General features: G+C 40.8%; 5 protein-coding genes across 6 annotated transcripts; all 5 read left to right on the top strand.

The window, feature by feature from the left end:
* Positions 1 to 22,698: 22,698 nt before the first annotated feature.
* LOC134101453 (alpha-synuclein-like) lies at positions 22,699 to 28,184 on the top strand. 2 transcript variants are annotated; one of them, XM_062555162.1, is made up of 6 exons: positions 22,699 to 22,835; positions 23,289 to 23,436; positions 23,735 to 23,764; positions 24,840 to 24,982; positions 27,259 to 27,342; positions 27,447 to 28,184. In XM_062555162.1, the coding sequence occupies exons 2-6, from the start codon at positions 23,316 to 23,318 to the stop codon at positions 27,456 to 27,458; spliced, it is 390 nt and encodes a 129-aa protein (XP_062411146.1). In that variant the 5' UTR covers positions 22,699 to 22,835; positions 23,289 to 23,315; the 3' UTR covers positions 27,459 to 28,184. The 2 variants fall into 2 exon arrangements, with proteins under 2 accessions (XP_062411146.1, XP_062411145.1); XM_062555161.1 differs by lacking the exon at positions 22,699 to 22,835 and having other exon boundaries at positions 23,215 to 23,436.
* A 1,988-nt stretch (positions 28,185 to 30,172) lies between these two features.
* LOC134101237 (desmin-like) lies at positions 30,173 to 31,996 on the top strand. The gene is made up of 3 exons (XM_062554833.1): positions 30,173 to 30,644; positions 31,001 to 31,654; positions 31,923 to 31,996. Exons 1-3 carry the CDS (start codon positions 30,173 to 30,175, stop codon positions 31,952 to 31,954), a joined length of 1,158 nt encoding a protein of 385 aa, XP_062410817.1. The 3' UTR covers positions 31,955 to 31,996.
* A 6,370-nt stretch (positions 31,997 to 38,366) lies between these two features.
* On the top strand, positions 38,367 to 40,054 carry LOC134100402 (vimentin-like). Its single transcript, XM_062553577.1, has 3 exons — positions 38,367 to 38,838; positions 39,243 to 39,896; positions 40,020 to 40,054. The coding sequence occupies exons 1-3, from the start codon at positions 38,367 to 38,369 to the stop codon at positions 40,052 to 40,054; spliced, it is 1,161 nt and encodes a 386-aa protein (XP_062409561.1).
* Positions 40,055 to 53,449: 13,395 nt separating this feature from the next.
* Positions 53,450 to 55,173, top strand: LOC134101356 (vimentin-like). The gene is made up of 3 exons (XM_062554978.1): positions 53,450 to 53,921; positions 54,308 to 54,961; positions 55,098 to 55,173. Exons 1-3 carry the CDS (start codon positions 53,450 to 53,452, stop codon positions 55,130 to 55,132), a joined length of 1,161 nt encoding a protein of 386 aa, XP_062410962.1. The 3' UTR covers positions 55,133 to 55,173.
* Positions 55,174 to 60,051: 4,878 nt separating this feature from the next.
* LOC134100401 (vimentin-like) lies at positions 60,052 to 61,752 on the top strand. Its single transcript, XM_062553576.1, has 3 exons — positions 60,052 to 60,523; positions 60,928 to 61,581; positions 61,718 to 61,752. The coding sequence occupies exons 1-3, from the start codon at positions 60,052 to 60,054 to the stop codon at positions 61,750 to 61,752; spliced, it is 1,161 nt and encodes a 386-aa protein (XP_062409560.1).
* The last annotated feature ends 10,337 nt before the right edge of the window (positions 61,753 to 72,089 follow it).

Here is a 72,089-nt window from a genome sequence, read left to right as displayed (position 1 = left end):
ATGATACAATAAATATCACATCAAATGCCCTGTCTTACAAGCTACCACAGGCTGTGAAATATGTTGCTGTGTGTCATTCTGATGACTTCAGTGTTTCACTTCATGCTCGTTTCTTTGAAGCATCTTTTCCTACGTGGGACATTTCCGCATTCACAGCATGGAGAGTCTATGACACGCTTGACTGGAGGTCTGATGATGATTGAGATATTTATAGGCATCATCCCCAGCTATTTTAGTGTCATCCTCGTAAACACCAAGCACCTGTGCAGGGACCACTCTCAGAGCCAAGTGGCGGGGTGCACACCAGATATAGCTCACCTGAACAGGCCGGCTTCCTGTCAGATCTGTTTTTAAGCTTCCTCTCCTGGTCTACATGGAGACCATCCAGGTATGCCCCCACCAAACAAGAGGGAGTTTCTTTTTTTCTCCTTTTCTGCTAAGGAAATAATTTGCTGTATCTTTGCTTAATAATGTGGAGACAAAGCTATTGAAGCCTAAAGAGATGCAGCAAAAGCTACAATTTGTGGGTTACTGTATCATAACAACTTCTTATTTGTCCTCCTTTTCTTCCCAACATATCAGTTATCTAATTTTTAAGGTTGAGCTCTTCTCTCTATTAGTAATAAAAAACAAATGCCAAACAAATCAAATTTTGGAACAGCATAATTTGCAGTGGGTCCAGATTAAAATATAAATCTTCATTTAATATCAGGGAATTGGACACGTCCTTTGGATACTTTGTGGTTTTCTTTTGAGACTTTTTAACACAAAGTCCCACTCTCCTCTCTAGGCCAAACTCAAAAGGGAAACCAGATCCAAGGAAATCCCACCACACCCAGTCCTCATGGAATGACTGCCTCAATACAAAATGCTATGCATGTTATGTTCAGCTGTCAAGTGGTGGTGTGAAACAGAACCACTGCAAACCATCACATCAAGTCACCATTTAAAGAAATAACACTTGCATAGGTCATGTTTGTTCCTTTTACAGTATGGATTGGATTAGATCTCTGCATCTCCCTGAGGTAACAAGGTTGAATAAAGCTAACATTTCCTCTAGATGAAGTTCAAGCAGCTCCAGTTGCAAAAGCTATGTGACAAGACAGATGAGAGTTCTACACATGCTGATGTTTCCTATTATGTGATGTTATCCCTCGTCCTGTTTTTGTCATCATTTCTACCGACCCCCTTTTCCTACTTTTAAGCTCTTTTTGTTTTCTGACAGATCTATTTCACTTTTGAACCTTTGTCCTCTCTGTGTCTCTCCATCTCTCTCCTCGCCCTCTCCTGCGCTTTACATTCTTCCTTCCTCTCTGTTTTTAGCCTTGTGCCTCCTCCTGTGTAGTGTTTCCAGTCTTCCATCTGCTCTGGGAGGAGAGAAGCAACCACCTCCTGAGGGAGCATCTGTCCTCCTGGAGCCTTCTACTTCTTCTCTCTCTCTCTCTCTCTCTCTCTCTCTCTCTATCTCACTCTCTCTCGCTCTCTCTCGCTCTCTCTTCCTACCACTGCTGAAACGTATCAACCTGCCCATTCCCAAATAGCATCCTTTTGCTGAGACAGCCCATGTTGTTTCCTTTGTCATATCACATTGCGAATGAATCAGGGTATTTTATTGACAACCTCCAACACTGTATAGAAAGTTACAAACCTCCTGTAAACAATATTTTTGTTGGTTATAGCTTACATTATGCACCAGTTCTTTGCTAAGTGTTTGTGTAAGTTATAAACAATTGTAGCCTATTGCCCCATACGATGAAGTGGATTAGTGCTGGACAGAATTTGTCAGACACAAGCATTAAATGAGAGTGCATGGGTATTCAGTATGCCTTTGAATTAGAGATCTTTCTGTTTTGCTGTATAGAAGCATATTGTGAGAGTTTTAATATGTAAAGTAGAACATGAATAAATACTTCATATGTGATGTACAGTAATATTACAAACCATGTCAAAAAATGTGATCCATGCATCACAACACTATATGGAAATGCAATGGAAATGTAATGTTTCAGAAACACATTGTGTTTATAATCATTCTCCTGTAGAACTTATCATTGCTATTCTAAAATCTATATTTGTACCTAAATGTAAAATACTCCTCAAAATTCCATTACAATTTTATTAATCTTATTGCATTGGTACATGTCACAAATTCAGCTTGTAATGGTATTTGCAGATTGGTGATAATTTACAATCAAGCCCAACTAAATTATCAATTCACATTCATGATCAATTCATAAGCGCCATTTTGTAAAATAGCTTGGTGTTTCACCAAATAATGCAGAAATGTCACTGTGCATGATTAGAAATAGTTTTATGAAGCATTCACTGCTATAAATTATAAATGACCTAAGAAATACACCACAAATAATATTATTTCCATGAGCAACACCACAATATGGGCAATAAAGTGTTTTAAATTCTCTAAATGTTACTTGAGAAAATTCTCCACCATGCATGGGTCTCTGTGGCACTAGGCCTTCCAGCAGCTGTTTAAAGAGGTCCAAGTTACAAATCTGCCCCTTAAAAATGTGGGCGACATGTATTGCATGCCCTGGTGGGTGCCATAAATCCCATAATAAAATTATGACAGCACCAATGTTTCCAGCAGTTATAGAGTGAAGGGAACACATGTGAAAGCATGACTGAGAATGCAGGGTTAAAGTCATAGGATATAAAGATCATGTATGTAGATTATAGTGTAAATGTTTTGAAAAGAATGTATTATCATGAGGGAGTGGCTTGAGCTCAGATCATGAGTTGTTTGTCAAGTACACGTAAGAAAAAATGGTGATTCACAGGATGAGGTGGAATTGAACTGCTTACTGACCTCAGTTTCATGCAGTGTATGAAATGATGAAGGGAACAATGAAGCAGGGACTACCCCTTTATCAGTGCTGTGTCAACGAGTTCCTACAGTACCAAGGATGCACAGAGTACATTTAGAATTACAGGGTACAAATAAGTTATGGTTATGAGGCATCTGGAAGACATTCTTCCAACGGCGCTCCGTTAGTTTCAGTGGGTGGGGAACAGCAGGGCCACGTATTCTTTCATTCTCAATGACCTGGAAAGTATTTTGTTTGATCCAGTATATTCTCACGTCTCAATTTTTTGCCTCTAACTCCTCAAATCAACAGCACAGGTAGAGTGTTGGTGAAGGAAATGGTGTAGAAAGGGAGGAGAAGAGAGGTACCAAAAAAGTGAAACAAATACATACAGGACATCTGTATGGCATGGCATTATTATGTTAGAAGGCAGTTACAGAATTATACTCTGAATGGATACAATATTTTGAAGAAGGTCCTTCCTGGTCCAGGTCTTCATAATAAAAATGATGTTAGTTGACCTGAGTCATGAAGCACTCAGCCTGCTTTACCTGTGCAAAATGGAAGTCTCATGAAAACGCTTTAAACTGGTATGTTTGCTTGTTGCCTATCAGCGGGGAAACCTCAGGTTGTCAAACCTCTGGATTTCTACGTCATCCTGTGCATCATATAGCAATACTTCCTGTTCCGTCATGGTCTCTGCCACCAGAATGCTTTATACGCACATGTCAGCTGCCCGGCCCCTAAGGGTGCAGGGAGTCCCTCATTGGAGTAAACAAAGAGGAGTGAGTAATCAGCTAGCCTGCGTGGATTATTGTACAATCTGTCAGCGCAAAACGTGCAATTAGAGGACAAAGAGGTTAAGACTGAGGGAACACCTCTGGGCTCTGCCCACGCACTCCCTCTGACGGAGACGGCACCAGTGGTTCTGTTCACACGCAGGTGCGGGAACCTGTTCCACACAGGGTGGTTCCACACAGCGTGTCTAGATGTAGAGGTGAAACATTTGTTGTTTTCTGTGGCTGTCTAAAAGGCCTTCAAATCAGTCAGTGCCTACACAGCAAATCAAAATAAGGGAAATTGAAAGGAGACACTAAGGGACAATGGACAGCAATGTACAAAGCAGAAAGAGCTGAGCCTCAGAGAGCAACTTGTGATTTGATGGCTGCATGAAGTATCTCAATATGTTAACACTATCTTGGGAAGTGCAATTTTCATTAGTGAAGTTATAATAGTCCCTGCATTGTCTTAAAACACAGATGTGGGCCTGTTGCAACTTGTACTCCCTAGCTGTGTTTATGTTGTGAACAGGGGCATGATTTGAGTACACCCCAAAGTTGTTTAATGGGGCCTTGAACTGGGATCACATGTAGATGCTTTTCATTTCGCAGGATCAGCCAACACATAAACAATAGATGACATCACCTCTGAAAAGTTCAGAAGATCATGCTGGGAGAGGGAAACACAGAGAGGAGTACAGAAAGAAACATGCTGTTGGTTTGGCAGCCCTCAACTAGATCAAAGTGAAGGATGACGCAAACAAAAAAGGTTTGGTCACAAACTCAAACTCATTGAGCGGCCATAAGATGTTTCCATATCCTCTTATATCACGCGGATACAGAGGCAGGTGTTGTAAGATACAAAAGGACATTGACATTTTGCGCTTCAGCGTTATTTTGTGCTTTAGATTTGTGAGGGAAGTCAACCCTTGATAGGATGTTTAGTTTTCATTCTTCCCCTTTCATTAGTCTGAGAAACCGATTGACACAACACACATCACAGCATTATACTGTATCATTCCTAAGACTTCTCACAACCTCTCAGACCGGCCTCTGTATGGCCCATGCAATACTAAAAATACTGAGCTAAACATGCTATTTGGAGTCGTATAAAGAGACCATAAGTGCCTCTTATGATTGAACCCTGTCTCTGATCTTTCATCACACATCCTCTTACCCCCCACATTACTCCACAGCAGGGCTGCTGTTTTCAACCCCCTCCCCCCACCCCCTATAGCCCTCAAAAGGAGTTTCCAGGCTTCCTGGTTAGATTCCTTCTTTAGCCTCTCAGTGTTTTTTCCATTTCATTTATTAGTTTACAATATAGGGATTGTCTCAGGAATTTTCTTTTGGTTCCCACCAAAACTCCCATGATTCTTGCTCTTCATATGCAGATTATTCATCAAAACACACCCAACGCAATGAACTGATATCACACAGGCATGGTTCATCCTGAGACTGTACTAGTACTACACTCTGTTACACATTCTTTTTCCTAGCTAGACATTTTGTTATACCAGAGCAGTCCAAAAATGTATGTTTGACTGTAGATTTGTCTGCAAGAAAAGTCAAATAAAGAATACCACTTTAAAAAAAAGTTAGATTTGCAGTTCAAGTTAAACTTGTAGTCTTGTCTGTCTGTCTGATCTGTATAGGATCAATGAAATAATATGAAAATACTCCAACTGTGCTATTATTCACTTATACATCTTATATACTTATGAAGAGTAGCATGCAGAAGTCCCTACACACACACACACACACACACACACACACACACACACACACCATTTGGATTCTACCATTTTCTCCTCCCATTTTCAACTCTCTCTGTTCTCACCTTCCCGTGTGGAAACAGAGGTAACTAGACTCCTATTGGCCCAGCTGACATCAGACACCGTTAAGGAGAACGGGCGCTTTCTCTGCACCACGGGAAATTCAGAGTGCAATCTAGGCCTCTCACCATCGGCACGCTATCCGGCGACGTAAGTCGGAAGCTTGGGTTACTGCTGCCTTGTCCTTTTGTGGACTCTTCTATTCAGGCTCCTGAGAGATGACCCTAACTGTCTCTGGCCCCAGGGCCGGATTAGCCCGTCTGCATGGCATTGTCATTAGTATTCAGGTTCTTCATACAGTATGTCTACCTCTATGTGTTTGTATGTATATGTGTCTGCACTGTGCATGAGTGTGTGTGTGTGTGTGTGTGTGTGTGTGTGTGTTGTGAATAGCCTTTGTAATGTCCTTCTGGTGATGCAAAAAATAAATGAGAATGAAGACTACTTGACATATCTTGTAGTTGATACATGGATTCACCCGGTTGTATCTGGCCCGGGAAATCTTTGTCTTGGAATTGCTGCTCGAACAAGAAATAAAACAAAAAAACAAAAAAAAATCTGACATAATTAAACACTTCAGAGAAATTATCCAACCAAAAGTCTGCTTCATCGGTCCAAGTAGAATTGCAATGTTTGGGCAAATAAATACAGGGTATCTGGTTTCCAGAAGCCCACTAATTAAGCCCAGGTCTTTTTTAGACAGGAGCGGTTTCAACCAAAGCAGCACATCTTGATTTAAGCTAAATATATACACCATAAACAAAATACTGAAACCAGGTCTTGGGGGTGTATTGGGGGATGGTGGTTATGAGTGCAAAAGGCTTTGGGGACTGTAAGTTTGATCTAGTATGCTGCCTAAAGTACCTTTTAAATATGCATAAAAAATAAAGGAAAACAGCTAATACCATTCAATTTGGCAGACTGAGTTCCAGAAAAAATATTCCTCAATCAATTGTAAACTGAGTGATAAAATAAACACAGCAGCACAAGTGTGCTCATTAAGCAATGACTACTCAGGCCAACAGCCTTTGATCATTTGGCTTTACTATGCCATATTTCTCTAATGTCAGATCTGATGTTTGCGTGTGTGTGTGTGTGTGTGTGTGTGTGTGTGTGTGTGTGTGTGTGTGTGTGTGTGTGTGTGTGTGTGTGTGTGAGAGAGAGAGAGAGAGAGAGAGAGAGAGAGACAGAGAGAGAGAGAGAGAGTGTGTGTGTGTGTGTATAAGAGAGGGGGAGATAATGAGAGAAAGAGAGATATCAGATCAACCACAGTTAGAGGTCTATATAAGTTTTTCTGTTCAGTAAATGACATGTGGCTGGTAAATCTCTCTGGGTCTCTATATCTGTATTTAAATCACTGGGAGAAGAATGTAGGAAGAGTAACAATCCTACTTTTGACAGCAGGATTTTTCAGTGACAAAATGACGAATGAAACGAAATCTCCAACAGACAACTTTATTCAACAGTTCATTTGAGCTTCATTTCAGATGCAGAGGGCAATGCACATTTGGATCATACAGATGTATATTGTTTTGAAGTTCTTTGGTTTTTCAGCAATTGGTTGTCGCATCAAGTGGCATTCACACCAAGAACAATAACCCTAAAAATAATATAACCATAATGATAAAAGCATCCACACTGGCCAATAATAAGGAAAGTCTCTCCTCGTGTTAATGAATCTGATGGCTGAAATGTGATGGGTTATGATTGGCTGTTAATTTTTATCATTCTCAAAATCAGTCTGAAAGTGATCCCCAACGATGTCGTTCTTCATGTCGCTATCGTTATAGTTTATGTGTGAACATCGTTATTACTATCGAATAACTATCGTTATTGTTATTGTTCCTGGTGAGAATGGCCCTTGAGACTGTTTTTCACATTGGGATAACCCATTCATTTTGATTGTTTGGTTTAGTAGCTCAAATTCAAACTACAGGTTTGCTTGTGAGTTTATGCACTGTGATGACTCCTTCATAGGTTGGTAAACAAAAATCCAACTGTTAAAATACCTCTCAAAGGTGAGGTGAGCAAAAAAGCTCATCATTCACGTGTGACTATATGATGATATGCAAGTTATTGCAGCCACAATCCTGTTGTCTAATTTTGAATCCCTATTTCTGTTGCACTCATATTAAGCATTGTCCCCTAGGATCCCAATGCACTTCACACTCAACACATATTCTCTGTACTGTACCTGTGGTACAGTGAAAAAAACAGGGAAATCAGAAAGGAAGAAACACCCTTTTGTTTGGAGGGAATGGTGAATGACACCAACACACTCTGGACACATGAGCAGGGATATGTGGCCCTCTATTTGCACATGTAGACAGTTCCCATACAAATATGGATTTAAGATGGTAGCTAATCATAGATTCATATTGTAAACAGATAACATATTAATGGCTAATTCATTTCAGACTGATTTTTGGGATTCACTCCTGTTCAATGGACTCCAATCACTGACCCAAATAACCTTGAAACCCGATGAATGTACCCGATGAATGAATTCAGTCTTTTCCAAAATCGCAGAAATCCCAGGAATCACAACTCTTCATCCAGAATGGGGTGCAATGACAGACAGAGGAGCACCATGTTGTGTATTCCATGTTCACTGCTTCTTTATTTTTCCCACTCAGTTTTTGGACACAGTCTGCAACAGCTGCAGAGTGATGTGATAGAGGCATCTTTTGGGTAATTGCAGTGTACATGAGGTCTTAGTCTAAAGGGCAAATAAAGCACTTACAGGAGGCCGAAAGTTACTAGGCATCAGAAAAAGTAATGCACCATCTGTCTAAGAAGAAATGGCACCACTGATATTCTATATACTGTAGCGTAGCTGCTTTCAGTTTCTCCATTTTTCACACATAACAGGCAACACAGACAGACAGGCAGACAGACACACACACACACACACACACACACACACACACACACACACACAATTGATCTTCATCATCATCATTGCCCTCATTGATACAAATAGAGACACAACATTATTATCATTATTACAGTAACATTAGCCAAGTAGCTTTAAGGAGCATTATCAGTAATTCATATGTATTTAAGTTGCATTACATGTCTTGCTCTGTTGTTCACACACTGATATGCACCTAATATGATTGTATAGCAACATCTCCTGAAAGTGCCATGTTTTCTCTCGTTAGTTGTTACTTCTGAACAAGGCCTTGTCTCCAGGGAACACATTAGGGAAGGTCTTTTAGGCTGAATTGGAAACTCATCCGTGTGAAGTTGGAACTGCATCATACAAACAAATTAACTTTGATATGAAACAGAGGAAAGATATATCACAAGGCTCTTGGAATTATCTGGAATGAACACAAATACCAACAGTCCACACTGACCATATTGTGAGTTTGTGAGGAAGAACATAGCTGATTATTGAAATAATTTGAACCAAGATATGTGCACAACATGGTGTGAATGCACGTCAGATTTGAGGTATCATAGTAACAATTTACAATCGAGTAATGAAAGACTGAAATAATGATAATGATGGATTGTCAACAATACATTACAAAACCCAAGTGTCTCACATGTTGCTTTTGAACGCAGGGCTTTCTGGCACCACAGTATCTAAAAATATCACAAGTTTGTTGTTAAAAGAGAAAGTATAGTTTCAGCAGCCAAACATGTGGAGATTCAAAACCACTGGACATTTTATTACCCAGCTATGACCTTGAGTGAGCACCGGCTTTCTAAATGATGATTACAGTAACATTGTGTATTCTTCTTGAACAGACCCAGTGCAAATTACACTACAAATATAACTACATAAGATGCACCTGAAACCAACAGCAAAGCAGTTCAACAAATTGATTGTCTTGTGACAAGACTAGAATATGACAACAAATTACAACAATGTACTGTAGGCCTACCAGAGAGATTTAGCATGGTGAATCATCTGGCCTAAATGCTTATGTAAACTGAGGGAGAAAATCTCCCTCAAGCTTGGTGAATTCACTACGTCAAAGTCACCCAAAATGCAAATGTTAGTTGAAAGTGGAACCACAGACTGTGAATGTTACAGATAAATGTTAACATGTGATTCATATCTAAGACACCACACTGAACCCCTCTGGAGCCTTGTGCATGGTGGAAAGGAGATACAGCAGCTACCCACGCTAACACCACTAATACCCTATATCACAGACAGACTCCTAGACACCCCTAATCCACCAGGCCACAGTGGCACTACAGCACCGCTCCAGACTTTATCTACACCCCCTCCTCGGCCCAGACAATTAGACAATAAAGACATGTGGGTGGCTGACTGGCAACCCCCTGCCCCCCCCCCCCCCCCAACATCCCAACCCCCAACACATACACACACACATACACATACACACGCGCGCGCACACACACTCAAAGTATGAAAAAATAGGAAAAACAAAAGGAACGGGAGACAGAAAAAAAATGTGGTGTTGCACAATAAAAACTCAATTAGCCACTTTGTATTAATGATCATAAAAAATATAGTCTAGACATGGAGTATTAAATGAAAGGGTATTTTATGTGAACATAATTCTTAGTAAAAGCACTGAGTATTTGTCTGCCAATGAGAGCTTAGAGTGTCCTGTTTTGTAGGAGGTGTAATAACATTCACAGCTACTTGTTTGCTGATTCAAGGGGAAAGTACAGTGCAGTTTGTGAAGTCAAACAGTCGCGGTTGGAGAGAACTGATGGATTTCATTAGTGAACGCGCTGCATTTTGAAAATGCACTTGAAGTGGTGGAGAAGTGGACTGAGATATAATGCTCTGAAGTAAATGCTGTCATCTTCAAATGATAGTAATTTCAGCTACAAATGTAGGAGATGAAATTGTATTGCATGCATGTGTGTATGTACATGTATGTCAGTAACCCTCTGTTCACTCAAAGAGGATAAAGCTGAATAACTGTTGAATAAAGTTAATGTATTTATAAAACATTTACAACCTCCTTCAAGGGAACATTATCTGGTTTATTAGCTCTCTATAAACATTTGTCGATATATTAAGCTTTAATAGGTTCTTTGGTGTGTTCCCATATTGAAGATACATTTTGTAGGGTTGGGTGAAAATAAATGCAACATATTCCTTAGCAGCCATCCCTAACCTGAAGGATGAGGATTACATCTAGTGTCAGCTAATTTGTGCAATTTCTCAGATATCAGTCATGAATTTACTTTACTGGAAAGCCAGACAAACACACTAAACATAGTGCTGCTTAGTCAACAAATTCTCTGTAAGACTTTCTGTAATTTGAACTCTACCACAGATGTGCCCTCTGCCATCCCTTTGCTAAGTCAATTGCACTACAACACTTGAAGGAATATCATGGTCTAAAATAACAGCTTTTTCTTCATAAATTCTGAAATTTTATTGGAAAGCCTATTTGCACCCAATTGAGTCACATGGCAGCTATTCAACTACTTACATATGTGGGCCCTGCCCCTTTCCTTTTTCCAAAACTTTTTTTTATTTTTATTTTTTTTTTATTTGAAATTGAGGTGGTACAATATGCTGATTCAGGACGATTTCAACTAATGACATTAGTTAGCCGAGTTCAAAATGTTTCATAATTCAGCTTGCCTGAAGTTTGGTAACATTGATAATTGATGGTAGCTGTGCAGTGTTTGGGGTTTTGGTTTAGAGGTTGGCACCTCTCCAAGGATTTAACTTCACATTAAGCAAATGTTAAAACTTGTACACCCAGTAGTCTAATTATCTAGGTATTGAGCTCAGTCTTTCGGATGTTTTTCTGTGATAGTGTGGCTTTGTGCACGTCCAATTCCATGACTATGGAGGTGTTTATGTTGTCATGCTGGGAAGTAAAGTGATATGAAAGTCATACTGAGAAGTCCATTCTCTAGAGTCCAGCTCTAAACCAAATAGAGCTGTTTGAATGATGAATGTGATTGATGAATCATGATTTATTATTTGTTTGTGGCATACCTTGAATGAAGGAACAACGAATCTTTCAAACTATTCTAATTAGTTAATAGTAATGATATACAAAATAATTAATTATCAAAATAGGTATTAGTTGTAGCCTTACTTGTCAGGCCAAAGACTGGGGAGTAAAGCTGCCTGTATTGAGCCAGAAGTTCTCTTTCCCATCCTATTCCCTGCTGATTGCTTTCCCACTGCTGCACCAAAATAGGCACTCAAGACTTTTCAATTATATAGACGTGCCTGTGGAAGGGGCAAATCAGAAACCCAATGTGTTTACATCCCCTAAATCTTCTGCTCTTTTGATGCAGAACAAGGAAAACGTTTTAAATGAGTCAGTGAGGATGAGCCAGAGGGCAAGGCACGATGGTTACAAAATACAATAAGGAATCTGTAATTCTCTGCTCTTCCTGAGTTCTGGTTTTGTGTGTGTATAGCTAACCAGAAATACAGAACAATTATAGCTTGATATGAGTCAAAGGGTTAGACGTTCATGAATCAGCCATGCCTTGGTTCCGTTTTTAGTTTTAAGCTTAGATTAAACTATCGGTCTGAGATTGTATTCTATGATTCATTTGCATTTGATGAAAAAAATGCCATAATAGGCATTTGCCGTTTTAAATTAGGAGGGTACAGCGCATTCTTTGCATCTGGGTTAATGATACCAATTACACATCTACACTTGTATGTTCATGCTAGGTATCATATTTAGACTGAAAAGGTTTTTACCTAATTAGGGGTCCAAGCACTGAACCAGCTGGGGCCTGGCTCTTTTTCTGGTTAGGGGTCCAAGCTACAGTAGGTGTTTTGCAATGACTGAGGTTGTGCTCTCTACGCATACAGTTCATAATCACATTTTGCCACCTAAATTTTTCCTCACAATGAAGTCATTTAGTTTACAGCATTATTAACACTAGATTCAAGATGGCAAAGACTTCGGCATTCTCATGTTCTAAGATTGTGGCGTAACAATACCATGACACGCCCAAGTTTCCAGTATTTAGGCCTACAAGGCTAATATGCCTGTATGCTTATCAAAACATCATTAGAGGTCCACCTGGTCACCTGATCATTTACATACTCTAACACATTATGCACATTATGCTCTTTACATCGTGTTCACCATTGAATAAATGTGCCCATGTTTCAGAAGAATTAAGCACAATGTATTTTAATGGGCACATGTGAGTACATGACCCTCTTTCTCATTCTCTGCCATTGCTGCTCCAGCAGTCTCCATACAACTCCATTCCTCTGACCACGCCCTTATGCACCTGTATCTCATCAGCACAAGTGCTCAGTCCTGCTGTGGCCAGTACTCTGTGGTGGAGTGGGCTTTAGTCACTGCTCTAGTCCAGCTGTTTGGTTAGCCCTCAGTCCAAAATATGGGAAAACACAGCAAGTAGCCTATACAACATGAATATACATGAAACATCAAAATACACAAACCACATAACATGCAGGATCATTTGTGTAGGCTTATGCAAGAAGATCACTTCATGAAGTAAAATCAAAGCATGCAAATATGGTCACATTTTACCATACAACTTTAAAGATGCTATATACTCTATGTTTGACACTTATTCAGTCTTGTACCTATACCTCAGACCGAGCAACATACTATTTTAGCTTGTGCAACACAATGTGGTCCTTTTACCTTAAAATAGTGGTTTCTAACTTGTTTTAATGTCACACTGACAATTAAGGGAATGGAGTCTCTGACATGTCCATAAAACCTGTTATTGTACTATGTGATGCTGTTGTAGCTGGTAGGAACATGACCCTTGATGCTAGACGAATCAGGTAGGCCTACCCCTTTAATGCTAAATGTATAAAGGGGTAGTAGGTTGAATATTGACAAAAAGGGGAATTCCTTTGTGCTATTTTAACTGAGAATGAAGTTGCTCTAAACTTGATCTTTGATTGTTGTGTGAAATAATGCAAGGGAGTGAAACAGAATATTTGCAACCTCTTTCAGTAAGGATAATTTACATAATTTCATTACAAAATTATAATACAAATACATTTATAATGTTGTATTTGATTAAAGATGAAGGTAGGCTATTAAAGGTTACTTTGATTTATTGATTGATATTTTATTAAATATTCCACTTAGCTTTGCAATTCCAACGTGCTGGGGCTTTTGTGTTGTGACCAGCCATTCTGAGGGATTATGTGTGCCCCCAGGCTGGGTATTAAATTATTCCAATTAATGTTTTATGGTTCTGAATATATTAACATTAAGGAAATAGCTTGATAACCTTAAACAAAAGTTCAGATCTCCCTACATTCACAGCATCAAAGAAGCATCAGGTAAGGTTAAATTGTCATCTCTATCTGATTTGAAGCAGATCCAACACGACCATCCAGAGTCATTTTGATGTGGATATGGGCAAGAAATTCAAAAATACAATGTTGGAGTAACCTTAAAATCAAAACAGAGAGATTGACTACAATCAAGATGTCCTGGCCTTATTAGAGTGACCTATACCGCAGATGTAACATAGGGCTATATAATGGGAGAAATCCCATTCAAACATTATTCCGATCTATTTATGACCCTCAAATGTCAAAGACAAGGGAAATATTTAGCTGGTCTTCATACTGTACATGCTTATTGTTGCTTTCTCAGTGGCTTTTTCCCTCAAATATGTTTCCATGATACGACATGCAGTAACTCTGACCTCCTAAAACTACACAAACAGCCAAACAAAATAATAAAACAAACAATGACAAAGATCTTTTTTTTAAAAAAAAAGTGAGAAAGAGATAGAAGCAAGTTAAACCAGAAATACTGAATACAGTTGAGTCATAGTATTGTTCCCGTCAAAGACCTTTATCTTGATGTTAGGAAGATAAACCATATCTTTTTGAAGTACTGTTTTTTTCATTTGTCCATTTTCTCTTCTCCCCAGAATGGAATTCTTTGGTGCACTACACGCAAAAATGAGCCAAAGTGTTGTGGGACAAACTCCAAAACAAATGTGGTGAACAATTTCACAAGGATATTCAAAGGGTTTTCTCAGTATGTTGAAACATTAATAATGTAGTCTTTTAAAAATAATATGGTCTTATGGGCATGAGTATATGTCTCTGTGTTTATGTACAAATAAAAAAGAGGAACAGAGGTATGTTATGACAGTGAACACAAAAACCAAACACATTTAAATCACGATGGGACAATTGCTCTGCCGCTAGTTTGGAGTTTAACACGGTTTTAAGCTCCAACTCCCAACTCCAACTCCAGTTTAAAACCGTGTTAAACTCCAAACTAGCGACAAAGCAATTGCCCCAAAGTGTCCCAATACCACTATGTAGATTCAGTTAGTGAGATGTGTTGCTATTATGTGTGTTTGTTTGAACTCGTACCTTTGTTACTTTCTGAAAAATGTCCAATCAAAGCTAGACATTCATCAGCTTACAATGGTGTAATGCTCATAATATCAACAACAGCTAAAATGTAATACAACACCATAGCAGTGCTACACTTTTACTAGCCTACCACTTCATTTGGCTATACCATTTCTTTCAAAACACAGTTGTCGGCATTTAATGTAATCTACTTGTAATGTCTATCAAATATGGTCAAATTCGAGGACACCTGCTCAGGGAAGATGCTAAGAATTGAGAAACTTATTTGGTTCTTGGATTAAATGAATGTAATGTAAAACAACACAGCATGTCACATTGTGTTATGTTATGCATAAAACAAAAATCTTGACAATTGGTCTTCATTGCACTGAATATGGTCTAGTGCGATCACACTGGTCAAACAAACCAGACTTTTTGGTCAGGGTATGGTGCGGATGGCATAGTGTGAGTACACCCTAAGAGAATGAAAATTATGAGAAGAAATTGTGGAAAACTGTGGAAAATCCTAATATGTACATGTATTTCCTTTGTTAGTATCACATTGTCCACAGTTGTTCTACATTATTTTAGCATTCCAAATGGAAAAATTTGGATAAAAAAAAAAAAAATAAGGCAGGGAAATGCACCCACAGTCAATTTGAAATGACGCATTAAAGACACAAACCTTTCAGCATTGCATAATCTGCTGCCTCTATGTTGCTGTTATTAGGATCTGAGTTCACCCTTCCCCCACACACCACACCTTGACAAAGATAAACGCTCTGTGGCTCATTCATGAAAAGTAGGTCTGCAGAGCTACGCGTGTGAAAGTGAGTGCATACCTCAGTTCTGACACGCAGCCAGTAGACGCCCAACCTTTTTACAGTACCTTTAAAAGAGCACTTAGGCATGCATGTTATGGTCCTCTTCCGGCCAAACAGTAGAGTATCCCCATGACAACGGCGCAGTCTTGCCACACAGGGAGCGGTTGGCAGTTACCTGTTGGCCTTTGTTCTGTGATTGAAACGGCAGCATCAGCAGATAAGGGGCTTCCCTTGCGTGGCCCTCGCGTTGCCCTGGCAACCTCATACCAGACACAAACATCTGGGCCGACTGGAGCGCCGCCTCAAGTGCAGCAGCATTCCAGCAGAGGATTCCCAGGTTGGGGCTTCCCTGTTGTTGTTGTTGCTATGATGCAGCAAGCAGGTGGACGGGGTGGATCTGAGTACACTCCCTTTGCTCATCATAGCTGCTAATGCTCCGCGACTGACTGTGACGCACACACACAATCCCTGTCTTTCTTCTCTGCCCATTTCTCTTTTCTGCTCGTTTTTTGTAAAGAGTGCCTTTAAACAAGGGGGAAAACTGCCCCCGTAAGGCCAGGTGTTCCTGGGAGAATGGAAGCACACTATTTGAGAGTGTATTTACACTGTGCTCTGTGGAGTTTGGAGGTTTGACCCTAAAGCAGCCTGTTGCAGTAGATCGTCATGGTCACCAAGGAAGTGTGGGGCTCTAAAGGACTCTGCGCAGAACACAAACCAGCACCATCTGCATGTCTGGCTGGCCTCCAACAGCAATACTACACTCTTTTCTATGTTGTGCACTTGTGATGTCATGCTTTTTGGGTGTAAATGGCGGCCCCTCCAAGCACAGACATAAATCTGCAGCAATGCGCAGAGAAACGAAGGATCAAGAGCGATTTTATCAGGCTTCCGTGAATGTAAATAACATATTAATATCATAATATTAATAGCATCACAAAACATATTCTAAGTTAAAAAAAAAAGTTGAATCTTTTTTATTTCCTTTCCCCAATTTTTTTCAGAAAAAAATCTTTGTGTAACACAATAGCATGTCCATGAGAGATTTTCTACAATACACTTCAGACCAGAAGTGGAAATACCTCAGCCTGCGCCAATGTTCCTATCCGGTTAGCATTCTGCAGTATTTTCACAGAGCATTTGAGAAGCATTCAGACCACAGGCCCAGGGCACGGTTTCACTCACATACCTCTGGCAGCATGCAAAGTTGATCTGCTCTGTGTCAAGCCGAAGCAACGCAAGAGAATACCAGCATACCCATCCCTGCACATGTGGGCCTCAAACCGGTCATTTGGTTTCAATTGTGTCTGGCACATTGAGTGAGCCTCACAGCCATTAATGAACAGCAAAGATAAATGTATGTTACCATGACGCTAAATAGACCTTGGATGTTCCCTGTGAGTCTTATAAAATATGGGAGCTGGACAAGAACGGATTAGGAGGGCAGATTTTACTGAGGACCATGGGGAGATCTTGAGCACAATGTGGAAATATTTGAAGGTTTGTCTATATACTGTACGTTTATGCAATGTATGTGTACAATGTCTTCAGCAGAGGCCCTTTATTTTATATGAAGTCAGAGAAAGATTATATATGCAAAGGGATCTTTCAGGCAGAAAATAAAAAAATATTCCAGAGATCTCTTTATTCCCCCATCTCACCTATAAATGAGTCTGTAGCTCTTATAGGGTGATGGTTCCACTTTGTAGCCCCAGAGGCTCTGGATTTCTATAGATTTGTTTATCTATTTGCTTATAGCAGAGCCTTGGTACTTAACTCCAGCTGCTGGGAGTTCATCATCTTTATAGTCTTTATGTCACACTAAAGGCCTTTATGGCAGTGAAACTGGGCCGAGAACTATGTTGAGAGCAGAGACACAATATACAGTAGAATTCAGGCTAAATGTGGCAAAGAAAGGTCCAGTAATGTGTAACAGGATGAGGAACACCGCAAGAGTCAATGAGTGCTACTGGTTGCTATCACTATTTAATGGTGGAGAATGACAAAATGGCCTTAAATGTGAAAAATACATTTATATAAAGTTTCCTCCTAAATGGGACCAAACCTCTCATGGGGTCTGGGAAGGTCCAAAAGAACCTGCTTTGACCTACTCCCACCACCATTACATCTGATATGAGGTCAGGCTATCAGACCTCAGACTGAGGTCAGATTATTGATTTGTGATTAATCTGCTGTATCTTCTAATGCTGTTGTACACAATCTGTATTTCAGTCTTGTTAGAGGATCTTATTGTATTTCTTAAACGAATCAGTGAAAGATGAATGAATATAACTTTGTGGTTGTCTTCTGAAAATGAATTCAGTTTATTTTGTTTTTGTATTTGTATTTGTAACAGCTCTTCTGAGTTGGTTGTGACAGTAATACTCGAGGTTATGAGGGTGTGAACTGATCCAAAAATGGAATCTTGAGTGTTCATCTGGGAGATACGAACACGCCTTTATTTAATGATAACAGTACATGTTGCAAGGTATAAATGCCTTTGTCTTGTGTCTTCACCATGATGTTCTAAGACATTTAGACATGCTGAATCATATTGCTTTTTATATTCCTATTGCTTTTAACCACACCAAATATTATTGCCTTTTTCTATTTATAATTGTATATTGCTATTGGGGTTGCGTGCAAGGAATTGACTTTATTGTAGTCCATTTTGTTTAACTGAGTTTTTCTTTTAATGCCTGTATGTTAAATGATATGTGTTATACTGTATGTGTTGTGTTATACTGTATGTGTTGTGTTTATTCTTTTCTTAATGCCAGTAATAAGCAGAGAGAAGGGTCGCCTTTTATCCCATTTGCCTGTGAGATGGCAAATATGTTTGGTGTTTGTGTGCCCTCTGGTGGCTATCATAACAGCTACAAAAGTTTGAAATGTTCCTCGTTTTTTAAGAAAAAAAAGAAAGAAAATCCGATTTTTAAAAATGTTCTTTGTCCTGTCCTGTCCTGGAACATAAGCACTTATGTATTTAATGATGATCATAAAAAAAAATAGAACTGCTTACATCCGAAAGGAGCCATAATCAATATTAAACCCATCTAATGAAATAACTACGGTTGCCTTCACACTGGGCCCGTTTAACAGGACTGTACCCAAGTGTGATTATTCCCCCCTAGCCTTGGCTCAGTTGGTTCAGTTCATGTTACATTTTTGTTCACAGACCAGGGTCCATTTATGTCATAAATACTAGCTCCTACTCACCATATCTCTTGGCAACATCACAAAAACAGCAGTTTATTCTTTGGAAATGATAGCATTCGACCTTGGCCAAGTGGACTCTGGTCCAGACACGGGTTCAGTAGACTGTGTTCACACTCGGACGATTCTAAGGCCCAGCACTGACAAGGGGCCCAGAATAATTGTCTGTCATAGGGCCCACATTCTCCAGCAGCGGCCCTGCTTGTACCCAGAAAACTCCCGCTCACTGGATATTTAATTTTTCTTCTGTGAGTTTTTTTTACTCTTTTCTTGGTTCGCAGTTTGCAAACGGAGTGCATTACCGCCATCTAATGGTCTGAGGTGTGATGGCAAGTGTACCCAGTAACCTCGTTCTGGCTTTCAATGGCCGCTGGAAGAATAAGGCAAATAGTCACCAGACCTCAGAGACCAGTGCCTTTGGGGTGTGGTGGAAAGGGAGATTCACATGGATCTGCAGCAACTGCATGATGCTATCATGTCAATATGGACCAATATTTCAGAGGAATGATCCTAGCAGATTCTGGAATTCGTGGCATGAAGAATTAATGCGGTTCTGAAGGCACAAAGGGATCCAACCCAGTACTAGTACAGTAAGGTGTACCTCATAGAGTGAGGAAGTGTAGTAGTTTCATGAAGATATAAAAGCTTGAAAGTAACAGAATAGTAGAGCCTAGATAACAAAGAGCTGGGTATATTTTGTTGAGGAGATACTTCAAAACTACATTTGCTTTATGAAAATAGGGTTGTGCTTGAAGACCACCTGAGCCAACAAGGCCACACTGGTTTTAGCAAAACTATGAATTACCATATAATCTGCTAACTCAAAAGGGACACTGCCCATAGGGCAAAACAATAATCCTCAAGTAGGATTGTAAAATATTCTGAAGGTATCTTCTGAAGTTGTTTGGAATTGCTATATAGGCTAATATTAACACATTTGATTGAGCTGATCTAATTAATGGAGGTAATATGTTATGGATTTAGGAGCTATGTCATAAATTCAAGGAGCTGCTTGCTTCCTCTCTGTTGGCAGACTGTGTAACAACATACTGTTGCTGCAATACACTAACTTATTTCCCTATAGGACCTGATAACTGATGCCGCTATCATCTATTTAGCAAACACATGCTCTCAACTAAAATGTCATCCCACAATATGTATTTTGATGCGCTGTAGTACGGTATTATCTCCAGGGCTTGTGTTGCATTACTGTTGTGTTTTTTGTCATCATTTCCAGCAGATGGCAGTGTTTCAAAAGAAATGCATTTTCGATGTTTGAATTAGTGTGGTAGACAACTTTGTGCAGATACTAAGGAGAAGAGGGACCATCCAAATTGTTATGCATACACAGTTCAAAAGGCAACATGGGGCTAGTGCCTATGGCATGGGCAACTTGTAAAATATGAAGAGGCACAATTAATGTTGAATTATTATTAAAGGTTTGTAGCAACAGGTTGCCATCCAGACTGTGTCTTTTTTAGGGAATGCCTTGAATATCTCAGGAAAACAATACTAAACTGCATTCTTCACATATTACAATGGTATGGCCCCATAGTAGGAGAGTCCAGGTGTTAAAATGACCTGCCTGCAGTCCAGATATGTCACATGGGGATCATTATAGAACAAAAAAGAGAAATAGCATGATAAGGAAGTCCCTAGATAGTTAAGATGAAATCTTATATTGAGCAAGTCTGGGACAAGTTGACAACAACTACTCTGTCTACTCCGTTCCCAAATGTTTAGAGACAGTATAGTGATGGGAAAACATTGAGAGGAGTTGCGGCATCAAATTCAAAATGAGCGCCTGTTTGTCAATTTGCCAAAATACCAGTTTCGTTTTTGTTGGTTTTTGGAAACAAGGTTGTACAATAAAGAAAGGATTCCTGGAGGCAACACGAAATAGCCTAACTTCAATAAGGACAAGTATAAAACAGACTTAATGGGCAATATCCTCCTGACTTCACACAAAAATACCACACAGACACTGATAAATAACACTGCAATACAATTGCTACCCTATGTTTTTACCAAAAAGAATAGAATGGCTCTTCTCCTGCTTTACACTCTTCCCCTTTGCATCACATAAATACAGTATAAAGTTCCTCATTTCTCACTGTGTCTCTGCTCTATTTCGTCTGTAGGCATACCTGTGTGCTCTTTGTTCTGTTTTCTGCACATCTCTTTTCTCTGCTCTACACCTATCTAAATATTTACCTAAATATCTTCTGTCTTGTCCTTTCCTCCAGTTCCTCTCAGCATGATTCACACTGACTACAGTATGTTTACATGCACTTCACTATCCCTGTTATTAGGCTTACCCCAGTTTTGATCAAATTCGGGATATGGTGTTTAGAAACCCAGGTATCAATGTCCCTGTATACACCATGAATATGAGGGCAACCATTCAAACGAGGCAGCTCATAAGGCTACCACCACAAGACAAACTCAGCTTTTTCTGCATGACACCAGCAGTGCCACCACTGTTCTGTTTCACAGGACCACTTGGGCAATGCGTCATCAATGTGGGATAAAGGGTGTGAGCGTACTGTAGTTGGTGACCTGCTTTAGGTAATTGACAAGGAAAAAAACATGAGCTTATTTCTTCATCAGCAAGCATCAGAAAATTCACACTATATTGGCCAAATACAATAGGAAACACTCTTCACCCGATGACATTAACATGGAGTACATCACGATCTATGCTGATCTCATAAATTCATAAATGAGTGCACAATCAGAGGCCACAAACACTTCATGAGCTCAGCCCACAATCAGATGAACATTTGGCTGCTTCATATAATAGGCCTATGCTGTTTGCCTTTCAGTATAAAACACATATCATCAACATTGTCGTCTTTGACTGGGAAGTTTTAGCTGGAAAGTGCTGATGATCTGATCACAACATATTTTTGTATTTTTGTTGTCATTAAAATAATATCACCAAGTGTTGGCAACCACGACAAAGCGAAATGAAGCAGGTTTCCATGACTACATGCTAAGATGAGAGAGAAGGACATATGATAAGAACCTACTGTACACCAATTGAAATCCTCGTATGAAAGAGAAGAAGGCCTTGAGCTAGGCTTGAGATTAAAACATGGCAGACGAGATCTGAGACATACCGTGCAGGAAGTTATCTCACGCAAGAGACAATAATGGAGACAGAGGGGCATGTGGAAAACAATCAGATCAAAAAACAAACCTAGTTCTGTTTTTCTGAAACATAATGATTGAATCCCTTTTAAAAGCAATCCTTCGGACAAAACCAATTCATAACTATTCAGTGATGTTTTTAGTTTGTGTTAACCATCAAATCCAGTGAGACTCTCCAGCCATGAGGAGCAGCTAGCAGTAGCCTAGGCTGTGGACATTTTAAAGACCACATTCCCTTCCATAGCTCACTCTGTTACATTTTCACACACTTAGCCTACCACAATTAACTTTCATTCCACCCAAAGATGCCATAAGATCAAAATTAATTATAAGATCAATGTGTAGGCGTATGAATTAAACAAAATAAGGCTTGAGCTAGAGTAACTAATCATTACACCTCCAAAGACAAACAGGGTAGGCTACCTCAATTATTACCGTTGACTCACTTAGATTAAACTATATAAATAAATAGGATAACTATTGGCCCTATAGCCTACATGTATGTGCTGACATTAATTATTGACACATTATTGTAAATCAAGCAATAATAACTTAATTAGGCCTATGTCATCTCAGTTATGTTTTTTTTTTTTAAATAAAACATAACCTAGCCCTCTAATTGAGACACACACACACGAATGGTTGAGCTTGCACTCAGAGTGACACAAGCATGTGAGACACAACCATCAGGCTACAACCACCGGGCTCGCATCAGTACCATCCGTCGGTCACGCGCGCACATCCGAGACACCAGAGAATCAGTTTCCGATAGGCTACAGGGGACATAAGAACACACATACGTTTAGGCTGGAATAATCAGTTTAGACGCATCGAGGGCAACGTCAAATTTGATATTCATTAGGCTATAGGCTACCAGAAATCTCAGGGAAGAAAGAAGCGAACAGGTGGGTGAAGAGTCCACAACGTCCGTGTAATTATCAGTAGTGGGATGCTTTTGACTCCTTGACAGGATGAATGAAATAATTGAGTAATCTAAATGTCATGCAATGAAGATTCTCATTAGTAGTTATCAGTCCTTATTTTTATTTATTTTTGTATTTATTTTTTTAATGTTAAGTGGGTCGTGCTACGATACCTATAATGTTCTGTTAAATCTGTTAAATGTAGGTATGGCTACTTGAGCAAAAATGTGTTCTGTAATCTATCTGTGAATGTTAAGTTTAAGACAATTCATTCAGGTGCATGGAATTTTTCTGTGTGCTCATGGGGCTCATCAAACGAGTTGAGCAAGATAAACTGGACTTGAGAGAATGAGTGGGCGGTGACAACTCGGCATCAGACTCCGCGTGATAAAGCAGCAAACTTGCCATTACTAATTGTACACGTCTTCTTAGCAGACTGTTTGTTGTCCATTTGGAATCGGCATGGACGCGTTTAAGAAAGGACTGTCAAAAGCCAAGGATGGGGTTGTGTTGGCGGCGGAGAAGACCAAACAGGGAGTGACAGGAGCAGCTGAAATGACTAAAGATGGGGTCATTTTTGTTGGTACGTGATATTTAGCCGTCAGAAGCCAATTTCTGTCTTTAATCAATTAATTTACTGAGCAGTGGCAATTAAATTTTGTTCTAAATGAAATCATGCTGGAGGCTATCGGTTCACTTCAATTAGCAAATAGAATCTTATGTGAAAGCCTTGAAGCAAACTAGCCACAGATCCAGTTTCCAAGTGCCATGTTCTCATTAGCCATTGAACGTGTGGGCATTCCCAATTGACTTAAATGTGATGTTATCCTTTGTTTGGTTTGTTAAAGGGACAGACTAAGGGTTATGTTTTTGTTTTTCAGGTTCTAAAACAGTGGATGGAGTCACTACAGGTAGGCCTGAATTCTGACAAATGTCAGTGCTTTCAATGACTATGCAAGTCATTAATTTGCCACATTCATTTTAATGTCAGATCTTGAAAGTTCAGAGACTGAATGGCAAATTGGCAATGTAGTTTTGTCTGGCCTCAGGTACAGTAGAAAGGTGCACATTTTAAATGGGCTTCTATTGTGACATTTTAGCAGAGGTGGAAAAGTCCAGCTTCAGAAAGTACAAATCCAACCATGTATTGGTTCTACCTATACACTTAGGTGATTGCACTAATTAGCTGCTCTACCTAGTTGTGCTAAAATATCATCTGGTTTAGTGGTTGGCACAGACATGTGGCAGGACTTTTACTTTCTGAAGCTGGACTGTTCCATCTCTGCATATTAGTATATTTTCACTCTCTGGATAATCTCTAAATAGACCAGACCATGTAGTATTTTTATCCATGATCATATTGAAGGAAACTATTTATATAGGCTACCAAGTGCAAGATGAAAAATCATCAAACAAGCTATCAGTGTTGCCAGGTCACGTGAGCAAAAACAAGCAGCAGGTCCTTAAAACAAGCCCTAAAGAAGCGATCCAAGTAGCATCCCCTCCCCGAACACCTGACGTTACATTTCTAGGGCAGAGGAGTTAGAGGAGCCTGTAGTTACCGTGTAGAGTCGACGTAGAGGCATAGGTTTAAAATGCCCTTTGTGTACGTGTAGACTTTGCCTGGATTCTACGCAGAAACAACAAACACGAAGCAAGCCCAAAAGAAGCGACCACATAAAATACACGCCCCCAAAACCGCAACCCGCAACTTCACCGAAAAACAAGCCCAAGCCGCTTATAATAAGCAGACTCTGGCAACACTGCAAGCTATGTGTATGGTGGATGAATGGGTATACAGGTAGATTGTGATCATTAAATTAGGGTGAAAGCTTCATAAATTAAATAAAGCTATTTCTTTCATTACAGTAGAACTATGGTGATCTTTTCATTCTAGATTATAATTCAAGACACAAAAGTCAATGAATTCATTTCAGATAGTTAGTTTCTGGGCTCTGTGGTCATTTCTCTGTGTCTGCCTTCCAGTGGCCGGGAAGACTGTTACTGGGGTGTCACAGGTGAGTGGTGCCATGGTGACTGGAGTCACAACCGTTGCCCAAAAAACAGTGGAGGGTGCTGGGAACATTGTCGCTGCAACAGGACTGGTGAAGAAGGATACACCAAAACCAGTGAGTAAAGATATTCCATTTCAGTCCTTTTCAAACGTGAACGACCCCCTTTTTTTCCTCTATGACAAAAGCCCCCATATTGATTACATTAACAAGAGGTGGTGTTGGCTCAGGTATTGTCAGTGTCTGGGAATGACTGTTCTCAGGTAACTAGGAAGATTTATTCCTTGTTTTTGTCAGGTTGTGCTATGGTCAAATAGGGCCGTTATGTTCATCATGGTCATATTTCAAAGTTAACAGACTTGACTGAATAGAGTTGGTCATTGTGTCATCAGGAAAGTGACCCTGGGATTTGCCCTAAGACTTTGACCCTGGGACAGGTGTTGCAGTCACTGTCGATAATTATAATTGAAGACCAGATGCGCTACCATCTGTAAAGTTGCCTGCACACCTGTCTGAATGGCATTGCATTTGTGAGTGTAAAACTCAAATTTAACACTGTACTCGGCAAGGCATTGTTGTGTTTATGTTACCGTATACATTTGGAGTTTAGAGGTTTCAATAGCTGCCATCAACTGCAGATTTCTTTCACTGACAATAAGACAGTTACAGGGGAAAGACTAGTCCTTTAGAATGATCCATATAGAATGAAGCCAATGATTGCTTTTGTGTGGGTTTTACTGCAAGTATGACTTTATATGACAGGGAAGCTACACCAGGCTTGTTTTTTTTTACATGTTTGCAACATGTAAAAAACATTTTAGAGGACTGGTCAATGTTTTTCGAATGTACATGCTGCCATCACATCTGGTGTAGCTACTTCCATTGATTATAGTGGAAGCTAATGTTGCAGTAGACACAACATGAACGGAACGCTTCAGTTACGCGCCTGGTGCAGCTTCCATGTGAAAACAAAGTTGCAGGTAAGGGGATTCATAGGTCATTTCGAAGGAAATGTTGATGTAATGAAGTTACAGAAGTTATCAGTGAAAATCTCCATCAGGGAAAGGGAGATAAAGGAAGCATTGTACACTCTGTACTGTAATGTACATTCTGAGTCAGACTGTGTTGAGCGGATTTGTGAAATGGTCACAAATGTCGGCAGGTTTTTGGTAAAGAATGATGCAAAGTCATCAGCAGTTGACTGCTGGGAGTTGACGTGAGGAGGAAGGCTTTGGGAATAACAATTCTTCTCCTTTCATTTGGGGCATCAGGTAGGACGGCAGCAAAAATCAATTCTTACTTTCATCCGTCTGTCCACATATGACATGTAATGGAGGGAGTGATGGACGGTGTGTCAGGCTGAGGATAGGACGAGAGGAAAGTACTGAATAGATGAGAAGCATGAGATATGGTTGCTCTGCTGTAGTGGTTTGATGGCTTGATGGCTTCCGTAATTCTGATGAGTCTTGTAACAAAACAACCAAGGACAACACTATGTAAACAGGTTTCAATTCAATGTTTAAATGGCAGATTATCATTACCAAAAATGAGCTCTGACAGAGAAGATGTGTATTGGTGACAGGTTGGTGTCAGGTTGATTGTAAATGTAATGTGAGATGAAAGGTGCCTAGACAGCCTCCTGGTGATGGGCTGTAATGAGGAGGCAGACGCATGGGGCAGTGAAGGGCAGCAGCCACGGTGGCTCAGCGGCTCGCCGGCTCCGACTCCCCTTTGTGAACAGATGGAGGAGCAGTAGGCGGTGTTAAATGGAGAGGCAGGAGACGCTGCACATTAACTATGTGCTGTCTGTCTGTGATCACACTAACACACACACACACACACACACACACACACACACACACACTTTCACAAGGCACATAAATAGTGTAGGTGTTTTTACTGAAGATATTGAGCTGCTCCTAAGGACAAAAGGGTTTACAAGCAGTCTTATGTACAGTACATGTGAAAATGTAATGGGAATACAACATTCTTCTTTGCACATATTGCACTGAAGACAGTGAGATTTTCTCTACACCCAGACACAGACACAGTGGCTCCCTCCACACACACAGACACACACCTGCCTGTGGCTCATTAGAGAAGGTCATCTCAATGCCAAACAGTAATCAAGGCCTAATCTTCACAGTGTGTGTCTTGTCTTGGCCGCCCCTCAGTTTGGATTGTATAGCTCTTCATCTCAAGGCAATCAGCTCAGGAAATTCAAAGACTTTCTAACAGCATGATGCTATTTTTCAACCAAAATAATTTCTTTTGAAGAATGCAAACATAGGCCTGTGTGCAATCCAAATAAATCAAGGGATTCTCCCCATCCACATTGTTATTATTTGGATGGTGCGGTTGAGTAAGTAAAGGCTGTGCTTGTGTCCAAACAGGATGAAGAGGCCAAGGAGGCGCCGGTGGAGAATGCAGGGGAGACTCAGGCTGAGGCTGACAACAGCTGTGACAAGGCCACTGAGGTATCCATTTTGTGTTTATTTTGTGGTGCCTCTGATGTTCTTTTATGAATATTATAGTTTTAAACCAGTTCAGATTTTCCTGATGTATTTTCTTTATCTCTTAGGACACTGAGTGATACTCCTTGTGTTCCTTGACTCAAGAGTTCAAGAACATTCCATGTGACTCTGCCAAGTTCCCTTTTACTGCGTTGTGGTTCTCCATGGATATGGTTCGGTGTGTCTCTGTGTGTGTTTGAGTGAAAATAATTCAGGTGTGTTTGGGAGTGAGAGTGCATGTGTCTGTGTTGGTCCATGTTCTTTGTTAGTCCTGACTGTGGTACATGTGTACATGTATTCATGTGTGTGTCCCTGAACCAGGTGCTATCTTACGTGACTCCCTCCCACTAAGACAGGTCTCCTGGTCAGAGGAGAGTATTTGCTCTGTGGAATTTGTCGCTCTGGGTTAAAAAAGAAAAATGTATGTCAGATAGAATGCTAATTCACCTCTGATGCTTTCAATTTAAATGGTGAATTGAAAACATGTGGTGTAAACAAGTGGCAACAAACACCTAAGTGTCTATATAATTATGAATGATATGAAGTTACTTTTCAATATATTATATTTGTATGTGTTCGATCTAACTGGTAGGTTGTGCTGAGGTACTTTTATGTAGAATTATATTTTCTATGTTTACAAAGTGGATGAATAGTACATGGAATCTGATACAAGTTGCATGGAGTAAATGCTGTAATTTGCCTGTTACATTATTTAAAATGCTGGATGTTAAATATAAAACAAACAAATCAACCGCATTGCACTGTATATTGTACAGACTGGAATAAAGAAATGAATGAATTGCGAATTATTGACATGAATGTGGAAAAGTTTCTTTGCCAATCTATTTGTCATTTAATTGTGAATTGTTAATTGAGAGAGGGTAGTGCAGGAGGGTGTTTGAAGAGAATAAAATAGTTACTAAACAAAGCAGTGTGTGTAGGCACCTTGTCTTTCAGGATACAGAGGCCTAGGGTGACCCAGTGTCAGACTTCATTGTCAGACACAGAGTGTCATGACCATCATTTTGAGGTGTGATTCTGCAATCTTGATCTCAGTTCTTTGGTTGAGCATTCAGGTGGCTGGCAGCAACATGTGGTAGAGTGAAGGAGGCTTGTTATGGATCCTGGGTACAACATGCAACGTGTTTCTGACTGCCATCAGCCAACCGTGCATTATATGTTGCATGTCACCTTGTGCAATGTTGGGCTTGGTTGTTGATTGCCAATTGTGGGCAATGTCCTACAGAACACCTCTCCTGTGTATATTTGAAATTAAAAGACAGTAAAGCCAAAAGGTTATTTATTCTGGCTAGCAAAGTTTTTGAAATGGCTGATAGGCAGACCCTGGGAATACCACTGTGCACGATAACAGGAGGAGTGGCGCAGCTGCATTGGGGATGGTCGCCATGACAATGTGACTGCATAGGCCCCATGGCAATTAACATACGGCCTAGAGATTGTATCAGCTCTGCCTCAAGAATCCCCCAGAGGACTGAAGCTAACACTGTACAGACCTCAGAAGGTAGAAGGTGATTCTTTGTTTATGTAGAAACTACTATTCTGAAAAAACAATGGTGTGTTGGACTGTCAAAAAAATTAATTCATTGATACATTCTATAAAACTATGGCTTGATTGCGTTTGATGTATAGATCCATCAACATAGGATATGGATAGTTTTAAATAAATGAGACCAACAAACATATTTCTCCAAAGTAGAGATACAGCTTAAGAACTTCAAAACTACAATAATGTCATTAGTAGCAATACAGGAAAAAATGAAAAGAATGATATTTTAAACACATAAAAATATTGTATTGAATAAGCATACAGTACATAACATGATGAAATGTTGCATTTTATTTCTGTAATATGACTGCTACAGTAGTGGATACTAAAACAAACAGTTTAAGATTAGAACACATGTAATGTTAAAGAATGTGATATACACAAAACTCAGTTTACTATTGAACTTTCCCTTGATAGCTAACATCATAGTTGCACCACAGACAGATGTAAACAGACAAAAAAAGAACAGTGAACGAATGTACAATATTATCATACTGTATATCTCCCCTCAGAAAAAGACATAATCATGAATACCTAACACAAAAAGCTCTAAAAAATCAATATTGTTAAGCTGAAATAAGATTATGAAGGTGTTAGATTCAATTGGTGATCTTGTCTTGGTGGTATTGTAAAAGCACCAAAAGTATCACAAGAAAACAAGAATCAACTCATTTGTGTTTTCACACGAAAAGAGGTATTTTTTAGAGACAGATATTTTTGAAGATTACTGTCTGACATCTTGATTCATTAGACAGAAGAGGGAATGCTCCTCTCATGTTGAAAGGATGCAGATGTTAGCATGTGTGACGAGGGCAGGGTTTGTTGTAGAAGCATGACGTCAGTGTTTCCCAGTGCTGCAGAAAGATGCCCTGGCATCCCAGTGGCTACTCTGAGTGTAAAATGGTGACCACACGCGCAGACATTGCTATGTAGCAGCAGGTTGTGAAGGCCGTGAAGGCTTCGTGTGCCGCGCCACTAACAATGCAGTGCAAGCTAATGAGATGTGCAGCCGAGGCCCTCCAGTGGGGTGTCATGATCCACATTTAAAACGTGTCAAAACCTTGCGAGGGTTTCAAAGAGTGGTGTGAGATTCTTAGTGGACTTTTATAAGACCAGGGTCCAGCACTTGGACAGTCAGTAGCAAGCTCAGCCAGCTCCTGGGGAACAAGCAAAGCAGAGCTCCTGTGGTGGAACTATTACCCAGCTAACAACACAAAAGGCAGAACCATGAGAGGCTCCTCATACTCCCAGAAGTCCCTGGCGGTCAGCAGCTCCAGCCGAGTCCGGGTGCAAAGTCCATCTCCGTCCCGCTGCAGGGGCTCCTCCTACAGCCGTGGCCGTGCTGGGTACCAGAATGGCGTGTCTGCTGTTGAGGTGGGCACCGAGATCCACCAGCAGCATGCCAACGAGAAGGAGGAAATGCAGGAGCTGAACGTGCGCTTTGCCGGCTACATTGACAAGGTGCAGGCCCTGGAACAAAGGAACGCCCAGCTGCAGGCAGAGCTGGCCGCACTGCAGGGCCGCTTCAAGGGAGGCCCCGGTGGGCTCGCCGAAGAGTACGAGATCAAATTCAAGGAGGTGAGGGACCTGATTGAGGCTCTGACTGCTGAAAAGGGTGCGGCCGACATTGAGAGGGGTTACATCGAGGAAGAGGTGGAAGTGTGGAGGCTCAAACTGGAGGAAGAGCTGGCCCTCAAAGGTACGCTAACAGGGATGAGGAAAAATTTTGCTCTTTTTTTAATACCTGCATAATAACAAATGGTTAATGCCTATCAATACTTTTATTGGTCATCATTCGATATACCCGTGTCCTCAGATAAAGGAGGTGAACAAATAGGAGGAGATGTAGTTTAGTGAAACAATACAAAATGTAACAGTAATGCTAACCATATACAATCACATTTGCTTCTACTAGAAATAATGTTATAATAATTACAGTGATGTTACAAGATGGTGAGCTGAGAGCAATGTAAAATGTGTCTAAAGTTCTGAGTTACCAGCTAAATGTCAATGTTATGCTATTCTGACCGTCTCTCATCCAATCTGGAATTCCAGAGGAGGCTGAGATGATCCTGCGAGAGTTCCGTCAGGATGTGGATTGTGCCACACTACAGAAAGCAGAGCTGGAGAAGCGTGTGGAACAGCTGGTGGCTGAGATTGAGTTTTTGAAGAAGCTGCATGATGAAGAGGTGGCTGACCTTCTGAAGCAGATTGAGGACTCCAAGGTCACTGTGGAGCTGGACTCAGACCGGCCTGACCTGGCTGCCTACCTGCGCAACATGCGTGCCGAAATCGAGGCTGTGGCCGCTCGCAACGTCCAGGAGGCAGAGAAGTGGTACAAGGGCAAATTCGACACACTGAAAGAACAGGCAGGCAAAGCTGAGGACCAGATGAAGACCATGAAGGAGGAGATCACTACTTACCAAACCCAGGTGACCGACCTGCAGAACCAGATTGATGGAGTGAGAGCCCGTAATGCTGCTCTGGAACAGCAGCTGGAAGATATGGAGGCAGCTCACCTGGACAAAATGTCAGGGCTGGAGGCCATCATTGCTCAGCTGGAGAACCAGCTCTGTGAGACCAAGATGGAGATGAGCAAATACATGCAGGACTATCAAGAGCTGCTGCACATCAAACTGAAGCTCGACGCTGAGATCGCCACCTACAGGAAGCTGCTGGAAGGCGAGGAGAAGAGGCTGGGAATCTCAGGTAAGGCACACCAAACTACACTCAAGGCATATAAGCACTTTGAGTCTCATGTTTAACTTCTGAATCTTAGGATCTTGCAATTTCCCTTCTCAAACATAAAATGGGCAAATATATTTGATGAACTGGCATCAGAGAGTAATATTTAGTTGAGATGTGCAGAGGACAGCCTTACTCATTACCACTTCTGTTGTGCTCTGGGAGTAACCAGAAAAGATTAGAATCAGCATGGCTTGAAATATTAATGCCTCTATGCTTACTGCCTCCACAGGCGAGAGCCACACAGCCATCCAGGACTCCTAAGGACCTCCACCCCTCCCAGGACACACCACGCCTGTCTGTCTGTCTGTCACTCCCAGAGACCCAACACCGCAGAGCAACCATGTGCTGCTAACAGCCATCTGGGAAGCCCACATTCCTTAAGCATTTTGAGTAACAGTTAAGATGAATTTGAAGTGAAGGTGTTCCCAGCTGCTACTTAAAATAAAGCTTGACTTCAATGCACTCCTGTTTTCTGTGCTTGGGTGTACAGTATGTGTATGTTTTTGGTCTAAATAGGACGTTTCTAGGAGGGTTACAGAATCTGAAGTCCCTAACTACAGCCCCCGACCCCGCTAAACACACACACACACACACACACACATGGTGATAGCACACATGTCATGTTACACACGTCATGTTAGTGTCATGTTACCACGCTACAATTACTTAGCAAGAGTGAAAAGCAAGAGCAAGAACAAATAGGGCAGAATGTGACTGGTTGAACTAACTTTTGAGCATGTTCAACCGAACTTTGATTGTGTATGTTTAACTAGTCCTACTGTCTGCTGGTGTGCCGTTTCTGATTTCTTCATAGATCTGTAGCAGCAGGCCTTCACTGTTATCTTGCCAGAATTTGAAACCTTTTTCAAGTTTACTCTGTGGCGTTGGAGTTGTTGCTCTGACGATACAACGCACATCATTGACAGTACACTTCGGTAACTCCAAAAGGCATCTTATTAACTTCAAACACTCAGCCATAACACCGGCTCCCAAAGCAACCGGAAATACCATAATATCTTGACCCCAAATGCTGAAATAGTGCGTGCACAGAGCGTATCACATAGGTAAGCATATACAGTGAAAAGAAGGAAAAGAGGGTGTGTCACAGTTACTAAACCCACAGAATCAAGTCAGATCAATTTGACACATCTACATGCTAAACCAGGAAGGCAAACATGTATGACATGGTGTATGACATGGTTATGCTTTTAAATAAACAATGATTTGTTTCCACCATGAGTGTGTAAGGTATTGAGCATGTTAAAAATCAGTGATTTCACATCATGTTTTTCATTACAATGATGGCTTCGAGTATAGGCCCAATATGGTATATGGCACAATTTACAGAATGTTTCATGTCAGGACTTCACTTGAAAGGAGTAGTTTGGAATAAGTTAGTTTGGACAAAGGACCCCATTTCCAGGTTAGCCTGTGTGATATTTCTCAGTGGAGACCATTTCCAGCACAGTTCATCCAGTTCTTCTGTCAGACTCGGGTATTGAATCCGGGTCTCCGGAGTGAGAGTTTGAAGCTCTAACCACAAGACTACTGAGTAGACCCAAATGCAGAGCAGCTTCCTGAGTCGAAGTAAATGGTAAATCACTCTTCTTGGTCAGCTTTGTTGTTGGGGCAACCACAGAACTAAGTCCTGTATAAACTTTCGATAGAAGTTTGCAAATCCAAGGAACCTTTGGATCTCCTTGACTGAGCCAGGAATAGCCCAGTTACTCACTGGTTCAGTCTTCTTTGGATCCATCTCAATGCTGCCTTTTCTGATAATGACCTGTCGTACATGCCGTTCGTTGGTGGTCTTGTAGAGATTTTGAAAATATTAACATATCATCAAGGTACACAAACACACATTGATTGATCATATCCATCAACACATCATTGATGAGGGCCTGGAAGATGGCAGGGGCATTAGTCAGCCCAAATAACATGACCTGGTAATCACAGTGCCCGGAAGGTGTGTCTAATGCAGTCTTCCACTCACCACCTTGAGGGATTCTAACAAGATGGCAAGGAGAATGTGCAAATCTGTCCATGTGGAAGGCTGGTAACTGGCAGGAGCTCAATGGAACAATCATAGGTAGGCCTGTGAGGGGGGAGTGTAGATGTCTTTGTCTTGCTGAACATCTCCTTCAAGTCCAGATACTTGGCAGGGACATGAGATAATAGGGCAGGATCTGGAGACTCAGGCTGAAAGGAAGGGCTTGCAAAAAGGCATGTCGCATGACATGTTGGACCCCATTCAAGGACTATACTTCAAATCCAGTCAATGTTGTGGCAGCTTAGCCAAGGAAAACCCAAGACTACTGGGAACTCAGTGACACCACCCCGGGCCAAGGGAGTGGCCATCCAAAGCAGTAACAGAAAGAGAGTAATGTAGGGACATTTTGTGGAATCTTAAAGGAACCGTTTGTAAGAAATGCATTTCAATACGTAAGGGATAATGTATAGAACGCCGGTCATTATCGGAAAATAATTCCCGACAGGATGAACAGAACCCCAACACGCAGCAGAGGCCATGGCCAGTCAGACCATGCTTTGCACATATTGAGGAGGTATATACACACAAAAACCTAGAGTGTGACTTCAGCAAAATAAATGTAGGGGATTATGCCTATGGGATTTGATCTACTGATCTACTGATGAATATTTGAACAGTTTTTTGTGCAGCTGCTAGTGTGCCTAATGATGCCGGCACACTGACCTTATGGATGTGTGTCTACGATGCAAGTACAGAATTAACAGCATTGAAATTCCTGAACCAACAAATCTCCTAAAAAGTCAAACTTGAAGGATTTTGGAATGTATTTGGCTATATGAAACGGATGGCAGCTAGCTTAGCTGTGTGTGTGGAACGATAGTAAACCTCACTCCCAGACACCTCAAGAGTGCTGCTGGCTTGAAAGGTAGTAGTCTGGGCTTTTAACTGGATTGTGAGCACGCTCGACTCCTGATCTGAGGTGCTGCTGTTTCACAGGTTTGAGTCCAGGCATGTGCAGGGCTGGACCGCGGTGGTTCAACACAATGCAGGTTACATACAGTATACACAGGGAACCATGTTAAAATAACACAATGTCAATGTTTAAAGAGACCCTATGCAACTTTTTCATAGACATAAAATCGCGTAGAAATCGTTGTTTTGCTTGACTGACCAGTTTTATCGAAAACAGTCCCATTTCCTCCCGCCTCCAGTGTCCCTATCCGCTATTGCAGCCTTGCAGTTTGTCCAGGAGGCGATCGCTTCTTGTTTACATCTGGAAGTCTGAGACGCGTAAGGAATAAGAAGAACCATGCTTGCAATTTATATATTTATATAGCCTATATATGTATAAATATACACGCTAAAGCTGTAGGGGAAGCTTTGCAGAGAAATATGCAAGCATAAAACGAGCGAAAACGAAAAGCAAAGCCGAAACCGGAGATGAAATCGCCAATCCTGCATAGTTTCTCTTTAATGTACTAGGTACACATTTTGTGTCCTTTTTAAAGTTTAAAATTTTGAGTGCCCATTTTTTTCTAAATTGCAGGGATTTCTGGTAAATCTGCAGCCTGTACCAAAAGTCCTATTGTTTCTGTAAGGATTAGTATTACTATTATTACCTCCACCACCAAGGAGGTTATGTTTTCATTGGGGTTTGTTTGTCTGTCTGTCTGTTTATTTGTTTGTTTGCAAGATAACTCAAAAAGTTATGAATGAATTACAATGACATTTTCAGGGAAGGTCTGAAATGACCTGGGAGCGATCCGTATCACCGTCTGGATCCAGGAGGCGGTTATGCTTTCACTTCGCAGTTTGCACTCTCTGAGTGCTTTTCTAATTGAAGATCCTGCCAGCATTTTTTTTAGGTGGTTCTCATGGGTGAAAACTCATTTGATACACACAACAGGTGTTAGACAAAGCAGTCATGGCTTGGCCCTGGGCAATTTATGTCAGATGTAGAATATATCATGTCAAAAAGTTGCTGATGTTAAATTGTGAAGGGATTGTTGATATGTTGAAATGTGTCAAAATGGTGATGCAATTAATAAAATATATGTGGCCTCTGTTGGATTTTGTTTTATTGAGATGGTTCCCATGGTTGAAAAATCATGAAAATTTACATGCATATCAGTTGTGACAGTTAAAGATCAGGGACAAAGGCTTGATCCTGGGTGTAGCTTAAAACTGAATCTTGTGCTTGGCCTATAGATTCAGCTACACACACCAAAGTTGTTTGACGCGTAACTTTGTGTGTAACTCGCAAAGATGAACAACTTTTCAAAGTGCACTAGTCACAGCCAATCAAAATACAGGATTCCAACAGCCAATCAGAATGCAGGATTCCACCAAAACAAATCTGCATGCAGAATTCCATCAGCCAATCAGAATGCAAGATTCTGCCAGCCAATTAAAATGCAGAATTTCAATTGCTGGATCCCGCCGGCCGATCAGAATGCAGGATTTTGACAGCTAATCAGAATGTAAGATTTCAACAACAGTCCCCCCCATGGAGGTATTAACTGGTGAGCATGACTAAGTCCCGCCCTCCATACAAATGAACGGCCGAGGCTAGGCTAGTAAATCCAGCCAATTCATTCATAGTCAACGCCATATTGAACACTGGAGCTCTGATCCAGCGCCAGTCGGCTCTGACCATGCGCAAAGTTCCAAAGCTGGAAATGACGCACGGACCTACATTTATCTTTATTGGATATTCTGTAAAAAGAGAGTCATCATCCAGTTCAGAGGGTGGCGATAATGCACATACCTTGCTTACCGTGTAACAAAAAGAAAAAGATGCTCTTGAACGCACACCTGAGTCCGATTGGAGTCTCGCACTGAGTAACGATTGGCTGTAGCCGCCGGATATAGGTACCCGTCCACCAACATGTGCGCGCATGAGAGCTCGTGCCCAACACGGATTTTCGTGCACGGAGCTGGTTCTAAATGCTCCATGTGGCGCCATACTTGAAAATGGCTCATGCTAACATGCCGAAGCTAATCTACATGGTCTTGACCCCCTGGTCCCCCCATCACCCCAGTAAGTAGGGGGAGGGGGAACTCTCTAGAATCTTTGATGGTAACATAACCAAAGTAAACCAGTTGAGCCTGGAAGCAGGCATCACAAAGTTGCACAACAAATTGAAGTCGGCTTTTTTTTTTAGCTGAACCATTTGTTTCTCTTGTGTGCTATAAAGGCAAGATCATTATGGGGTGCCATTTGTAAAATGGTGCAAACTGTTTTATCCATCACAGTTTTAGAGTCACAAAATGTACAATAAGTGCTACAATATTACACTTTCTCTTTTTCACACAATTTGGTGTAAAAATGACAATATAATTATTTTTCCAGGATAACATTTTGTGCTCAAGGAAATTCAAAGAGTGAAATGCTAAATATAAATGTTAAATATAAATGTTAAATGTAAATATTAAATATGAACGTTTAAGAAGAGCTCTTCTCCAAAATGCTATATCCACCATTATAATGCATTGCATTTCATTTGTTTTTGTTTTGGAAAAACTGAAATTGGGTTATTGAGATTAAATGTATCTTTACCCAATCAAAACAACACAACTGCACTTTTTATTGATATTACCAGAAACACAATTAAATAACATGACTTATTACTGTTTTCAAAAATGGATTTATAGCATTTTGGAAAAGAGCTCTTCGTATGTGTAAATGCATATATGTATATACACACACAATACAATGCTTCTTACAGTTTTATGACTTGATTACATATCCTTGTAATTCATTTTACAGTACGTATGCTTGCTGTGTCATTGCTAAGCACTGTTTAGAAGTCCCTGATGTTACAGCTCCTAATGGTAACAGAACACTGAGGCCATGCTCTGGTGTTTAAAAACCTGGGGTCAGCCCCCGTCCTTAATGGAGAAGAGCCATAAAGTAAAAACTAAAAGCTTTGTCTCCTCCAAGTGACAAGCATACACAGTGCTGGCTTGCAATACAACAATAATCATCCCTGTCTAGTTTATTGACATTGAGTTGACCATGTGGTTTATTCCACAACAGTGGAGAAACCCTGTATTGTTATCGTATCGTAATACCTTTGCAGAATGGGGACAGCCAGGAAGAGAGAATTTAATTTTACATAATTACAGTGAGCATATTATTAATCAAGATTGAATGCAATTATTCTGTGTATCAGTGTTGTATTAATACCATAGGCATTGTTTGCCTGTCAGCTAAAACAGTTCTAGTCAAGTCTGATCATAGCTTGTTGGACTTAACTGTATATCCATGTCACTTTAATGTATTGTAAATAAGTAAACAGTAAACAGTCTGTAAACTGTAGGCTGTAAACAGTGCAACCTTACAATAAATCACAAGAGATGTGTTGTGATTTATTGTAAGGCTGCACTGGATAAAAGGAAATAAAAAGAAATTAAAAAAGAGAAGGCATATGCATTTTCTTTTAAGCACATGCATTTATTAATAACAGTAACATCTGTCGGTCTGTCTGTCATGGTCCATATTTAAAACATGTCAAAACCTTGTGAGAGTTTCAAAGAGCAGTGTGAGATTCTTGGTGATCCTTTATAAGCCAAGGGTCCAGCACTTGGACAGTCGCAAGCTCAGCCAGCTCCTGGGGAACAAGCAAAGCAGAGCTCCTGTGGTGGAACTATTACCCAGCTAACAACACAAAAGGCAGAACCATGAGAGGCTCCTCATACTCCCAGAAGTCCCTGGCGGTCAGCAGCTCCAGCCGAGTCCGGGTGCAAAGTCCATCTCCGTCCCGCTGCAGGGGCTCCTCCTACAACCGTGGCCGTGCTGGGTACCAGAATGGCGTGTCTGCTGTTGAGGTGGGCACCGAGATCCACCAGCAGCATGCCAACGAGAAGGAGGAAATGCAGGAGCTGAACGTGCGCTTTGCCGGCTACATTGACAAGGTGCAGGCCCTGGAACAAAGGAACGCCCAGCTGCAGGCAGAGCTGGCCGCACTGCAGGGCCGCTTCAAGGGAGGCCCCGGTGGGCTCGCCGAAGAGTACGAGATCAAATTCAAGGAGGTGAGGGACCTGATTGAGGCTCTGACTGCTGAAAAGGGTGCGGCCGACATTGAGAGGGGTTACATCGAGGAAGAGGTGGAAGTGTGGAGGCTCAAACTGGAGGAAGAGCTGGCCCTCAAAGGTACGCTAACAAGGATCGTTTGGTTGGTTTATTCATACCTGCATTATAACAAATGGCTAATGGCCATCAATACTGTTACCTGGCATAATTTGGGATATACTAATATTTTCAGATAATAGATGCAGGTGATGAAGTTTAGTGATACAATACAAAACTTTTACAGTTGTATTGTTGTAATAATAATAATACATGTATTATAGAGCACTTTTTAAGCATTCAGCACAGAATGTACAAACTGTAATGCTAACCACATACAACCACATTTGCTTCTACTGTACTATAAATACTGTCATAGTAATAGTTACAGTTACAGTGATATGACAAGGTGTCTAAAGGTCAGCGCTACCAGCTCTATGCCAATGTCGTGCTATGCTGACCATCTCTCATCCAATCTGGAATTTCAGAGGAGGCTGAGATGATCCTGCGAGAGTTCCGTCAGGATGTGGATTGTGCCACACTACAGAAAGCAGAGCTGGAGAAGCGTGTGGAACAGCTGGTGGCTGAGATTGAGTTTTTGAAGAAGCTGCATGATGAAGAGGTGGCTGACCTTCTGAAGCAGATTGAGGACTCCAAGGTCACTGTGGAGCTGGACTCAGACCGGCCTGACCTGGCTGCCTACCTGCGCAACATGCGTGCCGAAATCGAGGCTGTGGCCGCTCGCAACGTCCAGGAGGCAGAGAAGTGGTACAAGGGGAAATTCGACACACTGAAAGAACAGGCAGGCAAAGCTGAGGACCAGATGAAGACCATGAAGGAGGAGATCACTACTTACCAAACCCAGGTGACCGACCTGCAGAACCAGATTGATGGAGTGAGAGCCCGTAATGCTGCTCTGGAACAGCAGCTGGAGGATATGGAGGCAGCTCACCTGGACAAAATGTCAGGGCTGGAGGCCATCATTGCTCAGCTGGAGAACCAGCTCTGTGAGACCAAGATGGAGATGAGCAAATACATGCAGGACTATCAAGAGCTGCTGCACATCAAACTGAAGCTTGACGCTGAGATCGCCACCTACAGGAAGCTGCTGGAAGGCGAGGAGAAGAGGCTGGGAATCTCAGGTAAGGCACACCGCATAACTACACCTAAGGCATGTTCTTCTGTTGTGCTCTGGGAGTAACCAGAAAAGATTAGGATCAGCATGGCTTGAAATATTAATGCCTCTATGCTTACTGCCTCCACAGGCGAGAGCCACACAGCCATCCAGGACTCTGCCTAAGGACCTCCACCCCCCCCCCCCCCCCCAGGACACACCACGCTGTCTGTCTGTCTCACACTCCCAGAGACCCAACACTGCAGAGCACCCATGTGCTGCTTGAAGTGAAGGAGTTCCTAGGTTCTACTGACAATAAAGCTTGACTTCAATTCATTTTCAGTTTCTACTGTGTTCTTGTGCTTAGGTATACAGTATGTGTGTGTTTTGAGTGTTACTAAACAAATAGGACATTTTAGGAAGGTTTACAGATTCTACAGCCACAACTTCTTCAAAAACCTCTATACACATCAAGTTATCCTACAGCAATGTCTATGTCCCAGTATTTGAACAGGTTTCTGCACAGTTGCTAGCAGTAATCTAATTAATTACTTTTCTCATCGTTGCAACGCCGTTATCGTTACTGAGAATTTAAAGCGTTGCGTTACTACAATTTGGCTGAATGAAGCGCGTTCACTGGATAGGATCATATAGGATGGAATACCCTCCCCTGAGCTAATAAATAAATGTATATTAGCCTAATCACCCTTGACAGACTAAGCATAGCTACCAAGATACTGTAGGCCTACATCAGAGTGGAATCTGGAAATAATTATAGGCCCACTTCCAACTTCAGGAGGGGAAAAAAGACTTGAATAGGCTACTCACCAAATCCAAGCCATTTCATTTGCACATACAGTATGTAGCGAACTTGCCACGATAGCTTATAGGCATAATAGTGACAAGTAAATATGCACTTTCTCTGTCTGTCGGATTTCTATAGTTTCTCACAGGGCTACTTCACTGAAACTAAACGTTATCTTCAAAGGAGGACCCTATACATTTTAAAGATAGCCTATTTTATTTTTGAGGGCTTTTGATATCGGGGGTTACCTTACAGTAAAATTAATTATTAGCCTATTACATGTCTCTGCTGCATAGCCTACATTTCGTCATGGCCGTTCAACTGGAGAAGGGGTTGTTCATTTACTCCTGTAGATTGCAAATATAGACTTGGTTGCGACTTCCGAACAGTTTTGTGAGTGCTACTTTGTTAATATTTGGGAAACTGCGAGTAAGGGGCCGCGACCCCACAGCCCTGGCTGCTGAAGTGCCGCGAGAGCGCAGCAAATCGTCAGAAACAATATATTTAAGCTCACAATAATCAGACCTGCCCAAAACGTTAACGGCCCACCGGGAATCCTCCCGCATCTCCCGATAGCCACCCCGGGCCTGGGCTGGGTGGGCGGATGCCATGCGCATGTTCTGACTTCCACCCACTAATTGTACCGAATAATTAGAGTGCATGCAAATGCACTCTACTGTTATCCGACATCTTCTTATTAGAGTGCATGAAAATGCACTCTACTGTTATCCGATTTTTGTTTTATTTTTATTTTTCCTCTAACGTTTTTGTGCGTGCAATTCAGCTTCAACCGTTTAACGTAGAAACTTCATTCAAACTGCGCAGCGTAGGTCTTACTTAGGTGACTTCAGCTATGTATTTTTCAACTTTGTAACTTTTATACTTTTTGAACTATTAAATAAAAACTATTAAAATTTCCCCATAGACTTAACATTACATTATGACATCATAATAGGGCAATTAGAATCTTATGCCAGGTGGCCAGTCCAGGTGCAGCAGCTCTCTCTCTCTCAGGCTTTAAGCATACAATCTCATTAAGACTACAGATCCTGTTTCACTACTTCCTCTGTCCACAACTGTTTCAAAATAAAAGTCCTCACTGCAATAATACACTATTAAATCATTTAACCATTGAAAATACTCAACTATTTAACTGTTCAACCATTCCAACTGTCAGTTATCATCAACTATGCCTCCAGTCAACTACATGAAACTTCTACCTACCTAGCAACCAACATAGCAACCATTAAAATTAAGCTTTTATGACAGTTTCCATAGCAACCAACATGATTATACTACAGTAACTTCTTTACTTCTGATAGTGGCCATCATGGATACCCTAGCAATAAATGTTTCAAAATAAAAGTCCTCACTAGCAAATTAGCATGGTTAGCATAGTTAGCATTGTTAGCATGTTTAGCAGAACTGCTAGAAATCATTAGCTAAGTTAGCTAATCAACCTGGTTAGCATTGTTAGCATTGTTAGCATAGTTAGCATTTTTATCATAACTGCTAGAAATCATCAACTAAATTAGCTAATCAACCTCTTTAGCATAGTTAGCATGGTTTGCATTGTTAGCATAGTTAGTATTTTTGCATAACTGCTTAAAATCATTTGCCAGGTTAGCTAATCTGGTAATCAGGTTAGCTAATTAAATTTTAAACTGTCTATCTTCGCACCATCAACTTTCAAAAACTATGAAACCACCATGTCTACCCTAGCAACACCTTAGTAACCATATCTACATGATTTATCTGTACATTTTTGCATTTTCATGCACTCGTAATTTCCTTGGAATTACATTCTCTAGTTATCGATATTATTATTACAGTGCATGAAAATGCACTGTACTGTTCTTCCTCGGTCTTCTTCTTATTATTACAGTGCATGAAAATGCACTGTACTGTTCTTCCTAGGCTTTTTCTTATTATTCTTCTTCTTCTAACGCAGCCAATTCAGCTTCAACCTCTTAACGTAGAAACACCATTCAAATTTTGTCGCGTAGGTCTTACTTACGCGATGTGGGCTTTGTATTTTTCAACTTTGTAACTTTTATACTTTTTAAACTATTAGTTAAAAACTATTACAATTTCCCCCATAGACTTAACATTGCTCATTATGACATCACGGCAGCAATTAGAATCTTACTCCAGCTGGTCAGCCACCTGGGCACCAACTGTCAGTTTCTCTCAGGCTAGAGCATACAATCTCATACAAGTGCATACAATCTCTCTGAAGACTACATATTCTGTTCCCCTGTATCCTCTGCGCACAACAGTATCAAAATAAGTCCTCCTAATTCCATCCAACTTTATATCCATTCATCTTCTTCAAACCATTCACTCATCCACCCATTCTAAACAGTCTGCCTATCAACATCAATTAGACGCTCTACATTCAACTTTTAAACAATCTACTCTGTCTCAGGCTGGCTCTCTTAAGACTAGCCAGTTAAATTGATTACACCTGTATCTGTATCCACTACTCTCAGTAGAGAGCTGTGTCTCTCCATTCTACAAGAATATAAGGCACATTCCATCCAACTTTCTATCCATTCATCTTCTTCAGACCATTCACTCATCCACCCATTAAACTGTCTATCAACATCTATTAAACAATCTGTCTATCAACATCCATTAAACTCTCTGTCTATCAACATTAATTAGACTATCTACATTCAACTTTTAAATTATTTACTCTGTCTCAGGCTTTAAGAGTACACTCTGGCTATCTTAAGACTAGCCAGTTAAATTGATTACACCTGTGTCAACTACTCTCAGAGAGCTGTATCAGAACAAGAATATAAGGCACATTCCATCCAACCTTCTATCCTATCATCATCTTCAGACCATTCACTCATCCACCCATTAAACTGTCAATCAATATCTATTAAACAATCTGCCTATCAACATCCATTAAACATTCTGTCTATCAACATTAATTAGACTATATACAACTTTTAAAGTATTTACTGTGGGTCCCTCTCAAGCAGCGTTTATATGTCCTCCCTCGCTCCTCGATCCTCAATGATCTACATAAAGAAAGATAGAAGAAGGGCTAGACTATCCCATTGTTGCCGCTCCATCATTCTTTATGTAGATCAGTGAGGAGCGAGAGAGGACGCGTAAACGCTATAATATGAGAGGCACCTTCTGTCTCAGGCTTTAAGCATACAATCTCATTAAGACTACAGATCCTGTTTCACTACTTCCTCTGTCCACAACTGTTTCAAAATAAAGGTCCTCACTGCAATAATACACTATTAAATCATTTAACCACTGAAACTACTCAACTATTGAACTGTTCAACCATTCCAACTGTCAGTTATCATCCACTATGCCTCCAGTCAACTACATGAAACCTCCATGTACCTAGCAACCAACATAGCAACCATTAAAATTAAGTGTTTATGACCGTTTCCATAGCAACCAACATGATTATACTGCAGTAACTTCTTGTTTCCTGATAGTGGCCACCATGGATACCCTAGCAACAAATGTTTCAAAATAAAAGTCCTCACTAGCAAGTTAGCATGGTTAGCATAGTTAGCATTGTTAGCATTTTTAGCATAACTGCAAAAAATCATAAACTAAGTTAGCTAATCAACCTGGTTAGCATTGTTAGCAAATTTAGCATTGTTAGCATAGTTAGCATTTTTAGCATTACTGCTAGAAATCATCGGTTAAGTTAGCTAATCAACCTGGTTAGCATTTTTAGTAAAGTTAGCATTGCTAGCATAATAAGCATTTTTAGCGTAACTGCTAGAAATCATTAGCTAAGTTAGCTAATCAACATTTTAACATGAATAGAAATCATTAGTTAAGTTAGAACTGGAACGTTTCATCTTTAAACTGTCTACCTTCACACTATCAACTCTCTGTAAACTATGCAACCACCATGTTTACCCTAGCTACACCTTAGTAACCATATCTACATTATCTATCTATTTTTGCATTTTCATGCACTGGTAATTCCTTGGAATTGCATTTCTAGTTATTATTATTATTACAGTGCATGAAAATGCACTGTACTGTTCTTCCTAGGCTTCTTATTCCTCTTCTTCTTCTAACGCTCGCAATTCAGCTTCAACCGTTTAACGTAGAAACTTCATTCAAACGTTGTTGCGTAGGTCTTGCTCATGCCATGTGTGCTTTGTATTTTTCAACTTTGTAACTTTTATACTTTTTAAACTATGAATTAAAAAACGATTTCCCCATAGATTTAACATTGAGCTATTTCCCCATAGACTTAACATTGCTCATTGTGACATCACGGCAGCAATTAGAATCTTAGGCCAGGTGGCCGGCCACCTGGGCACCAACTGTCAGTTTCTCTGGCTTTAACCATACAATCTCTCTGAAGACTACATATTCTGTTCCCCTGTATCCTCTGCGCACAACAGTATCAAAATAAGTTCTCCTAATTCCATCCAACTTTATATCCATTCATCTTCTTCAAACCATTCACTCATCCACCCATTCTAAACAGTCTGCCTATCAACATCAATAAGACGCTCTACATTCAACTTTTAAACAATCTACTCTGTCTCAGGCTGGCTCTCTTAAGACTAGCCAGTTAAATTGATTACACCTGTATCTGTATCCACTACTCTCAGTAGAGAGCTGTGTCTCTCCATTCTACAAGAATATAAGGCACATTCCATCCAACATTCTATCCATTCATCTTCTTCAGACCATTCACTCATCCACCCATTAAACTGTCTATCAACATCTATTAAACAATCTGTCTATCAACATCCATTAAACTCTGTCTATCAACATTAATTAGACTATCTACATTCAACTTTTAAATTATTTACTCTGTCTCAGACTAGCCAGTTAAATTGATTACACCTGTATCAACTACTCTCAGAGAGCTGTATCAGTGTCTCTCTTAACAAGAATATAAGGCACATTCCATCCAACCTTCTATCCATTCATCTTCTTCAGACCATTCACTCATCCACCCATTAAACTGTCAATCAATATCTATTAAACAATCTGCCTATCAACATCCATTAAACATTCTGTCTATCAACATTAATTAGACTATCTACATACAACTTTTAAAGTATTTACTGTGGGTCCCTCTCAAGCAGCGTTTATATGTCCTCCCTCGCTCCTCGATCCTCAATAATCTACATAAAGAAAGATAGAAGAAGGGCTAGACTATCCCATTGTTGCCGCTCCATCATTCTTTATGTAGATCAGTGAGGAGCGAGAGAGGACGCGTAAACGCTATATGAGAGGCACCTTCTGTCTCAGGCTATAAGCATACAATCTCATTAAGACTACAGATCCTGTTTCACTACTTCCTCTGTCCACAACTGTTTCAAAATAAAGGTCCTCACTGCAATAATACATTATTAAATCATTTAACCACTGAAACTACTCAACTATTGAACTGTTCAACCATTCCAACTGTCAGTTATCATCCACTATGCCTCCAGTCAACTACATGAAACCTCCATGTACCTAGCAACCAACATAGCAACCATTAAAATTAAGTGTTTATGACCGTTTCCATAGCAACCAACATGATTATACTGCAGTAACTTCTTGTTTCCTGATAGTGGCCACCATGGATACCCTAGCAACAAATGTTTCAAAATAAAAGTCCTCACTAGCAAGTTAGCTAGTTAGCATGGTTAGCATAGTTAGCATTGTTAGCATAGTTAGCATTTTTAGCATAACTGCAAAAAATCATCAACTAAGTTAGCTAATCAACCTGGTTAGCATTGTTAGCAAATTTAGCATAGTTAGCATTTTTAGCATTACTGCTAGAAATCATCGGTTAAGTTAGCTAATCAACCTGGTTAGCATTGTTAGTAAAGTTAGCATTGCTAGCATAATAAGCATTTTTAGCGTAACTGCTAGAAATCATTAGCTAAGTTAGCTAATCAACATTTTAACATGAATAGAAATCATTAGTTAAGTTAGAACTGGAATGTTTCATCTTTAAACTGTCTACCTTCACACTATCAACTCTCTGTAAACTATGCAACCACCATGTTTACCCTAGCTACACCTTAGTAACCATATCTACATTATCTATCTATTTTTGCATTTTCATGCACTGGTAATTCCTTGGAATTGCATTTCTAGTTATTCTTCTTCTAACGCAGCCAATTCAGCTTCAACCGTTTAACGTAGAAACTTCATTCAAACGTTGTTGCGTAGGTCTTGCTTATGCCATGCCTGCTTTGTATTTTTCAACTTTGTAACTTTTATACTTTTTAAACTATTAGTTAAAAACTATTACAATTTCCCCCATAGACTTAACATTGCTCATTATGACATCACGGCAGCAATTAGAATCTTAGGCCAGGTGGCCGGCCACCTGGGCACCAACTGTCAGTTTCTCTGGCTTTAAGCATACAGTCTCTCAGAAGACTACATATCCTGTTAACTGTTTCCTCTGTCCACAACTGTTTCAAAATAAAAGTCCTCACTGCAATAATACACTATTAAATCATTTAACCATTGAAACTACTCAACCATTGAACTGTTCAACCATTCCAACTGTCAGTTATCATCCACTATGCCTCCAGTCAACTACATGAAACCTCCATGTACCTAGCAACCAACATAGCAACCATTAAAATTAAGCGTTTATGACCGTTTCCATAGCAACCAACATGATTATACTGCAGTAACTTCTTGTTTCCTGATAGTGGCCACCATGGATACCCTAGCAACAAATGTTTCAAAATAAAAGTCCTCACTAGCAAGTTAGCTAGTTAGCATGGTTAGCATTGTTAGCATAGTTAGCATTTTTAGCATAACTGCAAAAAATCATCAACTAAGTTAGCTAATCAACCTGGTTAGCATTGTTAACAAATTTAGCATTGTTAGCATAGTTAGCATTTTTAGCATTGCTGCTAGAAATCATTGGTTAAGTTAGCTAATCAACCTGGTTAGCATTGTTAGTAAAGTTAGCATTGCTAGCATAATTAGCATTTTTAACGTAACTGCTAGAAATCATTAGCTAAGTTAGCTAATCAACATTTTAACATTAATAGAAATCATTAGTTAAGTTAGAACTGGAATGTTTCATCTTTAAACAGTCTACCTTCACACTATCAACTCTCTGTAAACTATGCAACCACCATGTTTACCCTAGCTACACCTTAGTAACCATATCTACATTATCTATATCTGCATTTTCATGCACTGGTAATTCCTTGGAATTGCATTTCTAGTTCTTCTTCTAATGCTTTTTGTGCGTCTAATTCAGCTTCAACCGTTTGACGTAGAAACTTCATTCAAACTGCGCTGCGTAGGTCTTACTTAGGTGACTTCAGCTATATATTTTTCAACTTTGTAACTTTTATACTTTTTGAACTATTAAATAAAAACTATTACAATTTCCCCCATAGACTTAACATTGTGATTATGACATCATAATAGGGCAATTAGAATCTTATGCCAGGTGGCCAGTCCAGGTGCAGCAGCTCTCTCTCTCTCAGGCTTTAAGCATACAATCTCATTAAGACTACAGATCCTGTTTCAGTACTTCCTCTGTCCACAACTGTTTCAAAATAAAAGTCCTCACTGCAATAATACACTATTAAATCATTTAACCATTGAAACTACTCAACTATTTAACTGTTCAACCATACCAACTGTCAGTTATCATCACCTATGCCTCCAGTCAACTACATGAAACCTCCATGTACCTAGCAACCAACATAGCAACCATTGAAATTAAGCGTTTATGACCGTTTCCATAGCAACCAACATGATTATACTGCAGTAACTTCTTTATTCCTGATAGTGGCCACCATGGATACCCTAGCAACAAATGTTTCAAAATAAAAGTCCTCACTAGCAAGTTAGCTAGTTAGCATGGTTAGCATTTTTAGCATAACTGCTAGAAATCATTAGCTAAGTTAGCTAATCAACCTGGTTAGCATTGTTAGCATAGTTAACACTGTTAGCATTTTTAGCATAACTGCTAGAAACCAGTAGCTAAGTTAGCTAATCAACCTTGTTAGCTTTGTTAGCATAGTTAGCATTGTTAGCATTTTTAGCATAACTGTTAGAAATCATCAACTAAGTCAGCATTTTTAGCATAACTGTTAGAAATCATCAACTAAGTCAGCTAATCAACCTGGTTAGCATTGTTAACATTGTTAACATAGTTAGCATGTTTTGCATTACCGTTAAAAATCATTAGCCAAGTTAGCTTATCACCTTGGTTATCATTATTAGCATAGTAAGTATTGTTAGCATGGTTAGCATTGTTAACAAAACTGCTAGCAAACATGAGCTAAGTTAGCTAAGCAATCTGATTAGCATATTAACATTATTAACATTAAACATTCATTAAACTATATCTATTGGCATCCATTTAAAATGATTTACCTATCAACATCAATTAAACTATCGGTCTGTCAACATTCATTCGATTATCTTTTTATCAACAGCTTTTAAGCTATTCACATTTAATTTTAAACTGTCTATCTTCGCACTATCAACTTTCGTAAACTAAGAAACCACCATGTCTACCCTAGCAACACCTTAGTAATCATATCTACATGATTTATCTGTACATTTTTGCATTTTCATGCACTCATAATTTCCCTGGAATTACATTCTCTAGTTGTTTTTATTCTTCAATCAGTTAGGCTATAATAAATATGTTTGACGTTAAAGATGTTATAGAACGCAATAGCGTAATAGAACATAAAAATTCACGTCAGTTGCTTTGCTGAGTAACTAATTACTTTTACAGTGTGGTAACTGAGTTACTAACTCAATTACTTTTTGGCAGAAGTAATTTGTAACGGTAACTAATTACTTTTTAAAAGTAAGATGACCAACACTGGTTGCTAGTGCACCTAATGATCCCAGCTCAAGCCTGGTCTTATGGATACGTGTCAGTTTACCAAGTATCTCTGAACTAACAGAATTGGACCAACAAAAAATGTTTTAGACAGCAAAAATTTAAGGGGTTTGGAGCCCCTACATACACAGAGAAATATGTGTAGAAGGGTGAGGGTGGATGTTCGAATTTTGGATAGTCGACTATGCCATCTGTGAGGTTTAGAAACCTTTTGGTCAGTTTAGACCCAACACAGGTTCACAGCACTAATGGACAAGAGAAATGGTTCTATAAAAATACAGATTATAATTATCGCTATCGTAGCGTTCATATAGGGATTGTCAAAGGTTTTTTTTTGTCCCGTCATCTAAGACTTTACTTCCTGAATTTTTGGTCAATGACTCCAACGACAACGTAACACCAGGCCACATGAAACTTAGCCCCAGTAAAATTTTACGGAAAAATTTTGTTTGGTCCCCGGCAGCCACTCCACCCCTGCCCCCCCCAAATTACTAAATAACTACCTGAACCGCAGAACCGAGGATGACAAAATGCTTATGGTATGTTGGTCTCAAGAGGCCGCATCAACTTATAACCATAGCTTATAATAAAAGAAACCATTTTAAATCATTGTATCTTCAGATGAAATGTTATGAACTGCACCAAATTTCATGTGTATGAATAACCTGACATTATCTGGGAGTATGCCAAGTGAATTTCCATGGGGGGCTATAAAATAAATTAATTTATGTGTAGAGTGCTGTACATTTAGTGACTGTACACCCATTGGCCTGTAGATGGTTCTATTTAGCGAAGGCTTGCTGGTTAAGGATGATACTGTCACACTTACAAACACGTACAGTACACATCCACACACACTTACGCACGTACACACACACACACACACACACACACACACACACACACACACCTTATACTCAAAAGCAAACTCACACATTCACACACTCATTTACCTACACACAAGCTGCAAGAGTAGTAGATATACATTGCACAAATAGGAGATAAGTTGACAAGCATAAGTTATTTTTGTGGAGAGAATGTGCAGAATTGAGCGGCGGTCATATTTTGTACTGCTATGCGGTACATCTAGCTTATTAACTCATAACAATGACATAGGCTACACTACATGGACTGCACTTCTTCAAACAGACAAAACAGACAGGAATCCATGACAGCAGTTCCACACAGCTGACAGCAAACTAGAGGGAAATTAGGGACACTATAGCAGCCAATGGGGCACACTTAATAACAAACACCTGAGTTTGATATGAAGCTGCCTTCAAGGGGTGTTCGGAATTTTGGGCACAGGACCTCATTACCAAGTTACCAGCGTAATATTTATCAGTTGAGACCGTTTTCAGCACATTTCATCCAGTCCTTTTAGTTGAAGAATTTGCTAGTGCAAGTGAACGGTACTGTTTGTGCTAGTGAATTGAGCTAAAAGCCCAGGCTACTAGCTTTCATCCCAGCAGCACTCTTGAGCTGTTGGGGAGTGAGGTTTACGGATATTCCACAAGCACTGCTAAGATTGCTGGTGTAAGGCCAGGTTTTTCCATCCTTGATTCTGACGTCTCTAATGTTGCACCTGTAAGACGGGGGAGACGACCTCACAGCGGGACGCTCCTTTGTGTTCAGGTTACCTGTTTGCATTTGACTGTCTCCATTGTCTCGAGACCACCATATGGCCAGGGCTCCCAGCCTCATGCCAGGCACACCTCCACTTCCCCCTCTCTATGCCTCTGATGAACTAATGTTGGAGGCTGAAATGTATCTGTTTCAGGACAAATGATCATGTATCTATGTTTGGTATCATTTTTAATGTCTCAGTGCGAGAAGTAAGAGGGTCTCAGTGGTCCAATTGTAAAATAAGTGTAAATATGTTTTCTGGTGATCTAGGCGAAAATTGCCTGTGTTCGGATGAGAAACCTCCCATCCGCCTTTTTGTAATGATAAGAGGATACCCTGTGGAGGTCCAGGTCCTTCTGTAGCCATAGCGTTTATATGTTAATTTCTAGTGTGGAACTTCACAAGACCCCCCCCCCTGCTCTGTGTGGATACTTAAGGATAGGTAACAAGTTACTTGGGAGATTCTGCTTAAAGAGACCCTATGCAACTTTCTGCAGGAGACGATCGCTCCTTGTTTACATCTGGAAGTCTAAGACGAAGAACCACGCTTGCAATTTATATATTTAAATATAGCCTATACATGTATAAATATACACGCTAAAGCTGTCAGGGAATCTCTGCAGAGAAAATTCAAGCATAAAACGAGCGAAAACTAAAAACGAAACTGAAACCAGAGATGAAATCGCCAATCCTGCATAGTTCCTCTTTAACAGAACTCTCAGGTAAGGTTTGGGGAGATTCTGCCTATGAGAACTCCGGGTAAGGTAATGGAGTCTCTCTGCTTCACAGAGCTCCTACAGTAGGTAAGGGTAACTTTATTTTAGGTTGATTGTTTAACCCTTTTTACTACTTTATTATTGTTTGCACCTTTGTACCTTTATTGATTGTATTAGAAAGATTACAATAAATGTGATATTAATTGGTAATCGGTAATATTATTTTCTTGAGATTGAAGTTCTAAGCAGGGCATTTCTTTAATCAGATATCTTAACAGTGAATAGACTCTCAGTTAAACTGTGTGGCCTATGTGGGCCAGTCAAACTCGAGGAGTCACTTTGCTGGTTTCAGTTTGCCTCAAGCTTCTGTATGCCTCGGAGTGCTAAAGCCGGGCCCGGCCTGGATCAGACAAACTGCTACATGTCACTGACTGAGCAATGGTAAACTGCATAGGGGTGCCAAAGTCAATGAACTAGAGAATAATTGTTAATGATATTAGGTTGGATCTCGTTGTGATTAAACAAAACAGGCCTTGCAGAGAGATAAGTATAGAAATACATTGTATTTATTGTAGACTGATATTTCATAGTCATCAACAGCGTGGCTATAGCTTTTGTACCATAATGGAGTCAGATGGTCAATATTAAACTAGTTCAACGCAACCTCATTGGAGCACCGGGCAAAGACAGAACACGTATATAAGTGGGAATATATGATTCTATATTTTTCCTGCTTACACTGGTATTCGTTACACTCACATACACACAACAGGGCAGCAGGAGCTCATACCACTACCAGAAAGTAAGTTGTCCACAACAGGTGGAGATTTGGGAGACATGCAGTCAGCTGTCTATCTAATGTGGGCAGGTGCTGCTTGGTAATTAGCAAGATGGCTCAGCTCATCAACAACTAGAGTGAGATGAGCTACAAATGAGCTACACATGTTAAAGCAAAACGATGCAAGAATTGGCAATCATAATTAGCAATAGATTTGACCATAGTATCAGAGAATGTCCAATAGGGGGATAACGACCACTCGCTAAATACTTCCACATGGTACTGCAACTAGAGGGCGATCGCGAGCAAGTGGAGAATGAATGGAGGTGAATGGAGTTTCTCCTAAAATCCACTTTTCTCTGGATATATTTTTTTTTGTGTAGACATCGGAATATTATATGCGAAAGGGGGGTCAAAGAAAATACACACGGCTGAGTATTAGATTTTTTTAAGTCCCTTAATTGTTCTAAAAAGCCTTTCAAACGTGTCAATGACGTCATTCATTAGCAGGATGCTAGTGTGTTATGGGCAACAGCGACCAAGCCTGTGAGAAACCAAAGGGCCATAAGTAATTGTTCATTCAACTTTCATTCAATTGTTCATTCAACTGTCTGTCATGGTCCATATTTAAAACATGTCAAAACCTTGTGAGAGTTTCAAAGAGTGGTGTGAGATTCTTGGTGATCCTTCATAAGCCAATGGTCCAGCACTTCAGTCAGTAGCAAGCTCAGCCAGCTCCTGGGGAACAAGCAAAGCAGAGCTCCTGTGGTGGAACTATTACCCAGCTAACAACACAAAAGGCAGAACCATGAGAGGCTCCTCATACTCCCAGAAGTCCTTGGCGGTCAGCAGCTCCAGCCGAGTCCGGGTGCAAAGTCCATCTCCGTCCCGCTGCAGGGGCTCCTCCTACAACCGTGGCCGTGCTGGGTACCAGAATGGCGTGTCTGCTGTTGAGGTGGGCACCGAGATCCACCAGCAGCATGCCAACGAGAAGGAGGAAATGCAGGAGCTGAACGTGCGCTTTGCCGGCTACATTGACAAGGTGCAGGCCCTGGAACAAAGGAACGCCCAGCTGCAGGCAGAGCTGGCCGCACTGCAGGGCCGCTTCAAGGGAGGCCCCGGTGGGCTCGCCGAAGAGTATGAGATCAAATTCAAGGAGATGAGGGACCTGATTGAGGCTCTGACTGCTGAAAAGGGTGCGGCCGACATTGAGAGGGGTTACATTGAGGAAGAGGTGGAAGTGTGGAGGCTCAAACTGGAGGAAGAGCTGGCCCTCAAAGGTATGCTAACAGGGATCGTTTGGTTGGTTTATTCATACCTGCATTATAACAAATGGCTAATGGCCATCAATTTGGTATATACTAATATTTTTAGACAATAGATGAAGGTGATGAAGTTTAGTGATACAATACAAAACTTTTACAGTTGTATTGTTGTAATAATAATAATAAATGTATTATAGAGCACTTTTTAAGCATTCAGCACAGAATGTACAAACTGTAATGCTAACCACATACAACCACATTTGCTTCTACTGTATTATAAATACTGTCATAGTAATAGTTACAGTTACAGTGATATGACAAGGTGTCTAAAGGTCAGCGCTACCAGCTCTATGCCAATGTCGTGCTATGCTGACCATCTCTCATCCAATCTGGAATTTCAGAGGAGGCTGAGATGATCCTGCGAGAGTTCCGTCAGGATGTGGATTGTGCCACACTACAGAAAGCAGAGCTGGAGAAGCGTGTGGAACAGCTGGTGGCTGAGATTGAGTTTTTGAAGAAGCTGCATGATGAAGAGGTGGCTGACCTTCTGAAGCAGATTGAGGACTCCAAGGTCACTGTGGAGCTGGACTCAGACCGGCCTGACCTGGCTGCCTACCTGCGCAACATGCGTGCCGAAATCGAGGCTGTGGCCGCTCGCAACGTCCAGGAGGCAGAGAAGTGGTACAAGGGCAAATTCGACACACTGAAAGAACAGGCAGGCAAAGCTGAGGACCAGATGAAGACCATGAAGGAGGAGATCACTACTTATCAAACCCAGGTGACCGACCTGCAGAACCAGATTGATGGAGTGAGAGCCCGTAATGCTGCTCTGGAACAGCAGCTGGAGGATATGGAGGCAGCTCACCTGGACAAAATGTCAGGGCTGGAGGCCATCATTGCTCAGCTGGAGAACCAGCTCTGTGAGACCAAGATGGAGATGAGCAAATACATGCAGGACTATCAAGAGCTGCTGCACATCAAACTGAAGCTTGACGCTGAGATCGCCACCTACAGGAAGCTGCTGGAAGGCGAGGAGAAGAGGCTGGGAATCTCAGGTAAGGCACACCGCATAACTACACCTAAGGCACTTTTGAGTCCCATGTTTTTCTGTTGTGCTCTGGGAGTAACCAGAAAAGATTAGGATCAGCATGGCTTGAAATATTAATGCCTCTTTGCTTACTGCCTCCACAGGCGAGAGCCACACAGCCATCCAGGACTCTGCCTAAGGACCTCCACCCCTCCCAGGACACACCACGCTGTCTGTCTGTCTCACACTCCCAGAGACCCAACACTGCAGAGCACCCATGTGCTGCTTGAAGTGAAGGAGTTCCTAGGTTCTACTGACAATAAAGCTTGACTTCAATTCATTTTCAGTTTCTACTGTGTTCTTGTGCTTAGGTATACAGTATTTGTGTGTTTTGAGTGTTACTAAACAAATAGGACATTTTAGGAAGGTTTACTGATTCTACAGCCACAACTTCTTCAAAACCTCTATACACATCAAGTTATCCTACAGCAATGTCTATGTCCCAGTATTTGAACAGGTTTCTGCACAGTTGCTAGTGCACCTAATGATCCCAGCTCAAGCCTGGTCTTATGGATACTTGTCAGTTTACCAAGTATCTCTGATAACAGAATTGGACCAACAAAAAATATTTTAGACAGCAAAAATGTAAGGGGTTTGGAGCCCCTACATACACAGAGAAATATGTGTAGAAGGGTGAGGGTGGATGTTCAAATTTTGGATAGTCGACTATGCCAGTTTAGACCCAATAAGACACACAGGTTCACAGCACTAATGGACCAGAGAAATGGTTCTATAAAAATACAGATTATAATTATCGCTATCATAGCGGTCATATAGGGATTGTCAAAGGTTTTTTTTTTTGTCCCGTCATCTAAGACTTTACTTCCTGAATTTTTGGTCAATGACTCCAACGACAACGTAACACCAGGCCACATGAAACGTAGCCCCAGTAAAATTTTACGGAAAAAAAAAACAAAAATGTAGTTTTTACTAAATAAGTAGGGCCTACCTGAACTGCGGAACCGAGGATGACAAAATGTTTATGGTATGTTGGTCTCAAGAGCCCGCATCAACTTAGCTTATAACCATATCTTATCATTTAGTAATTTGTGATTTGCACGCACCCCCATGGCAAAACATTTTATTTAATCATATCTTCAGATGAAATGTTATGAACTGCACCAAATTTCATGTGTATGAATAACCTGACATTATCTGGGAGTATGCCAAGTGAATTTCCATGGGGGGCTATAAAATAAATTAATTTATGTGTACATTTAGTGACTGTACACCCATTGGCCTGTAGATGGTTCTATTTAGCGAAGGCTTGCTAGTTAAAGATGATACTGTCACACTTACACACACACGTACACATCCACACATGCACACACACTTAGGCATGTACGCATGCGTGCGTGCGCGCGCGCGCGCGCGCGCACACACACACACACACACACACACACACACACACACACACCTTATACTCAAAAGCAAACTCACACATTCACACACTCATTTACATACACACAAGCTGCAAGAGTAGCAGATATATGCATATACATTGCACAAATAGGAGATAAGTTGACAAGCATAAGTTATTTTTGTGGAGAGAATGTGCAGAATTGAGCGGCGGTCATATTTTGTACTGCTATGCGGTACATATAGTTTATTAACTCATAACAATGACATAGGCTACACTACATGGACCGCACTTCTTCAAACAGACAAAACAGACAGGAATCCATGACAGCAGTTCCACACAGCTGACGGCAAACTAGAGGGGAATTAGGGACACTATAGCAGCCAATGGGGCACACTTAATAACAAACACCTGAGTTTGATATGAAGCTGCCTTAAAGGGGTGTTCGGAATTTTGGGCACAGGACCTCATTACCAAGTTACCAGCGTAATATTTATCAGTTGAGACCATTTTCAGCACATTTCATCCAGTCCTTTTAGTTGAAGAATTTGCTAGAGCAAGTGAATGGTACTGTATGTGCTAGTGAATTGAGCTAAAAGCCCAGGCTACTAACTTTCATCCCAGCAGCACTCTTGAGCTGTTGGGGAGTGAGGTTTACGGATATTCCACAAGCACTGCTAAGATTGCTGGTGTAAGGCCCGGTTTTTCCATCCTTGATTCTGACGTCTCTAATGTTGCACCTGTAAGACGGGGGAGACGACCTCACAGCGGGACGCTCCTTTGTGTTCAGGTTACCTGTTTGCATTTGACTGTCTCCATTGTCTCGAGACCACCATATGGCCAGGGCTCCCAGCCCCATGCCAGGCACACCTCCACTTCCCACTCTCCATGCCTCTGATGAACTAATGTTGGAGGCTGAAATGTATCTGTTTCAGGACAAATGATCATGTATGTATGTTTGGTATCATTTTTAATGTCTCAGTGCCAGAAGTAAGAGGGTCTCAGTGGTACAATTGTAAAATAAGTGTAAATATGTTTTCTGGTGATCTTGGCGAAAATTGCCTGTGTTCGGATGAGAAACCTCCCATCCGCCTTTTTGTAATGATAAGAGGATACCCTGTGGAGGTCCAGGTCCTTCTGTAGCCATAGCGTTTATATGTTAATTTCTAGTGTGGAACTTCACAAGAACCCCCCCCCTGCTCTGTGTGGATACTTAAGGATAGGTAACAAGTTACTTGTGAAATTCTGCATAACAGAACTCTCAGGTAAGGTTTGGGGAGATTCTGCCTATGAGAACTCCGGGTAAGGTAATGGAGTCTCTCTGCTTTACAGAGCTCCTAGGTAAGGGTAACTTTATTTTAGGTTGATTGTTTAACCCTTTTTACTACTTTATTATTGTTTGTACCTTTATACCTTTATTGACTGTATTAGAAAGATTACAATAAATGTGATATTAATTGGTAATCGGTAATATTCTTTTCTTGAGATTGAAGTTCTAAGCAGGGCATTTGTTTAATCAGATATCTTAACAGTGAATAGACTCTCAGTTAAACTGTGTGGCCTATGTGGGCCAGTCAAACTCGAGCAGTCACTTTGCTGGTTTCAGTTTGCCTCCAACTCTGTATGCCTCTGAGTGCTAAAGCCGGGCCCGGCCTGGATCAGACAAACTGCTACATGTCACTGACTGAGCAATGGTAAACTGCATAGGGGTGCCAAAGTCAATGAACTAGAGAATAATTGTTAATGATATTAGGTTGGATCTCGTTGTGATAAAACAAAACAGGCCTAAGTCTAAAAATACATAGTATTTAGGCCCCGGCAGTGGCGCAACTGGCTGGGGCACCTGCACCGTACGCTGGCGACCCGGGTTCGATTCCCGCCCCGTGGTCCTTTCCAGATCCCACCCCGACTCTCTCACCCACTCACTTCCTGTCATTCTCTCTACTGTCCTGTCCAAATAAAGGCATAAAAAGCCCCAAAAAATAATCTTTAGAAATACATAGTATTTATTGTAGACTGATATTTCATAGTCATCAACAGCGTGGCTATAGCTTTTGTACCATAATGGAGTCAGATGGTCAATATTAAACTAGTTCAACACAACCTCATTGGAGCACCGGGCAAAGACAGAACACGTATATAAGTGGGAATATATGATTGTATATTTTTCCTGCTTACACTGGTATTCATTACACTCACATACACACAACAGGGCAGCAGCAGCCCATACCACTACCAGAAAGTAAGTTGTCCACAACAGGTGGAGATTTGGGAGACATGCAGTCAGCTGTCTATCTAATGTGGGCAGGTGCTGCTTGGTAATTAGCAAGATGGTCCTCAGCTCATCAACAACTAGAGTGAAATGACCTACACATGAGCTACACATGTTAAAGCAAAACGATGCAAGAATTAGCCCTTTTCACGTGATGTCAGACGAAGCGTTGCTGGGTATCCTCCGGCATGTCCAGCCGCCAAATACTACAGAAGAAGAAGAAGAAGTATTCATGGGTTTCATCAGGTCCCTTTCCACAGGTGTATACAATCAAGCACCTTGATTATCAATGCAGACTGCATGGTGCTTGATTGTATACACCTGTGGAAAGGGACCTGATGAAACCCATGAATACTTCTTCTTCTTCTTCTGTAGTATAGACCTCTGAAGTTCGCCTACAAAAAAGCCACCATCTTTGCCCAAATAAGGAGATCCGGTATCTTGAGATTTTTGCTATGGCAAAATAACATGGGGATTTTCAATTATCGCACCTGTTAAACTCTCGCGGGGATGATGACATTGGAAATGCAGACGTTTTTCACTACACAGTTTTGTCCACTGCCGTCTAGTGGATACTGTGATCTTCGGTAGGTGAAGACGGCACACTTTGATCTTTGCTACCCCAGAGCTAACTTACCATGCAACTTGCCATAGGCAGTTAGCTTCAATTAACTCCCGGATCTCCTTATATGGGCAAAGATGGCAGCTTTGGATCCTTTTTGTAGGCGAACTTCAGAGGTCTATTTGGCGGCTGGACATGCCGGAGGATACCCAGCAACGCTTCGTCTGACATCACCGTGAAAAGGGCTAATTGGCAATCATAATTAGCAATAGATTTGACCATAGTATCAGAGAATGTCCAATAGGGGTATAACGACCACTCGGTAAATACTTCCGCATGGTACTGCAACTAGAGGGCGATCGCGAGCAAGTGGAGAATGAATGGAGGTGAATGGAGTTTCTCCTAAAATCCACTTTTCTCTGGATATAATTTTTTGTGTAGAAATCGGAATATTGTATGCGAAAGGGGGGTCAAAGAAAATACACACGGCTGAGTATTAGATTTTTTTAAGTCCCTTAAATGTTCTAAAAAGCCTTTCAAACGTGTCAATGACGTCATTCATTAGCAGGATGCTAGTGTGTAATGGGCAACAACGACCAAGCCTGTGAGAAACCAAAGGGCCATATGTAATTGTTCATTCAACTTTCATTCAATTGTTCATTCAACTGTCTGTCATGGTCCATATTTAAAACATGTCAAAACCTTGTGAGTTTCAAAGAGTGGTGTGAGATTCTTGGTGATCCTTTATAAGCCAATGGTCCAGCACTTCAGTCAGTAGCAAGCTCAGCCAGCTCCTGGGGAACAAGCAAAGCAGAGCTCCTGTGGTGGAACTATTACCCAGCTAACAACACAAAAGGCAGAACCATGAGAGGCTCCTCATACTCCCAGAAGTCCCTGGCGGTCAGCAGCTCCAGCCGAGTCCGGGTGCAAAGTCCATCTCCGTCCCGCTGCAGGGGCTCCTCCTACAACCGTGGCCGTGCTGGGTACCAGAATGGCGTGTCTGCTGTTGAGGTGGGCACCGAGATCCACCAGCAGCATGCCAACGAGAAGGAGGAAATGCAGGAGCTGAACGTGCGCTTTGCCGGCTACATTGACAAGGTGCAGGCCCTGGAACAAAGGAACGCCCAGCTGCAGGCAGAGCTGGCCGCACTGCAGGGCCGCTTCAAGGGAGGCCCCGGTGGGCTCGCCGAAGAGTATGAGATCAAATTCAAGGAGATGAGGGACCTGATTGAGGCTCTGACTGCTGAAAAGGGTGCGGCCGACATTGAGAGGGGTTACATCGAGGAAGAGGTGGAAGTGTGGAGGCTCAAACTGGAGGAAGAGCTGGCCCTCAAAGGTACGCTAACAAGGATCGTTTGGTTGGTTTATTCATACCTGCATTATAACGAATGGCTAATGGCCATCAATACTGTTACCTGGCATAATTTGGGATATACTAATATTTTCAGATAATAGATGAAGGTGATGAAGTTTAGTGATACAATACAAAACCTTTACAGTTGTATTGTTGTAATAATAATAATAAATGTATTATAGAGCACTTTTTAAGCATTCAGCACAGAATGTACAAACTGTAATGCTAACCACATACAACCACATTTGCTTCTACTGTATTATAAATACTGTCATAGTAATAGTTACAGTTACAGTGATATGACAAGGTGTCTAAAGGTCAGCGCTACCAGCTCTATGCCAATGTCGTGCTATGCTGACCATCTCTCATCCAATCTGGAATTTCAGAGGAGGCTGAGATGATCCTGCGAGAGTTCCGTCAGGATGTGGATTGTGCCACACTACAGAAAGCAGAGCTGGAGAAGCGTGTGGAACAGCTGGTGGCTGAGATTGAGTTTTTGAAGAAGCTGCATGATGAAGAGGTGGCTGACCTTCTGAAGCAGATTGAGGACTCCAAGGTCACTGTGGAGCTGGACTCAGACCGGCCTGACCTGGCTGCCTACCTGCGCAACATGCGTGCCGAAATCGAGGCTGTGGCCGCTCGCAACGTCCAGGAGGCAGAGAAGTGGTACAAGGGCAAATTCGACACACTGAAAGAACAGGCAGGCAAAGCTGAGGACCAGATGAAGACCATGAAGGAGGAGATCACTACTTACCAAACCCAGGTGACCGACCTGCAGAACCAGATTGATGGAGTGAGAGCCCGTAATGCTGCTCTGGAACAGCAGCTGGAGGATATGGAGGCAGCTCACCTGGACAAAATGTCAGGGCTGGAGGCCATCATTGCTCAGCTGGAGAACCAGCTCTGTGAGACCAAGATGGAGATGAGCAAATACATGCAGGACTATCAAGAGCTGCTGCACATCAAACTGAAGCTCGACGCTGAGATCGCCACCTACAGGAAGCTGCTGGAAGGCGAGGAGAAGAGGCTGGGAATCTCAGGTAAGGCACACCGCATAACTACACCTAAGGCACTTTTGAGTCCCATGTTCTTCTGTTGTGCTCTGGGAGTAACCAGAAAAGATTAGGATCAGCATGGCTTGAAATATTAATGCCTCTTTGCTTACTGCCTCCACAGGCGAGAGCCACACAGCCATCCAGGACTCTGCCTAAGGACCTCCACCCCCCCCCCCCCCCAGGACACACCACGCTGTCTGTCTGTCTCACACTCCCAGAGACCCAACACTGCAGAGCACCCATGTGCTGCTTGAAGTGAAGGAGTTCCTAGGTTCTACTGACAATAAAGCTTGACTTCAATTCATTTTCAGTTTCTACTGTGTTCTTGTGCTTAGGTATACAGTATGTGTGTGTTTTGAGTGTTACTAAACAAATAGGACATTTTAGGAAGGTTTACTGATTCTACAGCCACAACATCTTCAAACACCTCTATACACATCAAGTTATCCTACAGCAATGTCTATGTCCCAGTATTTGAACAGGTTTCTGCACAGTTTGCTGTCGGGTGTCCACCGAATGCTCAGTGCTTCTGCTGCTACTGCTTCTGGTGCTCTCCAGACGGCCTGCCTAGAGCCGTCTTCGGTTGGTCTGATAGCTAGGCTAAGCTGTGCGTCTTCATTGCCCTGGGACTTCTCTCAGCCGTCTGACTTGAGTGCAGTCGATTGGACTAGGTTGACATGGACTTTTCTGTTTTTTGTTTGTTTTATTATTTATTTGACATTTGTTTATTTGTTTGTCTGTCTTGTATGTCTTGGTGTCACGGGTACGCTGGCGATTACGCCACTCCGTCCGGCATCTTGTGTCTTGTTAGTTTGTGAATTTGTTTGCTTTGTTGTCATGGGTACACTGGCGACTACGCCACTCCGTTTCGGCACTGTCTCTGTGTTCTGTAAAGAGCTTTGGGTTGCACTCAGTGCACGTTAAATGCCCTATAAATAAAATTACCTTACCTTACCTTACCTTACAGTTGCTAGTGCACCTAATGATCCCAGCTCAAGCCTGGTCTTATGGATACGTGTCAGTTTACCAAGTATCTCTGATAACATGAACGAACAGAATTGGACCAACAAAAAATATTTTAGACAGCATAAATTTAAGGGGTTTGGAGCCCCTACATACACAGAGAAATATGTGTAGAAGGGTGAGGGTGGATGTTCAAATTTTGTAAGTTGACTATGCCATCTGGGAGGTTTAGAAACCTTTTGGTCAGTTTAGACCCAACACAGGTTCACAGCACTAATGGACAAGAGAAATGGTTCTATAAAAATACAGATTATAATTATCGCTATCGTAGCGGTCATATAGGGATTGTCAAAGGTTTTCTTTTTTTATCCCGTCATCTAAGACTTTACTTCCTGAATTTTTGGTCAATGATTCCAACGACAACGTAACACCAAGCCACATGAAACTTAACCCCAGTAAAATTTTACGGAAAAATGCAGTTTTTACTAAATAACTACCTGAACCGCGGAACCGAGGATGACAAAATGTTTATGGTATGTTGGTCTCAAGAGCCCGCATCAACTTAGCTTATAACCATAGCTTATAATTTAGTAATTTGTGACCCCCATGGCAAAAAAATTTAAATCATCATATCTTCAGATGAAATGTTATGAACTGCACCAAATTTCATGTGTACTCTGGGAGTATGCCAAGTGAATTTCCATGGGGGGCTATAAAATAAATGAATTTATGTGTACATTTAGTGACTGTACATCCATTGGCCTGTAGATGGTTCTATTTAGCGAAGGCTTGCTGGGTAAGGATGATACTGTCACACTTACATGTACACACACACGTACACATCCATACATGCACACACTCACACTTACGCATGTACGTACGCGCACACACACACACACACACACACACACACATCCACACACACAGACAAGCAGACAAGCACACACACACACACACACACACACACACACACACACACACACACACCTTACTCTCAAAAGCAAACTCACACATTCACACACTCATTTACATACTCACAAGCTGCAAGAGTAGTAGATATATGCATATACATTGCACAAATAGGAGATAAGTTGACAAGCATAAGTTATTTTTGTGGAGAAAATGTGCAGAATTGAGCGGCAGTCATATTTTGTACTGCTATGCGGCACATCTAGTTTATTAACTCATAACAATGACATAGGTTACACTACATGGACTGCACTACTTCAAACAGACAAAACAGACAGGAATCCATGACAGCAGTTCCACACAGCTGACGGCAAACTAGAGGGGAATTAGGGACGCTAAAGCAGCCAATGGGGCACACTTAATAACAAACACCTGAGTTTGATATGAAGCTGCCTTCAAGGGGTGTTCGGAATTTTGGGCACAGGACCTCATTAAGTTACCAGTGTGATATTTATCAGTGGACACCATTTTCAGCACATTTCATCAGTCCTTTTAGTTGAAGAATTTGCTAGCGCAAGTGAATGGTACTGTATGTGCTGGTGAATTGAGCTAAAAGCCCAGGCTACAGGCTTTCGTCCCAGCAGCACTCTTGAGCTGTTGGGGAGTGAGGTTTACCGATATTCCACAAGCACTGCTAAGATTGCTGGTATTCGTTACACTCACATACTGTACACACAACAGGGCAGCGGCAGCCCATACCACTACCAGAAAGTAAGTTGTCCACAACAGGTGGAGATTTGGGAGACATGCAGTCAGCTGTCTATCTAATGTGGGCAGGTGCTGCTTGGTAATTAGCAAGATGGTCCTCAGCTCATCAACAACTAGAGTGAGATGAGCTACAGTACACATGAGCTACAGTACACATGTTAAAGCAAAACGATGCAAGAATTGGCAATCATAATTAACAATAGATTTGACCATAGTATCAGAGAATGTCTAATAGGGGGATAACGACCAGTCGCTAAATACTTCCGCATGGTACTGCAACTAGAGGGCGATCGCGAGCAAGTGGAGAATGGATGGAGCTGAATGGAGTTTCTCCTAAAATCCACTTTTCTCTGGATATAATTTTTTTGTGTAGAAATCGGAATATTGTATGCGAAAGGGGGTCAAAGAAAATACACACGGCTGAGTATTAGATTTTTTTAAGTCCCTTAATTGTTCTAAAAAGCCTTCAAACGTGTCAATGACGTCATTCATTAGCAGGATGCTAGTGTGTTATGGGCAACAACACTCTCAAAAATAGGGGTACTGTTGGGGTACATTTTCGTTCTTTCAAGTACAATTTTGACCCTGTACCTTGTATTGGTACTAATAGGTACCATTTCGGGTACATAAATAATGTACCTTTTCACCAAGGGACCATATTGTACCTATGGGTACAAAAAGCCCATGGACTGTCACTCAGAAGTTGTTAAGCTGCATTCACATACGTCGCTACTCGCCCATCTCTGAGCGAGAACTGTCAATGTAAAGTGAATGTGTTCTAGCTGAATGTGGCCAGGACAGGCGATGCGAGGACGAGCGATGCGATGTGGGCGGGTACGAAGTTAAAATAATTTTAACTTCCAGCGATGCGAGTGAAGCGAGTGAAGCGAGTACCAAATCAGAATGTAGAATAGAGATGATTGACAGTTAACCGAAGCGAGGAGCGATGTGCGAGTAGCGACGTATGTGAATGCCCCTTTAGGGGAGGAGATTCGGGAGCAACCGTTATTTTTTCGTCTCACTCAAAGTAATGGAGGAGCAGTTTTCAGCAGAGGAGCTTGGTGTGGGGAAACGTGCTGTGGTGCTGGCATAATCTTTATGGAATAGGAGGCAACGCTATTCAGAGGTAAGATGTAGTTGCAATTTATCGAAATTCAGTTTGTAAATGTTGAATACTGTTAACGGAATCAAATTGTTCGCTTAAAGGCTAACATATTAGCATTCGCTAGCTACGTAGCCCATGTCATGTTAGCTATATTCAGATATTTTGAAACGGTGTTCAAACGCCTTCAGTAATGCATGAGGTAAGGTATAGTTGCAATTTATCGAAATTCGGGTTTGTAAATATTGAATACTGTTAACTGAGTCAAATTGTTGGCATAATAGGCTGACATTAGCATTCGCTAGCAACGTAGCCTATGTTAGCTATGAATATTTTTAAACGGTGTTCAAACGCCTTCGGTAATGCATGACTATCATGATAGATGTTAAGGAAAGGTATTTTGTGTGTGTTTTATTAGCACTCGCTTATGAACCATATGAACCTTATGAAACGTTCTGCTAGCTGCTAACGTTAATCCCTCTCACACAGATAACCACCAAGGCAGAATGTTGGCGTGTGGAAGTACCTCTACTCAGAGTGATAGAGAAAACTATGGCTCTGCTTTTACTGAAGGAATGGCTACGTAAGTAACACAACTTGGTCGTTTTTCTTAGTGTATTGATAGTATTTTTCTTATTGATGTTAAATACACATAGAAATGAAAATAATACAGACAATTTTTAGATTGTTTAGTTTGTCCAGGAGAAATTATTGCTTAGGGTCATCTTGTGCTGTTTCATTGTGTCATTTTTTTTATTTATATTAACCCTTTCATGCACGCATTATGAAAAAAAGTGTCTAGATTTTTTTAGTATTGATTTTATTACTCTATATGAGCCCAATATTGAAAATCAGTTGGAATTTTTTAAAAATATGCTTTTATATAGAAGTTATGTTATTGTCCACGTATGTGGACAGTGCGCAACAAAGGGGTAAAAAAGGATAAAATGTAATGACAGAAAATGTGGAAACTATGGCCCTCTACTTCCTCCATACTACCCACCCAGCCCTCTACTACCCCCATACTACCCACCCACCTCTCTACTACCCCCATACTACCCACCCAACCCCTCTACTACCCCCATTATTGCTCACCGACCCTCACCCACCCCTCTACTACCCCCATATTACCCACCTCTACTACCACCACTACCCAACCACCCCTCTACTACATCCATACTACCCACCCCTCTACTACTAATCCACCCACACCTCTAGTACTCTCATACCCACCCCTCTACTACCCACCCAACCCTCTACTACCCCCATATTACCATACCACCTTGGCATTACCACATGTAATTAGGTCATTATTTATAAATATGTTTACCAAATGTTTGTTTCTTTGTAATTTAAAGCAATTAAAATCATATTTGAAAAAAAAAAAAAAAAAAAGTCCTAGTTACAAAATCTAATTTTTGGCCATTTAACTCCTCTGTTGCGCAACGTCCACATACGTGGACAGTTGCTTTTTAGGGTCTACAAACTCTATTTTACATCCGATTTAAAATCTGAAAACATAGAGTTGTTCAACACACTCTCCTGTACAGCATAATATTTTTTTTTACATGATTTTGCCTTCTTGAGTACTAGCTTTTTACAGATATGCCTGGAGCATTCAGCATATGGCCATTACTGTCACTCATGTTGAATTGATGATGTCATCAAGCAGTCAATATTCCAAATATAAGATGATACATATTGTTAATATATTGCCAAGGACCTACTAAAACTGCCCTGAAGTGGATTGGTGTATATCAACATGATAAATAAGTAGAAAACAGAGTTAAAGTTACTGTCCACGCATGTGGACGTTGCGCATGAAAGGGTTAATGTATTGCATATGCCATTTCTCTCTCAAACGCATAGCGGAGCGGGCAGCTTTATGAATATAAGGTGAAAAGGATGTATGGAGAAGTTTTGGGAGAGTCAGACAGTCCACGGAACTTGCAATGACTTAGCAATGATCCATGCCAGGTGAGTGGATTGACATACTGTAGTTGCATACATGTGTATTTTACACAATCTGTCTGAGGCTATTTATTTGTGTGGTTGAAAATATCTAATTCTGAGGTTTGTGTTTACATTTTGCTTCCAACAGACGTACAACCCCTGCTGTCATTGGTGATACCACTGCTTGAAAATATGTCAACGTCCTGTAGATCAAGTAAGGTTCCAGTCGAAGTCCTCCTGAAGAATTTGTTGGATTTCTGCCAGTTTTTGATATTGAACTTTAGTGCCTTTTGAGACTCTTGGCTTTTTAATGGCACGCCTCATTCTACCCAAATGGAAGGATTGGAGTGTGTTTATATTGTATATGTTTATAGGCTTGCTAATATTTGCTTAGGCTTTCACATTGTTTTCTGAGATACTACTCAATGATGTCATTGTGACATTGTATCACACTTCAAGACACGTATCTTTTACTCAATTAGTGTATGCACTGTGAATCCAAACATGAGAATTCTAAGATTATAGCAACTGCAAAGTTACTGCAAGGACAATGTTAGTTTTGTAAAAACCTTAAGTGACAAGCACAAGATGCGATAGTGCTGGGAGCTTTTCTCTTGTAACATTTTAATGCATTTGTAATGGTGACGGTAAGCAGATACTACATTTTCATCTCATATGTTAGTATTAACATGAACTTAAAAGCATGCAAGGTTTTTTTGTGTGAAGTGGTTAACTCAAATATTGGTATAATATAGATCAAGGTTATTAATGTTGATCACCTATGGTGCAAGTTAATCATTTTTTTCCCTCTGCATATAAACACAATGTGGAAGCAAAATATTGGAGATCAAACTGTATTATATTTACACTTACATAAAGAGTTACAACATGTTTTACGTTAATATGCATATTGATTAATGTAAGATACTTTGATGTTTTGATATGAATGTGTTAACTTTTATGTACCTGTATTCATGTGGAGTATTGTGTGTAATATCACAAAGTGATTTTTCTCTCAGAATAAACATTTTAATTTACTTATTGGTTGTGTGAATACATTTCAATTATACCACCTTAAATTTTCACTGGGGTTGTACCCTTAAAGTACAGATTAGTACCTTTTAAGGCTGCTATGCTGTAATGATATACACAGGTACATTTCGGTCATTGCAGGTACACAAGTGTACCTTGATGGGTACAAATGGCTAGGGTACCAAACGGTACCTGCATTAGGGGTACATTATTGTACTTCAAAAGGGTACTGCCCCAGCGACAAGCATTTGTACCGTTTTAGGTACACACTGGTACTTCCATTTCTGAGAGTGAACGACCAAACCTGTGAGAAACCAAAGGGCCATAAGTAATTGTTCATTCAACTTTCGACCTATAACCCATATTGAGCTTGCAGAAACTAAAATCCAATTTTCGATTTTTCAATGACAATCAGGTGAAACAGACCAATTTAGCCGTCTTGCCCCATAGACCCCCATTGTTTGATCACTTGTTCGTGATCGCCCCTAGCGGAACTGCAACAGGAACTGCAGGTACAATGGAGTTAAAGTTTTTTACGATTGTTTACACACTGAAATGGTTTTTCACACAATTTGCAAAATTTTACTCCAAGGAGCAAAACACCTCCACAGATTTGCACAACATTACACACAATGTCTGCTTCACCCTTTTTGCAAAACTTTACACACAGTGATTTGTAAAACTCTACACACATTTCCACACCTTAGACACAGATAAGGATTGTGAGGTTACTTCCTTGTCATTACAAAGCCCCGGATTGCCAATGACCACACTAATGAACGAATTGAATAATCACATCTACCAGGTGTGTAAGCACACGTGCAAAATTGAAAACTTAGCACTCAGGTGTGCTATTCAGTCTTGTTGCTTTTACAGTAGTTGTTCTTCAGAGTCAATGTACTTTATGCAGTAGTTTTTATTTGTCTACAGATTTTATTTGTTTCATTGATTTCATTGTTCGTTGATTACTGTAGCTGATTATGGTAAGAAATACTCTAGGTATTGAAAGAAATACTTGAAATATTCAGTCTACAGCATCAGTGTTGTGCAGTGCAAGTGCAAGTGTATAGTATTTGTGTAAATTTTCCCTATGTCGAACTAATCATGAAGAATGTTGTGGGTTTATCACTATATTTTGACAACTAAATGATCCCTTACATAACAATGTCTGGCCAAAAATCTAGCATGCTATTTCCTGTATATATATATATATATAAAACATTTTTTGCAAATGTGTTTGCCATTTATCCCAGCAGTGTGAAACTGGCTGTTATAGTGTCTGATCATTGAGGGACTGTGTTTGTTAAATGACAACTGATAGCATTTTCACAAATATGTGTGTATGTTTTGACCGAAGTGTTTGTGTTTTGACTGAAGTGTGTATGTTTTGACTGAAGATTGTTCAACCCTTGCAAACAATCTAGGAATTATGCAAACTGAGTGTGGCGTTTGGATAACTGCACTTATATTTTGCTAAAAAGAACCCGGTTTGAAAAATTGCGTGTAAACAATTGAAAAAAACTGTAATAGCGAGTGGACCGGCTCTCCCTAAATGGGCTCTGATAGTATCCAGGAATGTAGCTGATAAGTGTGGGTGGGAAGTCCTTGTGGGTAATACAATTGGGAGTGACCACTTAGGGTGCAGGTTGGGTGGAGTTGCAAAAAGATAAGAGGAGGGAGAAAAAACTAACTGGGGGACATTTACATAATTTGGTGATGAGAGGTTGTCATTTGTTGATAGAAGTCTGAGAGAAATTAGCTCATATGGTCGCTGCAGCAGGGGTGGCTATTCCAAAGTCAGAGACCATGCCATTAAATTAGATAGTACCTTGTTGGTCAAAAGAATGTCAGGGTGCAGTTAAAGAAGTCCTGTAACTTTCAGCGCTTGATTGAGTACAAGAGAGCCGAGCTCTGGTGAGGAGAGCTGTTAAGAAGGCAACAGAGGAGGTTTTGAAACTGGGTGGGGCGTACTACCCCTCAGATATATTTAAAAATGTGCAGGGTCCTGATGGACTACCTTTGTTTGCTGATGATGGTGCCATGTGGAAGAAATGGCAACATTTAGGCTTCATTTTGAATGCAGTAAATGAAATGCAGGAATGGGCAGTAGTACAGTGGGGATTTGGGATTTCAGACTTTTCAGTAGAAAAAAATAAAGTTATGGGGTCACTGTTGCGCAGGAAAAAGGGGGCACTGTTGCACAGGAGAAATGTAGGTGATGTTTTGGCAAGCTCCGAGAGGCAAGTTTTATCATTTCGATATTAAACAGATAATTTTGACTTTAACCCTCAGACATGATGATATATTTTGAGTTATAAAGTACTTTGGCTTGTAGTGGCCAACTTTCAGAGCGAACTATGAAGCCACCGACTGCCAAATCATCGTCCGACGAAAAAACAAAAGTTATGTTAGTTTCTATATAGGGGGAGCATAAGTGTATGGCTTGGTAAGTACAGTGCTAGAAAGTAATCATATCCTTTTGAAATAGTTACTTTTTTTTGGTCTTACAGCCTGAAATCAAAACCCATTTTTTTACACATTTAGCTGTACAACATCAAAAGAATGAAAAAAAAAATCAACAGTTCTGAAAAAGAACTGGAAATTAACTGGAATAACAGGGTTGGAAAAGTCATCATACTGTAGAGCTTCCTTTTGCTTTCATTACAGCCATCAATCTGTTTGGATATGTCTCTATTATAGCTTTGCACACCTAGATTGAGGAATATTTGCCCAATTTTCCGTGCAGAATTGTTAAAATTCAGTACATTTCTGTAGGGCACGGCGATGGACTACTCTCTTCATGTCAATCCACAGATTTTAGGATGTAAGTCAGGGCTCTGACTTTGCCACTCAAGGATATTCACCATTCTATCCTTAAGCCACTGCTTTGTTCTTTTGGCAGTATGTTTAGGATCATTGTCGTGTTGGAAGGCGAATTACCTGCCCATCTTCAGCTGTCTAGCAGAGGGACGCAGGTTTTCCTCAAGAATTTGGGTGTACTTGGCAGCATCAATTTTTCCTTCTATCCTGACCAATTTCCCAGTCCCCGCTGAAGAGAAACATCCCCACAACATAATGTTGCCCCCACCATGCTTCACAGTAGGTATGGTGTGTTTTGGGTGGTGTACTGTGTTTGGTTTGCGCCTGGAGTTCAGTCCAAAAAGTTCAATCTTAGTCTCCAAAAAGTTAAATCTTTTCAATTCAATTTAGTTTCATCTGACTATAAAACCAAGCTTTGTGGCATGTGTATGGGACCAATGTGTATTGTATTAAAATGTTTTGGTGTCAGTCGGTCAATGTGCCAAGGAGCATAATATTTATAGAATGGAAAAAAATATTTAAAAAAATCAATGACAGGGTTAATTGGACAACAATGCTTTGTAGCATGTGTGGGGGGACCAGTTTGTATGATCCTAAAAAGGTTTGGGGTCATTAGGTCAATTGGCCAAGGAGCATCATAGATTTATAGAATTTAAACATTTATTAAAGTTCAATGAATAGGTTAAATGGAAAAGCGAGCTTTGTGGCATGTGTAGGGGAGCAGTGTGTATTATATTAAAAAGGTTTGGTTTCAGTTGGTCAATGTGCCAAGGAGCATAATAGATTTATAGAATGGGAAAAATATTAAACATCAATGAAAGGGTTAATTGGAAAACCAAGCTTTGTGGCATGTGTGGGGGCCCAGTTTGTATGATCCTAAAAAGGTTAGGGGTGATTATGTCAATTGGCCAAGGAGCATAATAGATTTGTAGAATCAAAACATTTA

This window comes from Sardina pilchardus, chromosome 14 (genome assembly GCF_963854185.1).
Source record: "Sardina pilchardus chromosome 14, fSarPil1.1, whole genome shotgun sequence".
NCBI classification, from domain to species: domain Eukaryota; kingdom Metazoa; phylum Chordata; class Actinopteri; order Clupeiformes; family Clupeidae; genus Sardina; species Sardina pilchardus.
This window is presented reverse-complemented; position numbering and strand designations above follow the sequence as displayed.

Coding starts and splice junctions, on each gene's coding strand:
- LOC134101453 (XM_062555162.1), top strand. CDS start 23,316: ATGGACGCGTTTAAGAAAGGACTGTCAAAAGCCAAGGATGGGGTTGTG. Junction 23,437..23,734: donor AGATGGGGTCATTTTTGTTG/GTACGTGATATT, acceptor TTTGTTTTTCAG/GTTCTAAAACAGTGGATGGA. Junction 24,983..27,258: donor AGAAGGATACACCAAAACCA/GTGAGTAAAGAT, acceptor GTGTCCAAACAG/GATGAAGAGGCCAAGGAGGC.
- LOC134101237 (XM_062554833.1), top strand. CDS start 30,173: ATGAGAGGCTCCTCATACTCCCAGAAGTCCCTGGCGGTCAGCAGCTCC. Junction 30,645..31,000: donor GGAAGAGCTGGCCCTCAAAG/GTACGCTAACAG, acceptor CTGGAATTCCAG/AGGAGGCTGAGATGATCCTG. Junction 31,655..31,922: donor GAAGAGGCTGGGAATCTCAG/GTAAGGCACACC, acceptor CTGCCTCCACAG/GCGAGAGCCACACAGCCATC.
- LOC134100402 (XM_062553577.1), top strand. CDS start 38,367: ATGAGAGGCTCCTCATACTCCCAGAAGTCCCTGGCGGTCAGCAGCTCC. Junction 38,839..39,242: donor GGAAGAGCTGGCCCTCAAAG/GTACGCTAACAA, acceptor CTGGAATTTCAG/AGGAGGCTGAGATGATCCTG. Junction 39,897..40,019: donor GAAGAGGCTGGGAATCTCAG/GTAAGGCACACC, acceptor CTGCCTCCACAG/GCGAGAGCCACACAGCCATC.
- LOC134101356 (XM_062554978.1), top strand. CDS start 53,450: ATGAGAGGCTCCTCATACTCCCAGAAGTCCTTGGCGGTCAGCAGCTCC. Junction 53,922..54,307: donor GGAAGAGCTGGCCCTCAAAG/GTATGCTAACAG, acceptor CTGGAATTTCAG/AGGAGGCTGAGATGATCCTG. Junction 54,962..55,097: donor GAAGAGGCTGGGAATCTCAG/GTAAGGCACACC, acceptor CTGCCTCCACAG/GCGAGAGCCACACAGCCATC.
- LOC134100401 (XM_062553576.1), top strand. CDS start 60,052: ATGAGAGGCTCCTCATACTCCCAGAAGTCCCTGGCGGTCAGCAGCTCC. Junction 60,524..60,927: donor GGAAGAGCTGGCCCTCAAAG/GTACGCTAACAA, acceptor CTGGAATTTCAG/AGGAGGCTGAGATGATCCTG. Junction 61,582..61,717: donor GAAGAGGCTGGGAATCTCAG/GTAAGGCACACC, acceptor CTGCCTCCACAG/GCGAGAGCCACACAGCCATC.